The sequence below is a fragment of the Apium graveolens genome, chromosome 8 (assembly GCF_009905375.1).
Source record: "Apium graveolens cultivar Ventura chromosome 8, ASM990537v1, whole genome shotgun sequence".
Classification (NCBI taxonomy): Eukaryota; Viridiplantae; Streptophyta; class Magnoliopsida; order Apiales; family Apiaceae; genus Apium; species Apium graveolens.
Genome location: NC_133654.1, coordinates 14,081,389 through 14,153,477, shown reverse-complemented (window position 1 = coordinate 14,153,477; position 72,089 = coordinate 14,081,389). Strand labels below are relative to the sequence as shown.

Below are 72,089 nucleotides of genomic sequence, written 5' to 3'. Positions count from 1 at the left end.
ATCCTCCCCCATGATCCATGTTGTCTCCATTAGTATTTTCTGATGTCCCCTGTAGTTATGCTCTCTGAGACTTCAGAATTTGAGTTTGATTTTTCAGGAGTTGAAGAATCAGAGCTTCCAGAATTATCAGAATTTAGCTCATCAGAACTAGATGATTCAGCACTTGAAGAGCCGGTGACAGGTTCTGATGCTTCTTTAGAGTCTTGAGATGTAGTAAGATCTTCAGTTTGCTCCCCCTGGACAGGTGCATTTTCCTTTGGAGTTGTTACCACAGATTCAATGACATCAGTACTTACAGGTTCAGAGTTTAAGTCATCACAATTTACAGAATCAGAATTTAAGTCTTCATTCTCAAATCTCAGCTGATCATGATCATTGAAATCTTCAAGTCCAGTAATCTTCTTATCATCAAAAGAGACATTGATAGATTCCATGACAACCCTTGTTCTTAAATTGTAGACTCTGAAGGCTTTTGTGGAAAGTGGATATCCAACAAAAATTCCTTCATCAGCTTTTAGATCGAATTTTGACAGCTGCTCAGGATGAGTCTTAAGAACAAAACACTTGCAACCAAATACATGAAAGTATTTTAGATTTGGCTTCTTTTTCTTTACATCTCATATGGTGTTTTTCCATGCTTGTTTATGAGTGTAGAATTCTATGTAAAACAAGCAGTCTGCACCGCTTCAACCCAAAAATAGGTTGGCAGCTTGCTTCATCAAGCATAGTTCGTGCAGCTTCAATGAGAGTCATGTTCTTTCTTTGTATAACTCCATTTTGATGAGGAGTTCCAGGTGCAGAAAATTCTTGTTTGATTCCATGCTCTTTGCAAAACTCTTCCATATTTGAATTCTTGAACTCAGTGCCATTATCACTCCTTATTATTTTAACAGAATCTTTGACCAACTTATCCAGCTGTCTGACTTGATCAGTTAGAGTAAATGCAGGTTCATTCTTCTTGTGCAAGAAGTACACCAAGTGTACCTTGTGAACTCATCCACTATAACCATATCATATTTCTTCTTTGCAATAGACTATAACCAAATAGATCAACATGCAGTAAGTGATAAGGCTCAAGAATTGATGACTCAGTTTTGCTCTTGAAAGAAGATTTTCTTTGTTTTGCCTTTTGACATGAATCACAAAGGCCATCAGGAGCAAATACTGATTTTGGCAGTCCTCTCACAAGATCTTTCTTTACAAGCTCATTTATGTTGTTGAAGTTTAAATGAGAGAGTCTTTTGTGCCAATTCCAGCTTTCTTCAATTGATGCTCTACTCAACAGGCAGATTGCAGAACCATTAGTACTTGTTGAAAGTCTGGCTTCATAAATGTTACCATGCCTGTAACCTTTCAGAACCACTTTTCCTGTAGAATTGCTTACAACTTCACAGTGTTCTTCAAAGAAATCCACATGATAACCTCTGTCACAGATTTGACTTATACTCAACAGATTGTGTTTAAGTCCTGAGACCAGAGCTACTATTACAATGATGACATTCCCAAGATTAATATTGCCATATCCTAGAGTTTTTCCCAAGTTACCATCTCCATAAGAAACTTCTGGGCCAGCTTTCTTCACAAAAACTGAGAGCAGGGCTTTATTTCCAGTCATATGTCCTGAACATCCACTATCCAGTACTAAGATGTTTCTCCTGTTGCCCTGCAATCACAAAGACCACTAATGGTTAGTTTTAAGGACCCAGACTTGCTTGGATCCTTTGGCCTTATTAAGTTTGTTAGCATTTGCAGCGGATTTAATATCAGAGTTTATGCTAACATGTTGTTTATTAGAACTTATATCAGGCTTTGCTTCAGGTTTTACACTAGAAGGAATTAAAGCAACTTTCTTCAAAGAAGGTTTTATTTGATAATAATCATAGTATAAACTATGATATTCCTTACAAGTTTAAATGGAATGCCATAAACTACCACAATAAAAACAAGGATTTTGTGGCTTAAACCTAACAGACTGATTCTGAACTCCTGACTTAGGAGATACAGAGTTTATATTCTTATTCTTCCTGTAAAAAGAAGCAAGATGGTTAGAGTTTCCACAGTTATAACATTTCTTTCTAGGAGCATTAGGAACAGGCATATAATTATTGCTTTTATTCACACCTTCCTTTCCATTCCTATTTTTCCTAGCTTCCTTAACCTTGTTGACATTCCTTATTTCTTTCAGCTTATGTTTAAGCTGTTTCTTTGTCATTAAGCCTATGTTGACTTCAGCTGGTTTATCTTGTTCTAATTTGTCAAAAGTTAACTTCTCCTTAACTTCTGTCTCAGACTCTTTCATCTTTTCAGAATCAGACTTTACAGTTTTAGCTACAAACTTAACAGGATTTACCTTTGGCTTAACAGTTTGTTTAATAATAATTGGCTCAATTTGTTCAGTTCCCTTTTCACTTTTATCATATCCTTAACCTAAGCCCTCTTTCCAGTTTCCACTACTTAATAAATTCTGAGTTGTTCTGCCAGAGTTAGTCCAAGTCCTGATAATCTCTTTTTCTTTTTCTAACTCAGTTTTTAGAGATTTATTCAATTTCAGCAATTCATCTCTAACATAAAAAGCATCATCTCTCTCTTTCTGAGTTTAATGGAACATATCTAACTCCTTTTCTAAATAATCATTCCTTTTCTTAAAAGCAAGATTTTCAGAAGTTAATCTTTCACATGTTAAAGTTTGATCTCTGTAGCTAATAAACATGGTTTTAAGATATAATCTCAACTCAGTAATATCATCAGTATGAAAAGCATAAGTTGTTTGAGGTACCTTTACCTCAGCAGTTTCAGGGCTGCCATCAGCATTTGCCATCAAGGCATAGTTCACCTCATCTTCAGAATCTGAAGTGTATGTCCAGCTTTTCTTCTTTGTGACAAGTGCCTTGCCTTTGTCACTCTTTTCTTTCTTAAAGTCAGGAGATATATGGCCTCTTTCACCATAATTATAGCATTTGACATTTGAGTAATCTCCTCTGTCAGACTTTCCTCCTCTGCCTTCAGATTTTCTGAATCCCTTCTTATCAGAACTTCCACCTTTCTTGAAAAACTTCTTTCCCCTTCTGATTTTCCTGTAGGCTATCTTTGTGATACCCTTCACCATAAGAGCACACAATTTCATCATCTCTTCATCAACATCTACTTCAGGTAAACTTTCAGTTTCTGAATCATCATCATCAGAACTTGATGATTCTGAATCAGACTTTGTGATGAGAGCTTTTCCTTTGCCTTTCTTTGAGACAACTACTTTGGGGAATTCCTCCTCAGCCTTAAGAGCAACTGTTCTTGACTTTCTCCTTTGTCTCTTGCTTCTTTGATCCATCTCAAATTCATAAGTCTTGAACATACCATAAATTTCATTAAGAGTGGTTTCATCAAGAGCATAGTTGTCTCTTATAATAGTAGCCTTCAAATCCCAACTTTCAGGAAGAGCTAAAAGGAATTTTAGATTTGAATCTTCAAGATCATATTCCTTGTCCACAAGTGACAGATCATTCAAGAGTTTGACAAACCTGTCATATAAGTCAGTTAATGACTCATCCCTTTTTGAGTCAAAGTGCTCATACTCTTCAGTGAATATAGTCCTCCTGTTCTTCTTGATTGCATCAGTTCCCTGGCATCTTGTCTCCAAAGCATCCCATATCTCCTTTGCGGTCTTGTAATGAATTACCCTGTTTGACATGAAATTATCAATGGCACTATGCGGAAAATGTCTTACCTTTGCATCCTTGGCAACAGATGAGATATCTTCGGCTGTATACTCACTTTTCTCCTTTGGTACGGTCTTTGCTGGCTGATCTGTAACTACAACAGAGAGCTTGGTTGGCTTATATGGTCCTTCATTAATTCTGTCAAGGTATTCTGGATCTGTAGCTTCCAGAAACATAGCCATCTTCACTTTCCATATGGGATACTCAAAAGGTCTCAACATGGGAACCCTAATAGTCTCATATCGACTATGAGTTTGAGTTTTCAGAGTTTCTTCAGTTTTGGCAGGCTTGGTTGGATTTTCTGCTTCTTCAGACATGATTGTTTTGGATCTTTACTGTATGTGTGTTAACAGATAAGCTCTGATACCACTTGTTAGGTCACACAACATTGTAGAAGGGGGTTGAATACAGTGTAGAATACAATCAAATCGATTTAGAACACAAGTAACAGAAAATAGATGTATTCGATATAATAAACTATGTTATAATGGAACTGTCCTCTCTCAGTGATGAACAAATATCACGAGAGCTGTTAGGTTATAATGTATGATCTTCTCGATAATGATAACACATATAGTGTAAACCTATGTCTGTGTTTATATAGTAATGTTAGGTCCCGAATTATCGTAGAAGGGGGGGGGGGTTGAATAAGATAATCACCAAATTAAAAGTTCTTTCAAATCTTTAGTGGATAAAATATTTAGTGCTCAGTTAGTGGTTTCGTGTTCTTGAGAGGAATGGTGTTTGGAACGATAAAAACAAGGAACACAAGATATTCGGGGAAATATATATTCGTATATAAATCCTCGAGGGTGTTGCTACACTCCGGTAAATAAATTAACCGGCTATAATCTAAGAATAACAAAGTTCCTAGCTTCTACACAGATTTACAAATCAAATCCTATACAATAATCTAGCTTTTGTTTGTACTAGGATTTAATTACCGGGTAACGATTATAATGCCCCTAAGAATATACAAGAGTTAAATCGGACATTATAACGTTACTCCAGTGAGAAGTTAAACGGATATTCAAGGTGCCAGAGCTTCTCTGTAAATCTCCACTTTTTGTTTTATCAGCTCTCTTTTTATTGGAGAAGATGATAAATAGAACTCTTCAGATCTGCTGCAAAGTGTAGTCTTTATACAATAAATATTTGGCTGAGATTTCTGTGGTGACAACATGTACTTTAAGCTCTGTGGTGACCAAGAGTGTATAGAGTGTAAATTTTGCCTTAGAAAAATTCACTCTACTTTTCTATGGTGACAAGAGGGGAGCAAAGGGAGTTTTTGCCTTCGAAAAAATTTACTCTACTTCTCTATGGCGACAAGACGGGAGCATAGGGAGTTTTGCCTTAAAAAAATTCACTCTACTTCTCTATGGCGACAAGAGGGTGTTGAATTTTAATCGCAGCGAAGGCATGGTAAAAACACTTTTACAAATATAAAATCCAAATAAAAGCATATAAATCGTGATTAAAATATATGAATCGATTACTAACCTTTAATAGCGATCCAAAAGCAACGATCGGAGATCCTTAGCAGCTGCTCCTCAAACGTGAAGCACTCCACCGGTATCCACCAAGAAAACGAAGTTAAGGAGGAGGAGGAGGTGGAGAGAATTAGGTTTTCTAAAAACTTTTTTTTGGGTTAGAATAAAAATAGGGTTTATAATAGTATATTTATAGGCAAAATTTTCAGCTGAAATTTTCCCATAAAATATTATTATTATTAACCCATTTATTATTCTCATTAATAATTAAAACACCTTTTAATTATTAATCCTTTTTCTAAACACTTTAGAAATAATTTTCTCTCTTGATTTAATTTCCAAAAATTAAATTCTTAATTAATAATATTAAGAACTTTTCTTATTTAATTTATAATCAATTAAATCTTATTTAATCAATTATTAAATTTGCCAATTAATTATTTATTTCATAAATAAATAATTATCAGCCATTATTAATTAATTCCTCCACCATTAAATCATTCTCTTTTTATGGTGTGACCCTGTAGGTTCAATATTAAGCCGGTAGTAGAAATAAATAATAATAAAACTATTTTATCATTATTTATATAAATTCTCTAATTTATTAAATATGATTAATTAATCATATTTATTCTACATCGTGAGGGATACTTCTCAGCATATCGCGACTATCCGGATAATACGAATTCACTGCTTAGAATACCAAGAACCTATTCAGTGAATAGTTACCGTACAATAAACTCCTTCTACCCTACAATGTCCTGATTAAATACAAGGCATGGATCTCGTGTCAAGCCTATCTAATTTAATCACTTGCTTACCATTTACTATGCTTAGTTCTATGCAAATTAGAAACTCCTTTCTAATTTCATTCACTCTGGCCAGAGATTCCTGAACTAGCATAAGTGGATCAGCCTTGAACATTCGCTTCCTTCACTGGAAGGGGTAGATCCTTTATTGATCATACACTATCTTCGTGTACAAATTCCTATACCCAGTAGAGCCCTAATAATTGTCCCTGGAGACTAAGAACTAAACCAAAGCATAGTTCAGTGTACACAAGATGACTATGATGACCTCAAGTCTAATGATACTTGTACAACTATCACTATATGAACAACTGCTGACACGTGAGTGAACTCCATCAGTTGTTCAGCTGTGCGAGTCATGTTCAGTGAACTTATTCTATAATAAACACCTACATACTAGCTATAGTGTCACCACACAAATATCTATGAGAACAAACATCCTTCAAAATGAAGCAAGCATAGTATGTACTGATCTTTGCGGATTATTAATTACCAGTTAGTAATCCTATGACCAGGAACTATTTAAGTTTAGAGTTATCATCTTTTAGGTCTCACTATTATGATCTCATCATAATCCATAAAAAGCTTTACTCTAAACTATGGTATATCTTATTTAAACACTTAAATAGATAGAGCCCGTAATAAAAACAAAACAAGTCTTTTATTAATATCAATGAAATCAAAACAGATTACATAAAAGTTATTCCTAAATCCTAATACATGATTAGACTTAGGACATATTCCTTTCAATCTCCCACTTGTACTAAAGCCAATCACTCTGGTATCTAATACCCATCTTGTCTTTATGACGATCAAAGTGACTTTCATAAAGTAGCTTTGTGAGTGGGTCTGCTATGTTGTTATGTGTGTCAACTCTAATTCAATACAACACAAGAAATGTTATCGTGCTCCCACTAACCCTTTTGTAGACACATGGTTCATCTACGTTTTTCATAAAACCAAACTCTTTGATTGTCTCATCAAAACGGATGTTCCATCTACGAGAAGCTTGCTTTAAACCACATATGGTTCGCAGCAGCTTACACACTAGGTTTTCATTTCTCTTGGAAAGAAAACCATCTGGCTATTTGCCAGATCTCATAGTCGTAGTAAGCAGCATTCGCAAGCAAAATCCGAACTAATTTTAACAGGGCTACAGGTAAAAGGTTTCATCAAAGTCAATCCATTTCCTTTGTTTGAATCCTTTTCCCAAAATCCTGGCCTTAAAGGTCTTCACCTAGCCATCTTCTCTAATCATTCTTTTGTATCCCGTATACATAGATTTCATTCCGGATTTCATGGCACTATGCCATTTCTCCGAGTCAACACTACTCATAGCCTCATTATAGGTCACAGGGTCGTCATCATCAATGATCGACAACTCATTGTCATTCTTAATGACAAGGCTATAATACCTCTCAGGTTGGCGAGACACTCTCCCTGTCCTATGAATGGGCTGTTCCACAGAAGGTTGTTCAGTCTGAACAGGTGTTTCCACTTGATCCGTAGTAGTTTGTGCTTCTTGAACTTCATCAAGTTCAATTTTTCTCCCACTGTTTCCTTCAAGGATAAACTCCTTTTCCAAGAAGGTAGCATGTCTGGAGACAAACACCCGATTATCGGTGTAAAAGTAATACCCCAAAGTCTCTTTAGGATATCCCACAAAATTACATTTTACGGATCGAGATTTCAGCTTATCTAGGTCAACTTTCTTGACATAAGCTGGACATCCCCAAATCTTAACGTGTTTAAGACTCGGTTTCCTTTCTTTCCATATCTCATATGGTGTTTGAGGAACAGATTTGGAAGGCACCTTATTCAGTAAATATGCTGAGGTTTCCAATGCATAACCCTATAGGAATACTGGAAGATTTGCATAGCTCATCATGGACCGAACTATATCTAACAAAGTTCGATTTCTCCTTTCAGATACCAATCTGGAGGCATCCACTGGGAGACTATACCATTTACTTTGAGATAATCCAGAAACTCTCCATTCAAGTATTCACCACCTCGATCTAATCGAAGAATTATAATACTATATTTGGTTTATTTCTCCACTTCATACTTATACTCTTTGAACTTTTCAAAGGCTTCAGACTTGTGTTTCATCAAACACATATCTGAATCTAGATCTATTATCCATGAAAGTAATGAAGTATGAAAATCCACCCATGGCTTGCGTAGACATTGGTCCACATACATCTGTGTGTACCATTCCTAACAAATTTGCAGCCCTCTCTCCATGTCTACTAAATGGAGACTGCAGTGCCATAATGAAGTGAGATTTTCATCATCCCTTTTCTTTTATTAGTTTGTTCAATCTGAAGTAAATTATGTCACATTTATACAGACCATTATTTAAAGTACCACGTCTATAAAGAATATTATCTCTAAGAATAGAACATTCATTATTATCAATAATAAATGAAAATCCAGCCAAGTCTAACATGGGAATAATATTCCTCACAATCGAGGGAACAAAATAACAATTATTTAAAAAACAATAGTCTTGCCCGTAGGCATATGTAAATGAAATGATTCTACATCTTCAGCAGCAACTCTTGCTCCATTTCCCATCAGTAGAATCACCTCCTCTTCCTCAAGAGTCCTACTTCTCCTTAGTCCCTGCAACAAATTACAGATATGAGAACCACAGGCGGTATCTAATACCCAAGAAGAAATTTGATTTAATGACATATTCACTTCTATCATGAACATACCTGAATCAGAAGCGGTAGTCTCACTACCCTTCTTCTTCTTCTTCAATTCTGCAAGGTATACCTTGCAGTTTCTCTTCCAGTGCCCCACCTTGTTACAGTGAAAGCAAACAACTTTGCTCTTGGGGTCTTCAGCTTTTGGTGGAACCGGCGTTTTCTCACCTACTTTCTTCTTCTTGGAAGGGTTCCTCTTCCTTTTCTTAGGATTGGAACCTTCATCAATTAGAAGAACAGAACTCTTCTTAGGGGGGAAATTCGATTCCGCAGTCTTCAACATGTTGTGGAGTTCAGGCAGGCTGACATCCAACTTATTCATGTGAAAGTTCACAACAAACTGCGCGAACGAACTCGGAAGCGATTGCAAGACCAAGTCTTGGCTCAGCTTCCCATCCATGGCAAAACCAAGTTGTCCAAGACATTCAATCAAATTGATCATCTTAAGTACATGGTCATTCACAGATGATCCCTCAGACATCCTACAACCGAACAGCTCCTTCGATATCTCATATCGAGCTGTCCTCCCTGCCACATCATACAACTCTTGTAGATGCATAAGGATAGTGTGAGCATCCATATGCTCATGTTGCTTCTGTAGCTCAATGTTCATGGAAGATAGCATGATGCATTGAGCAACATTTGCATCATCTACCCACTTACGATACACAACATGTTCATCATTATGTGCATCACTAGCAGGTTTAGTAGGCTTAGGTGAGTCAATCACGTATTCCAGCTTCTCAAACCTTGAGAACAATTCTCAAGTTTCGAAGCCAGTCAGCATAATTAGGACCAGTCAACTTGTGAGCATCCAGTATGCTCCTGAGTGATAGTGCGGAAGACATAATGTATATTGTAAATCTGTAAATGATAAACACATAACAACACTTAGCAAATATTCAATTTCATTTTAAAAACACTATATGAATCGGGTCTTTATTCATAAGTGGCTCCCACTAGTTTATCTAATTTCTTCAACCCCCTACGTGAAAAATTAAGCATTCATAATGCTAGTGGGAATAGGGATCCTACATTCCATTACACAACCCCGGCTGTAGCACGAACCGCCATGTAATGTTCAATAGGCAGACAACTCTTGTCAATTACATCTTATGTTATTCCCTAATCAAACTTTAGCCTCTTGAATACTTGAGTCACGGCTGTGGCACGACAAACTCAATATTCTAAGTCAAGTCTAACCCAACATTCCGTATAATTGAATCAGTCCCCAACGGCCCACGGCTGTGGCACGTACCGACCTTTAGATTCTAATTCAATGTACACATCTCTATGTAATAGACAAGTATTTCTTTTTTCGAAATCAAAACCCTCGGCTGTAGCACGAACCGACAATGATTCAAAAATAAGAACTACTTTTCTATCATGTTGGAAGGCTATGACCGACACAAGCCCGTTGTGTCATTGGCCAATTACTACTTGATATTATTTAATTTTAGAGGGATTATATTACATTACAATCATAATCATATTATAAAGAGATTCTTCCTTTTAAATTAAATATTTCAAATCAATAATCAATAATCAGATGATTCCCAGATCGGGTGGAGTATTGTTAAGAGGCGTCACTTAATAACCCTTTCTTACAGATAGAAATCTGTTTTTGACAGAATCATCCTTTCTCTCATATCGAAAATTCATATTCAATTACGTGTTTCATAAACACAAGAATCTCATGATTGTATTCATAATATTATTATTTAGGTTATGAAACAATTTCACTATACTAGGTTGTCTAACAAACGCCTTATGTTCATTTAAGTTCAGCTAAAACTATCATCGGATGATAAACTAAGCATATATCACATATATCAACATGAATAAACATCAAGGTAGGCATGTTACATCATCTAGCATATTGGTCTAAGCATTATACATCTCTATGTATCACATGAAGCATTTAAAAGCAGTTAAAACAGTTAAAAACAACTTTAAAACACTTTCGGAAATATAAACAGTTCAAAACTTTTATATAAACTAAAATTTGATCACTCCATTGGATCCGTCTCGGAAAAACAAATCCAACGATATATTGCACGCCCAAAACGGAGTTAGGAAACTCCCAAAAAATCAAATTTAATGTGGACAGTCGGGATGTAACGCATTACAAGAACGCGTTACAAGCCATGTAACGCATTCCGGTGATGCGTTACAACCCTTTTAAGCCATTAAAAGGTGTAACGCATTCCGTGAATGCGCCACATGGTGTAATGCATTCCCGGAATGCGCGACACCCCCCCGCGCGCGCGTGCGCCACACGCGCCTGCAGCTGCCGCCGCCTGACAGCTTCTCGAACTCCGTGCAGCCGTACCTGACTTCTGTGTCTTCTCTTCACACAACATCACATATCATGTGCTTTTCTTTTTCAACATCAGCAAACAAACAGCAGCAGATGCATAATATATATATACTTACAATTTATATATATATGATTATTTAATTACGAATTTAATTGCAAGATCTTCAAAAATTCATAATAAAAAATCTATACATCATAAAATTATAAGAAAAATATCCAGATGATCTACAACACTTGTAGAACCCAGATCAACATTCAAAATAATTCTGAGAAACGATTTCTCATTAGACAAAATTAATCCATGATATAACTTGTAAAAGTCATAATTAATTCATACAAGCACATAAAATTCTGAAATTTTTACCACAGATCTATATGCATACAACCTGGCTCTGATACCAATGTTGGATTTTAATCGCAGCGGAGGCATGGTAAAAACACTTTTACACATATAAAATCCAAATAAAAGCATATAAATTGTGATTAAAACATATGAATCGATTACTAACCTTTAATAGTGATCCAAAAGCAACGATCGGAGATCCTTAGCAGCTGCTGCTCAAACGTGAAGCACTCCACCGGTATCCATCAAGAAAACGACGTTAAGGAGGAGGAGGAGGTGGAGAGAATTAGGTTTTCTAAAAACTGTTTTTTGGGTTAGAATAAAAATAGGGTTTATAATAGTATATTTATAGGCAAAATTTTCAGCTGAAAATTTCCCATAAAATATTATTATTATTAACCCATTTATTATTCTCATTAATAATTAAAACACCTTTTAATTATTAATACTTTTTCTAAACACTTTAGAAATAATTCTCTCTCTTGATTTAATTTCCAAAAATTAAATTCTTAATTAATAATATTAAGAACTTTTCTTAATTAATTTATAATCAATTAAATCTCATTTAATCAATTATTAATTTTGCCAATTAATTATTTATTTCATAAATAAATAATTATCAGCCATTATTAATTAATTCCTCCATCATTAAATCATTCTCTTTTTATGGTGTGACCCTGTAGGTTCAATATTAAGCCGGTAGTAGAAATAAATAATAATAAAACTATTTTATCATTATTTATATAAATTCTCTAATTTATTAAATATGATTAATTAATTAATCATATTTATTCTACATCGTGAGGGATACTTCTCAGCATATCGCGACTATCCGAATAATACGAATTCACTGCTTAGAATACCAAGAACCTATTCAGTGAATAGTTACCGTACAATAAACTCCTTCTACCCTACAATGTCCTGATTAAATACAAGGCATGGATCTCGTGTCAAGCCTATCTAATTTAATCACTTGCTTACCATTTACTATGCTTAGTTCTATGCAAATTAGAAACTCCTTTCTAATTTCATTCACTCTGGCCAGAGATTCCTGAACTAGCATAAGTGGATCAGCCTTGAACATTCGCTTCCTTCACTGGAAGGGGTAGATCCTTTATTGATCATACACTATCTTCGTGTACAAATTCCTATACCCAGTAGAGCCCTAATAATTGTCCCTGGAGACTAAGAACTAAACCAAAGCATAGTTCAGTGTACACAAGATGACTATGATGACCTCAAGTCTAAGGATACTTGTACAACTATCACTATGTGAACAACTGCTGACACGTGAGTGAACTCCATCAGTTGTTCAGCTGTGCGAGTCATGTTCAGTGAACTTATTCTATAATAAGCACCTACATACTAGCTATAGTGTCACCACACAAATATCTATGAGAACAGACATCCTTCAAAATGAAGCAAGCATAGTATGTACCGATCTTTGCGGATTATTAATTACCAGTTAGTAATCCTATGACCATGAACTATTTAAGTTTAGAGTTATCATCTTTTAGGTCTCACTATTATGATCTCATCATAATCCATAAAAAACTTTACTCTAAACTATGGTATATCTTATTTAAACACTTAAATAGATAGAGCCCGTAATAAAAACAAAACAAGTCTTTTATTAATATCAATGAAATCAAAACAGATTACATAAAAGTTATTCCTAAATCCTAATACATGATTGTACTTAGGACATATTCCTTTCAGAGGGGAGCAGAGGGAGTTTTTTCCTTAGAAAAAATTCACTCTACTTCTCTATGGCGACAAGAGGGGAGCAGAGGGAGTTTTTGCCTTAGAAAAAATTACTCCACTTCTCTATGGCGACAAGAGGGATGAAAACTGCACTTGTGAAATTATTCTTGCTCTCATTTATTCCATTAGTATCACACTAAGTCAAGGTCAGTTCCTGTACTGAAATATTGAACTGTACATCCAGGATATTGCTTCTGAAGATCAATATACTGATCAAGATGACTCCTACTACAAGGTAGTGATTACCTTGACTTAGAATCTGTAGAGCATTGCATTCCCTGAGCTGTCCCATCTTTAAGTCTTCTCTCTTGAGTCTTCGTCTGAATCATAAAACCTGTGTTCCCTGATACGAATCCTCACTTAACAATTCTTCTAATGATAATACTCAGATTCCTTTCATGAAACGCTGATGCCTAGTGCAACTGGTCTGGTTCACAGACGACTAGCTCCGATTCAGGTCTTCGTATTATAGCCTTGATTACATTATTAAGCTTGCCTCAACTTTATCGCTTCAGACACTGACTGTCAATAAACAACTGTACTTTCACTGGAATCCTTTATGGTACTCTAGACAACGTCTTCATCAACCTCTGTCTATATCCTGTCTTCAATTCTTCAGATTCTTATGCTTCGAACACTGTCTATCTTCAATCAATGCCAATACACTAAAATCTTCTGGTAGCACTTTATACATTGAATCTTCATCATTTCTGAAACCCTGAAAGTCTTTAACCTTTATTCTTTACTGAAACATGAACATATTAATGAACTTTTTTCAGTGACCTGTAAACAGACTTCCAGCCTTCTTCTAATATTCTGATTCTTTGTATTTGCCTTGTCTTCATTCTTCCTGATTTCTTGTGTAGATGTAGTATTATTAACCTGTCATGTTCTAGTGTTGTTAACGTGTTAAGTTATCACGTAACTGTTCATACAGCTACGCAGTCTCACCAACAAGTACACAATTACAAGATAACTTCTAATTGATATGGAATATAATTCTGTCTCCTAAAATATATAAATCAGATATCTTATATAATTCTTCTAGTCCTCTAACTCTTTCCTTGCATATCTTCTTCTGTATTAGTCTCGATCTTCTATTGTTAATCAGCTTCCTTCCTTAACTGTAAGTCCTCTCATACTTAAGTTCTGATATGACTTTAAGTCCTGATATGACACTAAGTCCTGACTTCCAGTAAGTACTGATTCCAGTAAGTACTGATATTTCCTGTTTGTTAAGATCTGAAAACTAAACATGAAACATATTAGACATGACATCTCAAATATATCCAACATACACGATTACCCGTAACTAGGTAAACAAAAAGTAATCTCTCTCTTCAGATTCCTATTCTCAGTGTAAATACTCAAGTATTACAAGATACTTGCATCAGTAGCTAACCTATTTAAGCAATTAAAAGATATTCCACTATCTCATTGTATAATTAAATTTAATAATTTATTTCGAACAAGTTCAAAATAGTCAATGAAGTATAACAATCAATCAAGTTTTGGTCATTATCAGTGTTTTAATTACGAATAGCAGGACTTATCAGTCAAAACTGGTTTGACCAATATCAGAATTTATCAACTACTGACATAACCTATTAGTCAAAACAAGTTTAACTAATGACAGAGCATTTAAGCATAATCAGTAGTTCAACATGCAGTTTTCACATAAAATCATTTAACACAATTTGCATGTTATCATGGCATCAACATTTAACACAAGAATCAGTATCTAACAAGTACCGACAAATAATAAGATACCATGCTTCAATAATATCAGCATACTTAATTATCAGAGTTTGAGAATTCTCCTGAAATCATTCCCAATTTATTCACCAATCTTGTGAATGTAGTTTCACAGAGAGGCTTGGTGAATATATTTGCTGCTTTCTCATCTGTTGGAACAAAGACCAATTCCACTGTACCAGCTTACAAAGATTCAACAGAATCAACAGTTTTTATATTAACTGATAAAAACTTAATATAAACGTACTCTCTCGAAAGGATGAACAAATATCCTTGAAAGCTGCTAGGTTATGCGAAAGATATAACAATATCGCAATGCATATAGCATGAACCTAATTTGTGCTTTATATAGAGCACAACTACAAAATGTATAAGGAATCCTATTCTATCAACAACAAAGAAACCTATACAATTGCTTCTGAGATAAAGTCCTTCATCACCTTGAGTTCCTGTTTCCTTTTCCTTGTTGAAGATCAACTGATGTGATAAATACTGATTTCGTCATCCGTTAGTATCATCATCCATTGATATCTTTATCCGTCGATATCATCATCCGTCGATGTCCTTATCCGTCGATATCAACATCCGTCGATGTCATCACCATCCGTCGATGTAAGTTCTGATATGAACTTCTCATAGTTTCTGCTTGATATCATCAATTGCTCCTAACAATCTCCCCCAACTTGTTCATTATGGAAATATGGACAAGTTCCAATTGATGATGTCAAAACTATCTAAATGCAGGAATCAAGTATGCATATTCAATCTTGCTTCAGTGAATATCAGACTTTACTCTTCATCCTGAACTGCTTCTTTAACTTGAGCAATGTCAGAGGTTAATTATAGTTCTTCAGCTCGAAATGCTTCAATAATCTTCCTTCTTCTTCTTCTTTACATTTTTCTTCAGTATCATGAGCTTGAACTACTGTATAGATTGGATCTATCAGTATTTGAGATTTAGTTTCCTTAGATATAATTTTCTTCTTCACAACAGCTTTGGCTTTAGACTTTGAAATCTTTGACTTCTATCATATCTTCTCTTTTCCTTTAAGCTTCATGTAAGCAGTTACAGTAACTTGTGATCTGAGATATTCTGCCTGATTGATTTCCCTTATAAATACACCACTGGTTGGTCTGTTAGAATGATTATCTTCATAAAGTACTTGAAAAATAATAGCAATATCAGCATTTGCTGTCTTCATGGAATTCTTGAAGTCTTCCTCCATTTGCCTTAGATGTTCAAGTTCAACTCCTGGATTTTCTTTTGCAAATATTCTTCTACTCACCTTAGAGTCAAATAATTGAATCTTTGGATCCTTGTAGAACAGATTTGTCCTTCTTCCTTTAACTTTCAGAGTTTGAAGAAATTGACTTGCTTCAGCACCAACTTCTCTCTCCAGAATACATTGGTCTTCATCAACTACAGTTGTGACTTGTAAAGAATTTTGCATTTTAGTAGTCACGGTCCAATCTTCTAACTCCAACTAGCTCTTCACCTTTTCTCCTTTCACTGTCCTTCTATCCCCCCTTATTACCTCCATCAGGATTTGCATTATCAGTACTTGTCAATGTTAGCTTCCTGCATTTATATTTAACAATTTTCTCCCCCTTTTTGACATCATTACCAAGCAGTAGAGAAAGAATTTAAATTATGTACTTCTATAAGTTGAGTAGACATTTGAGCTTATTTAGCTTCCAATCTAGCTTGACCGGCTTCAATTTCAGTTTGCCTGACAACTATTCATGAAATTTGTTTATAAATCTCCTGATGAGTAGTCAGATTTGAAGCAATCAAAGATTCTTTAATCTGATTGATTGAGTAGTAGTTGCTTCATGAGTTGTGAGTAAGTATCTGACAACTAAAGTTGATGCTTTCAGATGATTCAGCATATCAGGATTTGTAATCTTCTGTTCTGCTGTTTCCAGATGTACAATAGCTTGAGTTCTGGAAATAGGATATGTATTATCTTTCCAATGAGCATTCCAGGGATTATCAGAATAATCTTTTTCTTTTGTAGCATCTAACTCTTTCAGTTTCTGTTGTCTCACATGCATAGGCATATGTTCAGGGAAGAAAAGATCATCCTCAGGATCTATAATAACATTAGAAACATTAGCTTCTTCACCATCATTACATTCTTCAACAATAACCAGATTTCGCACTAATTACTGAACTTCATCACCAGCTTCAACATGTAGAATAGATTTAGAAATTTGTGCAGTATGTGATCCGGTAGCTTCAGAAGCTTCCACACTTTCAGCAGTTAACTCCACATCTTCAAGTATTGTAGATAAATGAATTGGAGCTTCGAGATTAACTTCCAGAACCTAAGTTCCTGTAATATGCTGTGGTGATTCTGAAATGGATGAAACTTAATGAATGGACTGTTGTGCCACTACATCTTCAGCAACAACAGGGATTTCCTCAGGTGATGGAAAAGTAGAGTAAATTGACTATTTTTTAACAAAAACAGGGATTAAAACATGTGGTGGAATAATAGAATATATGGACTGCAAGAAAGTATCAGTACTTAGATTTGCAGGGAGATTAATAGCCCTTGGTACATCAGAGTTTTCTTGATGTTCAAAAGACCGTTGTTTAGCATATGTTTCTTTAGTACGTTGAGCACCTGCAAACATATAGCTAATAAAACTTAACCTCTCTATTCTTTTAAAGTAGTCTCACTGTTCCTCACACCACACATCTCATGACTTTCAATAGTTAGAGCTTCCTCACAAGGATTACGAAATCCTATCTCTCGTCTACCTCTCCTTTTGCCAGGAAGGATCCTGCCTCTCTTAAATATTGTTTTTCTCTCAATATTTTCACACATCTCACAAAAAAGGCTCAGAAAGATTGTCCTACAGAAATAAGAGGTGGCTAAAGAAGGGTGATATGTGGTCATACAACTAGAGGTAGTCCTTAAATAAGGTCTAGAAGTAATCATGCCAATATGATTTATATCATGAAAAATATAATAAATGCTGAAAGAACTAGATCAGTATTTAGAATAAATGCTGATAAAGTAATAAAAGTATTTATACCTTGTGAATACACAATTTAGCTCACAGTTGATACCGTGGTTATGACAGTTGTTGTTCATCAATAATGAGAACCTCCATTTGAATTGGAGAGGATTTGATCAGGTTACTGTCATGTACCATGATCTCAAACCTTTTTCTTCTTGAAAAGAACTAACACTTGAATGTGTTTATTGAAAGCTATCATAGAGTCTTTAGTAAAAACTGATGAAACCTCCGTGTCTCTGTTAGTATCATTAAGATCTACCTCAACAAGTAGTCTCTAACCAACTAAATGTTGTTTCTGAGTGGTGAGCACAATTCAAGAATTATGTCACTTGATTTTTGGCAACATTTGAAAAAAGAATTCAAGTGTTTCAATTGTGAGAAGAAATTTAAGGTTTAAGATATTTAATGTTAAGAAATGAGTGTGAACAACTTTCTTTATGAGAAAAAAGAAAGTTTCAAAGAATTTGAATATAATGTAACACTCAAAGATAATAATCCTTATTGACTAAGAATTAAATCTTTCATAAATTTTTTCTTTAACAAAAGTTACCTCCTGCAGTATGCTCAATCTGTACTGAAGTGATCACATGAACTTAAACAAAGATTAGTTTATTCACATACCATATTAAAACATCTGAAGTTAAGCATGCAGTACTGATTTAGATATCAACACTTAAAAGCATTCAAACACACACGCAAGAAAGTGAAAAAGTAGTCAAATAGATAGCACATAAGCTTAAATATTTTCATTCATTAAGAAGAAACATAGTACAATATTTTATAGAATTTTAAACATAAAATCCTAATAAAATCTAACTACTCGGACTTTTTCTGCCTCTTTGCTGCTTGCTGTTGAGTGGCATTTATGTCACTTTATAACGCTCCATAAAGCTTTGAATTGGTGTTTTGTACTCAAGTTGTTAGTGTTTTTAAAATATTTTTGTAGTGTTTTCACTACACCATAGAATGGCTATGGCAACCATATTTCTAAAAATTTGAGAAATGATGTTGCAATTGGTAGACCATTGTATATATATTACAAGGACTTTTAAAATTATTGCAATTGAAGTGCAAAAAAAGAAAAAGTTTAACAATTAGCTATCTATTGTAACAAGAGTTGTTAGGCGTTGCAGTACATTAAAAAAACTAGCCAAATAAATGGCGGGCTTCTGAAACATTGTTGGGCGGGATTTTACTAAAAGACTTGCCGGGCTTCCCAAAATAAAATAAAAAAAAAAAGAAAAACAAAAGAGGCTCGTAGAAGAACAAAGTAAACACAGCTGGACATTATATTTTCAGACAAAGTAAACACAGCTGGAAGAAGAACAAAGCTCATAAACACAGCTCAAAGAGAGGAGAATCTGAGGAGAATCTGAGGAGAAACACAGCTCGTAGAAGTTTGAAGCTCCAAAAAGGTAAAACACAGATCTTTGCTTCAAATCTTTTTCCCTAAATCGATTATAAGTTTGATTACAAAATACCATGTGATTGTTCTTCTTTCAAATCTTAATTAATTATGTTTTCTATGTTCAATCTTGTTTCTTATCCTCAAAATACATTTTAATCGATTGTGCATGTTCTATTTTTTTGTTTTAGTTATTTTGTTTAATCGGTTGTGTATAACTTTAATTAGGGATTTTGTTTTGTGATTATTGTATGAGTACTGACTATGTTGTCATCGATTATAACTTTGTTTGTTTATTTTTTGATTTAGTTTATAACTATGAGATCTTTCAATATGAATTTTAATTAGGAATGGTTAGGCTTGTATTGATAAAATCTCATTTTATAAATGAGATTTTATAATTATGATTATATAATTTATGATGTATGTCTTTTGTTTCTTTCTTTGTGTAGAAAATAGGTTTGTTAACAATCAATATGACTTGGGTTTCACTTCCAAAGTACAGTGAGGCCTATAGTAATGGGGTGACAGATTTTATCAAAATGCTTTCGATAATTTTGCCACATGATCTGAACTAAGATGCCCTTGCAAAGATTGTAGTAATCTTTTCTGGTTTTCTGAAGAAGACGTGTATGACCATCTCGTTAGTAACGGTCTGTGTCCATCGTTTGTTAATTGGGTATACGAAGTGTCAACCCTTAAGTTTAAAAAAGTTGATCAGGAGATGGATTGTGATAGTGGTATGGGCCTAGGTGAAGATTTTGATAAAATGATTCGTGATGAAAGTAGAGTTAGGAATGGAATGAATAACACAGCAAAAAGGTTTTATAAGCTTGTTGAGGAAGGGAAACAACCTTTGTATCCGGGGTGTGAAAAATTTACTCTTTTAGGATTTGTAGTGAAACTTTACTTATTAAAGTGCACTCATGGTTTTACTGAGGGTGCCTTTAGCGGTATTCTGAAGTTGATAAAGGAGGCATTTCCTGATGTTAATCTGCCTTCTTCTTTTAAGGTGGCCAAAAATATGATTAGAGAATTAGGTCTTGATTATCAGAAAATACACGCTTGTCCCAATGATTGCATGTTGTATTGGGGGGAAAATTTAAACTTAACAAAGTGCAAATTTTGTGGGGTTTCAAGATGAAAACTCCCAAAAAACAGGACTGATGCACCTGTTTCTCCTGACTTAGAAGAAAAAAAGTCGAAAGTTCCTGCAAAAGTCTTACGATATTTCCCGTTGAAACCAAGGCTCCAACGCTTATTCATGTGTAAAGACTACTCTAAACTCATGACATGGCATGCACTAGAAAGAACAAAAGATGGAAAGCTACGACATCCGGCCGATGCAGAGGGTTGGAAGTCGATGGATGCTAACCGTCCAAATTTTGCAGCGGACCCTCGAAATATCAGGTTAGGTTTAGCGACAGATGGGATTAATCCTTATCGATCGATGAATATAAGTCACAGCACTTGGCCAATTATTCTAGTGAATTATAATCTTCCTCCTTGGTAGATTATGAAACCTGAAAACTTAATTCTTTCGACACTAGTCCCTGGACCCGTGTACCCTGGTAATGATATAGATGTATATATGCAGCCACTCATCGCTGAGTTGAAAGAATTATGGGAAGTAGGTTTACAAACCTACGATGCCTATGCTGATGAAACATTCATGTTACGTTCGAGTCTTCTCTGGACCATTAGTGATTTTCCAGGGTATGCCATTTTATCGGGTTGGAGAATGAAGGGTAAGTTAGGTTGTCCGAATTGCCATTACTGTACTTCTTCATTGTATTTGAAGCATAGCCGTAAAGTCTGCTATATGAACCACAAGCATAGGTTTGATACTAGAAGATTTAATGGTAAGGTTGAAACTGATGTTTGCCCCCCTCCATTATCTGGAAAGGATATTGAAGAATTATTGCACGGATATGAAAATTATTTTGGGAAATGAGATGCAAAGAAGAGGAAAAGGGGTGCAGATTGTCCATTTAAAAAGAAGTCTATATTCTTTCAATTACCATATTGGAGAGATAATTTAATTAGACATAATCTAGATGTCATGCATATAGAAAAAAATATATATGATAAAATAATAGGGACTTTGTTGAATATGGGTGGCAAGACGAAAAACCATATCAGTGCCCGAAAAGATTTGCAGGAAATGGGTATTCGAAAGGTTCTTCATCCCATTAAAATTGGAGATAAAAATCGCTATGAAATCAGGGCAGCAACTTTTGACATGACGAAAAAAGAAAAAGAAAGCTTTTGTACATTATTCATGGACGCTAAGTTTCCCCACGGAACTGCATCTAATATCAGTCAATGTGTAAATGTAGCTGAACGAAAGATATTCGGGTATAAAAGTCATGATGCGCACTTTATACTCCAGTATCTACTACAATTTGCTGCTGTAAAGAACTTAAAACCAGAGGTCGCAATACCTTTAGTCAGATTAGGTGCATTTTTCCGGGGGATATGCGGAAAAGTGTTGGAGCTGGAAGAAGTTCATAAGTTGCAGGAGGAAGTTATTGAAATACTCTGCCAATTAGAAATTAACTTCCCGCCTGCATTTTTTGACATCATGGTTCACCTTCCAGTCCACTTATGTAAGGAAGTGGAATTTGGGGGACCGGTGCATCTAAGATGGATGTTTGGTATTGAGAGATATCTAGGTAAATTGAAGTCATATGTCCGAAATAGAAGTAAACCGGAAGGGTCTATAGCAGAAGGGTACCTGGCAGAAGAATGCGTGACATTTTGTTCCAGATTTCTAACTAATAGTAGAAAAATAGAGATTGAGAAGAACATAAATGTTGGATACCCCATTGGTTCGAGGAGAAACAAAGATGGAAAGTCTGTCTACTTGGCGGAACATGTTTGGATAAATGCTCATCGATACATACTATTCAACAGTGGAAATGTCGAGATTGAGAAGCTTATCGAGTACGTTCTTATTTTCCTGTATATGTTCAAGTTAATATAGTAGTTTAAACTAGGAATATAGATGGTAATTTTAATTTCATTTTGGTGTACAAATTGTAGGGAACATCGTATTTTATATGATAATGAAGCAAAGACAAAGAAATACAAAAAAGAAAGAACACATACTTTAGAATTTCATAACTGGTTAAAGGCTAAGGTTGAGAAAATAACTGAAAATACATTGGAATTATCAAATTTGGCAAGGGGGCCTCAACGGGCAGCGAAAAAATTTAGTGGATATGTCATAAATGGATTCAGATTTCACACTAGGAAAAGGGATACCAACTGTACTACACAAAATAGCGGTGTCATCTTGACAACTCTAACCACCAGTTTTGCGAGTTTGAAGGATCAAAATCCAACAGCTGGGGATGTTATTTACTACGGAGCAATTGAAGAGATTATTGAAGTAGATTATTGGGGTGCATTTACTTTAATAGATAATAGAATCAATGACAGAAGAGATTGTATTTTAGGTGCTGCTAGAGGTAATTTAGCATACCAAAAATTCATGTTTACTGTCTATCCTAAATTTGGTTTTAGTTTAGAAACTAAAAATCTTGATCAGATATTATCTTTCGTGCATGACTTTGAGAGACATAATCTGATGAATGCAGGTGATAAAGTATTTATCTTAACTTATGTTGTTGCTTATGCTTTAACCAATAGTCATCATAGCATTGACTATAAGAAAAATGAATATATCGAATTGGAAGATGTATTCTCAGAAATAGGATCTGTAGAAGAAAAGCAATTTTCAGATATCAGTCCTTTAGATAATTCTTAGGCAATTGATATTGCAAAGAATAAACCAATTCTAAGGACTGCTTTGGGCTCACACGTGTCAATTTCAGTAAATTATGTCAAAAGGATGATCCATTTGTACTAGCTACACAAGTACAACAGGTATTCTACATTCAAGATTGTACCGAAAAGAACTTGTGGTTTGTTGTTAAGAAACTACCGAAAGAGCACAATGGAATAGACGAGGAAACTGATGATATGCTTGAAGATCTTTGCGGATCTACCATGCATGATACTGAACTTGAATACCCATTTCAGAAACAAACTGATGATGTGACTTGGCATAGGGATGACATCCCGAATGAAAATATGTCATCCGGTGAAGAGGAAGAAGATCATGATGATGACCATGACGAATAAATGGACATGCTGACTTCTTTATTTCTGTTTTTTATGCTCATCTGTTGCTTTTAATTATGAAAAACTTTGTACCAGTACTTGTAACTTATTCCTGATTGCTTGTAAAATTTGATGATCAGTTCACTTGTTATTTGCTACTTGTTGTTTGTTGTAACTTATTCCTGATTGTTTGTTATTTAATTTTTATATTTCACTCGTTACTTGATAGTAATTGATTATATCTGTATAATGTGGGGACTAATTAATATTCATGTTCATGTTATTTTCAGGTTATGGAAGAAAACTATTTTTTCCTCAGGTTCCACCATAAGGGCCAGTTTCAAAAAACCAAATACACAAATGGAACAACTACAACAATTAATGCAGCTGCGGATCCTGATAGATTTTCATTCTCGGTACTGATGGAGTATGTTAAAGATGACCTTGGATATACAGAAATTGGAGGAGTTTATGCGAAGAAAGAAGATGGATGGAAACTACTGATGACTGATAAAGATGTAGATGATCTTGTAGCAGGGGTAAAACTTGGTTCTTTCTTGGATATTTACCTTGACAATATGGTGGACACATCTATTGTTCCTGCTACCCAGATACAACCACATGTTGTCATAAGACCAAGGACACAATTTGAAGGTAAAATAATTTTGGCTCCAAATAATTTTTTATATGAATTTGAGTACTGAACTGACAGTTTATATCTTTTTTGTCTTTATATCGTAGGTGCTGATTTACCCTTGAAAAGGAAGTTTGTGATGATTAAAGATCTTAAACAACAGACAACTGATAAGATAAAGTCACGAGCTTTGGTGGAGAATTAAATAGAACATGATAAACAGATCAGTACCAGAAAGCTTAGAAAGGCAGGTGATAAGGTAATTTTTTTATCCCGGTGTAATGACATTGTATGCTTTATTGTCATCTTATATTTAAGTTTATTAATTGGGTGCTTGGTTTAGAAGAAACTTGTTGATTATGAGCTAAACAGAAGAAGGAGAATGGAAGCGAATGCGAAAGAAGCTGATAAGTATAAACTGAAGGAGAAGGCATATGAGTTCTTTACTGCTGGGAAATCCACCAAGAAAGCAAAGAAAACAGTTACAGATCCTTGGTCAGAAGCTGAATTTGATCGAGCATATGTTTCTGGACATGTTAGTTTAAGCGAAGAAGAAGCAGAACATGTTATTCCTCAGGTTTATTTTTTTACAAATACAACTCCTTTGTTTTTGTGGAACATACAATTTTGTTGACTATTTTTTGTGTATTTAGCCAAAAAAGAAAGTAAAAACTGTTAAAAAGGTTAACGAAGTCGTCGTCAGACCAAGGACCCGTTCATGTTCAGTAAATCAAACTGAAGGGAGAACAGAGGTATATGAAATTATTTTAATATAATTTATCTTTGTGTATTTCATATGCATCTACATAGTTGATTTTAGTTGTAATTTAATTTTTGTTTTAATTTAATTTATTTTTTTGTATTATTCGCAAGGTTAATAATAGAGATATATTACCACCTCCCCCGCCACTACCAGCTCCCCCGCCACTTCCTCTTGATCTTACACAGTTGCAAAGGCCTCCTGCCAATGAAGGAATTGGTACAACGGAGGCATTTGTTGATTTACAAAAATGTAAAAAAGATGCGGAACAACAAATGCGTGTCAATGATGATGAAAATTGTGATGGGAATAACTTCCAAACTGTTGTGGATAGTGTCTTCGAAATAGGTTTATTTCAAATAGTAGGTAATGGTCTTATTTTTTATATCAGGAATATGCATATTTATTTGGGGCTATTTTTTTAGGTGAATCTAGTACCAAAAGTACAAGGCGTAGAGGACCTACGAAAATGAATCATGTTTTCACAAGGAGACTCGATGAAAGGCCAGTTATTAATTTAAATCGTGACCTCCAGCCCGTGTCAAAGGAAAAAAAGGTCATTACTGAATTCAGTAGTTTCATCGGGACGATAACAAGGCTGTACATCCCACTTGATTATGTAAATTGGTCTAAAGTTCCTGAAGCAATAAAAGATGGATGGTGGGAATATATCAAGGTAAAAAGCACTTTAATTGTTTTTTACTAAACATATTCAGTATTTTTTTCTAAATTAACTTGTTCTGTGTTTTAACACAGTATTTTATGTAAATTGTGTTGTCCTTATTATTTATTCTAGTGACGTAAATTGTGCAATAACCTGTTTTTTTATCATAATGTTTCTTTAATTCTTGATTCATATCATTTCCTTGTTAGACAAAAATACTGGTTTATTTATCGTAAATAGTTGCTTCTTTCTTGATTCTTATCCATATTTTTATATACCTTATTAGACAAAGTACATAATTCCTGAGGAAGGCAAGGATTGGGTAATTAAAAGCCTTGCTGATGACTGGAGGGTATATAAATCTTGTGTTAAGAGTGCATGCTATACCAAATTTGATACCGACGCTGAAAGGATGAAAAGCAGGCCTGCAAATATTCCAGTGGAACAGTTCAAGGTGCTTCTCAAGTACCGGGGTGATGAATCAGTCAAGAAAAAAGCTGAAACAAATAAAAAAATCGAAAGAATGTGACTGATACTCATACTGCTGGGCGCACTAGTTTTGCTCAGATTCGTAATGAAATGGTATGACGTACCCTTATTTGTTGTTTACCAGTCCCTTCATTTATTTCTTGTAAGAAAACTGATACATTTTATTTTATTCTAGAAAATTGGTAAAGATGCCCGTGCACAAGAAACAAAGAAGGCAATTTATCCAAAAACCCGCAAAGGCCATAAAATGATGGTAAAAATAGCACTTTTATATTTCTTGACCAATTTTACAAGTATTTTTGCTCATAAATTGCATCTTCAGATTTTATGACAAATTTTATAAGTATTTTTGTTAATAATTAGCCCTGCTTTATTTTTTTATAAATTTTACAAGGAGAAATTGTATTTTATTGAAATTAATGTTTGTTGCTCAATTTTATACGTAGGAAAAGAAAAATGGAAAAACTCCTCAAGAATCAACTGATGAGGATGAGGAGATGGCAGATCTTGATCTTGCAGCTCATGGGCCTAACTGGCTTGTTGGAAGGAGTGGCATAACAAGGAAGACGAAGAAAAAATTGACAAAAGAGGGAAAAGCAGATTCTTCAGAACTGGAAAAAGCAAATGAAAAGCTAGCTGCTGCAATGGAGGAGAAAATGCAGAAGAAGCTAAGGAAGATTTTTGAAAAACTTGGTGAACTGAATCTTGGTCTAAATATCGATGTTGAAGAACTATGTGCTCAAAGTTCTGCCGAGATTGATGAAAATGAAGATGATTATGAGGATGCAGAAAAAGTTAGCGACGATAATGGTGATGCAGATGGAGATGAAGATGAAGTTGCAGGGGCCATCTGATGTTTACTTTAATTTATCTTTAAGTTATCTGCAGTTTGCTATAGCTAGCTTCTTTTGTTAAATTCGAACTCGAATTTGGTTTAGTTGTGTGCGACTAAATTCTCTCGCGAATTTGGTTTAGCTAGCTATTGGTATTTTCAAATAGACTTAAATTATGAATGTTTGTAAGGATGATGTTGGGACAGCCTGAGAGCTGCTTTTAATTTGGTCATGGTACTTTTGAATGACAATTGCTTGGTTTTGTGGCATAAAAAATGCCTGGCTAGTATATTTTACAAACAGTTCCTTTCAATTTTTTTTAAAATACTGTTGCAATTATGTCCAAATTCGTTACCGTTTAAAATTACATCAGCCATAAAATATTGCAGTTGGTTCAAATTTTGTTGCAATATTTGTTAAATTTGACCTAAAATTTATTACAATAGGACCAGTTAATGTTGCCTTAAGCTGGTTATTTAGCAGACAAAAACATCTATTACAATGATTTTACTGTGTTGCTGTAAAAAATATTTTGTTGCTAAATATTGTCTACTGCAATGAGGTTGTGTTGTTGCTATACATGGCTCAAAATGTTGTTATAGGACCCCTATTGCATCACCACCGGATGCAACGCCAAAATTTTCCATATTTGTTGCCATACTTTCTACTACAACATAAAAAGCCCTTTAGGCAATAAATTTTTGCTGTTGCTATATGAATTCTATGGTGTAGTGTTTGCATTTCAAGCATTTATTAGGAATTCAGGAGAATTTGCATTGTTTTGATGCTAATTTGATGTTAGGATGGTGTCTCGAATAAAAGCTCGTGAAAAGACCAGCTCAAATCAGTAAGAAAAGAAGAAGTCAGAAAAATCTCCAAAGAGATAGTGCGCCCGCGCTGGTCAAGCGCGCCGCCGCGCCAGAATGGCAGAAGTACAGCGCGCCCGCCCTGGTCAAGCGCGCGGCCGCGCCAGGTCGAGATTAAAGAATCTTGTTTCTACTCTGATTTTGATCCAGAAGACTTTAAATCTGAATGGGCTGCTATATATATATAACTTAAGGTCATTTTTCATAAAGAGACGTTTCAGAGCTTAAGGAGAAGGCGTAAGAAGATCGTAGAGCACAATTCCACCAAGATGAAGAGGATTTAGTTTATTCTAGTGATTCTTTTTTTTTTAAGTTATAACTTTGGATGCTAGTTTTCTTGCGTGTGAACCTATACTCTTATTTCATACTTGGTTTTATATTTATTTCGTATAAAGACTATATTTTATATACCATGCTTTCATCGGAACCCACGTTGATAATGAGTCCAATTATGGGCTAATCTTTATCGTGGGATTCTAACGGATTTGTTTATGGATTTCTTTAACTAATTTATTTCGATGCCTTAGTGTGTGGTGATTGTACGATATCCTAGTATTGGTTGTGCTTCGTCTTATAAGATAGCACGTTAATCTCTAATGAAGCGAAAGTGAATTTAGGGGTTTAGAACTTGCCATGCTAGCATAGGTTCATGTGTTAATATGCATGATTCGTAGGTAATTTTAACCATCTTACCTGCCCTATATAATCATGATAGATAACTTGTGCGTTAAACCGTTATGTTGTCAAATTCTATAGACATATAGGGTCTCAATATAATTGGTGTCTATTCAGCTTCTATCACTTTTGTGGATGTCTGGTAGTATGGTATTCGTACAACGAAAGTTGGCGTTTATCAGTTTCGTATTATCTGATTAGTGTCATCACCACTACATGCTAAGGTTAAGAATGAAAAAGGCTATTGAATGAAGTCTTTAATGAAGTTAGAATCCCATGTTTGTGTCATATAATATTCAACTCTCTTTAATTCTCTTAGTTAATATTCTTTAGTATAATCACGTAGTTAATCGTAGTATAAACAACCTCAATTTGTTATTCGCCTTAGCATTGAATAATAACCATAACATTGTTGCATAGATACATTGATTAAAATTAACTTAACCAGTCTCTGTGGGAACGAACGAGAATTAATTCTATATTATTTGCGATCGCGTATACTTGCGTGATTATTAGTGCGTGTTCTAGTCCTAACACTTGCTCCGCCTTCATCGCCCTGCGATGGTAAATCCTACTCATTGTGCCTGCAAGAGAGATGATATTCTCTTGTACCTCAAGAGCTGCTTGACGAGCACATTCCGCCAGTTCAGCACGGAGTTCTTCTTTTAGAAGAACTTCTGCGATAAAGAAATGTAGTTCCAACTGATCATCCCAAGAAAGATGATCATAGACTAAAATTGGAACTTCAGTTGGGTGGTAGACTTCACCACCAATACGAACCTTAAGTCAGTAGGGATCAAAGTACATCTTTTCATCACTGGGAATAAAGATCAGTAGATATCATCCACCGTTGCGTGTATAAAACTGGGGTCGAACCATTTTTGATGAGTGAGGATGAAGTTTTGGACAAAAGATTTGAAAAGATGATGAGTTGTGTCGGTAAAAAAAATAGTGAGAAGTTTTGAGAGTGGAGGGTTGTATTTATAGAATAAAAGTTAGAAACTGAAGGGACTCTTTGATTAACCATGTAATAATTGACCATAATGCAAATACACGATTACCCATATCTAGATAAATAAAAAGTAATCTCTCTCTCTTCAGATTCCTATTCTCAATATAAATACTCAAGTATTACAAGATACTTGCATCAGTAGCTAACTCATTTAAGCAATTAAAAGATATTCCACTATCTCATTGTATAATTAAAAATACTGCTTAACAATTTGTTTCGAAAAAGTTCAAAATAGTCAATGAAGTATAACAATCAATCATGTTTTGATCATTATCAGTAATTTAATTACGAATATCAGGACTTATCAGCCAATATCAGAATTTATCAACTACTGACAGAAACTATTAGTCAAAACAAGTTTAACTAATAACAGAGCATTTAAGCATAATCAGTAGTTCAACATGCAGTTTTCACATAAAATTATTTAACACAATTTGCATGTTATCATGGCATCAACATTTAACACAAGAATCAGTATCTAACAAGTACCGATAAATAATAAGATACCATGCTTCAATAATATCAGCATACTTAATTATCAAAGTTTGAGAATTATCCTGAAATCATTCCCAATTCATTCACCAATCTTGTGAATGTAGTTTCACAGAGAGGCTTGGTGAATATATCTGCTACTTGCTGATCTGTTGGAACAAAGACCAATTCCACTGTACCAGCTTCCACATGTTCCCTTATGAAATGGTACCGGATACTGATGTGCTTAGTCATTGAATGATGCACTGGATTTCCTGTCATTGCAATAGCACTTTGATTATCACAATATATAGAAATAAAAAAATAGTTTAATCCATTATCCAGTAATTGATTATTCATTCATAGAATCTGAGCACAACATCTTCCTGCAGCAATGTATTCTACTTCTGCAGTTGATGTGGAAATTGACTTTTGTTTCTTGTTGTACCAAGAAACCAATCTGCCACCAAGAAATTGGTAGCTTCCAGAAGTGCTTTTCCTGTCTATTTTGCATCCTACAAAATCAGTATCAGAATATCCAATTAGCTTAAAATCTGAATCTCTAGGATACCATAATCCCAGATTCATGGTGCCTTTGAGATACTTAAAAATTTTCTTCACAGCTAATAGATGAGGTTCTCTAGGATCAGCTTGGGACCTTGCACAGAGACAGCTAACATACATGATATCAGGTCCACTAGCAGTCAGATATAGGAGTGAGCCAATCATACCTCTGTAGTTAGTTATATCTACTGAAGAACCAATATTTAAATCTAACTTGGTTGTAGTGGCCATGGGAGTTGATGCAGTTGAGCAGTCTTGCATTCCAAATCTTTTGAGTAGATTCCTGGTGTATTTGGATTGATTTATGAAGATTCCTTCATTAGTCTGTTTAACTTGTAACCCCAGAAAATAACTCAGTTATCCCATCATACTCATTTGATACCCGGACTGCATTAGCTTTGCAAACCTCTCATAATGTTTATCATTAGTAGATCCAAAAATGATATCATCAACATATATCTTTACTAATAACAAGTCCTTACCATGGTATTTATAAAAGAGATTTTTATCAATTGTACCTCTTGTGAAACCACTCTCTAGCATAAATAGAGCAAGTGTTTCGTACCAGGCCCTTGGAGCTTGCTTCAGTCCATAGAGTGCTTTATCCAGTAAGTAGACATGATCTGGATACCTTGGATCAATGAACCCCGGAGGATGTTCAACATAAACTTCCTCTTCGAGTTCTCCATTTAAGAATGCACTCTTCACATCCATTTGGAACACCTTAAACTTCTTGTGAGCAACATAGGCAAGAAAGATTCTAATTGCCTAAATCCTTGCAACTGGAGCAAATGTCTCATCATAATCAATGCCTTCTTGTTGTGACTAACCCTTTGCAATCAATCTTGATTTATTTCTTGTGACAATGCCCTCACTGTCAGTTTTGTTTGTGAACACCCATTTTGTGCCAACTACAGATCTGTTCTTTGGTCTTAGCACAAGAGTCCAGACTTTGTTCCTTTCAAATTCATTGAGCTCTTCTTGCATTATTATGACCCAGTCAGCATCTTGCAGAGCTTCTTCAACCTTCTTAGGTTTAGTTTGAGATAGAAAAGAATGGTAGAGATATTCATTCTGAGTGGCTTTCCTTGTTCTTACACCACTGTTAGGGTTTCCAATGATTAAGTCAGGTGTGTGTGTGACTTAGACCATTTTCTTGCAGATGGAAGTTGACTCCTTGAAGACGAACTTCCCCACTGATCCATGAACTCTCTGTTATTTCTTTGATTAGCACCACTATTGTTTCCTGATGCTCCCCCTGAATCAGTGTTCCCATTGTTATCAGTATTTGATGTAGCGACTGGAAATTTCATGACGTGATTAAGTGAATAAAGTATAATTTTGTGTTGTAATTTTGAAATTATGTTGTTAAATAAAAGGTTAAATGATTTTATGGTTATTTGTCGATATTGTATAATAGTAACTGGGAACGTAAAGAAACTCGTTCCAGTTTGAAGAGTCAGCGTAGGGATTCAGCTGTGACGTCGGGCCATCAAGTTGAACGGAACCCGTATTAAAAAAAGGATGAAAATATTTAAAAGTGAGAATGTGAAATATATGTGATAATCCTATGTGTTTACATGTTGTTTGATGTGTGCATGATCGAATTCGAGATCAGTGTTATTTTTAAATATTTTTAAAAGGGATTTTAAGGAATTTATTGATCTTAAAATATTTTTATAAAATTATAGAAATATGATCAAGGTATAAAATTTGCTTTGTTGCTTTCAAAATAGTCCAAGGAACTTTTTAAAAATAGTAGTTGAATTTATTTTGAGGACTTGAGATTGTAAAATGATTTTATAGAGTTTAATTCTGTTATTTGGATTTATTTGTAAAATCCATAACAAATTATTTATTTGTTCAAAAATTCATTTAAAAATATAGTGAAGAGCTAATTTTGTGTTCGTTATTTTAAAAATGGGATTGAGTATATTTTCCAAATTTATGAGGATGTTTTATATTTTTCTAAAAAGATTTATAGAATTTCAAATATAAAGAAAAAGAAAGAGAGGACTTTGCTAATTACCATTTTGCCCCTGAAATGTTTTATATATATAAACCCTTCCTCCCCCTTTTTCTTTCTTCCTCCACCCGGCTCTCTCTCTTTTCTCTTTCTCTCTCGAACTTTCTCTTCCCCTCTCTCTCTCGGTACAACTCTCTCTCTCCTGTTTCTTTTCGATTTCACCATTGAAACTCAATTCCAAGTCAATATTTGAGGTCTATAAGCTATATATATCTATGTATATGCTTGCATGCGGGTTTGGTGTGTGAATTTATGTTCGTTAACCTACAAGTTATCTTTATTCAAGTCTGATCCAAATTTTAGGCTCATTAGTTTAATTCAATTTTAAATCCTAGTCCTTATCTAATTTTAATCCATTTTTTTATTATTCTATTATTATAATTATTATTTTAAATATTACGGGATATTACATAACGAAAGTTGTGGATAACGAAAAGATCTTTCCGAACAGTCCAGAATCAACGAATTCTGACTTACGATGAATTTTTTATGAATTTTACAAGACTGCTAATTTTTATGGCTAAAAGCCCTACGAATTTTGATATAAAAAGCGAGGAAGACGTATAGGGTGTATTTATAACAAAATAAAACCCTATATCATTACCTACAAGTTATCTTTATTCAAGTCTGATCCAAATTTTAGGCCTATTAGTCTAATTCAATTTTAAATCCTAGTTATTATCTAATTTTAATCCCTTTTTCTATTATTCTATTATTATTATTATTCTAAATATTACGGGATATTACATAATCGGTGAGGATTCGAGTTGGGGGCCAAAAATCCGGCAACCCCGAACCCTTGCCCCCACCGGTGATGAACTTCGGTGAACCGGTGGTGAGCCATAATGTTTTAGCTGAGCTCAAAAAATCTTTAAACTTGATTTTGATATTTGCATGTGTAGTATATAAAGTTCAAATGTTTTTCTTGATATTTAGTTCGAAAATTATAAGATATAATTAAAAGAGTTGTTGTATGTTGATATTTGGATTTAAATTAGATGTTATTTGTAAATTAGGTTATGCATGTCGATTTGAGTGGTTGCATGATAATGTTATAAGTGTTTAAAAGGTTTATTTGATTATTGATTGATTTAGGAATAAAAAAAAGGATGCATTTCATGTTATTTAGAAAACTTCGAATGAAATTCTTGGTTTTGTATGATTTTATGTTCGATTTTTATGATGAACATGATTGATTTGGATTAAGATAGGTTTAGTTTGTAAATGGAACCTTGCATGTTGATATTTGATAAATTGTATGTGGTTTTGTTGAAAAGGCCGAATGGTGCATGATTGGATTCAAGTTATTTGATCGAATTGATTCTCGAGTCTAAGTATATGGTTTATGTAAGATTGATTTGGTGTTAATAGATGTTTGGTTAGATATATGTCAAGTTAAGAGATTGCATGTTAAGTTTAAAGAACTACTTGTTTTATTTGAGGGTTTAGTTCAAATTAGGGTTAAAAGGATGGTGTAAGTGGTTTATTGACGAGTCATTCAAGTTGTGATTATTTGCTTAAGTATAAAGTTGGGTTTAGAAAGGTATAACATAGTATGTACTATGTCAGTATTATGTGATTATACTCGTGTATATAAGTTAAGTGTTAAACGTCGAATGTGAATGAATATCTAATTAGGGGTTCTGTTTTGGATTGTAGATTCGGATAGCGGAGGCATTCAGGCTAGAAAAGGGAAAGGAATCCTAGGTGGCAGTAGCTCTATACCCGTTAAGCAGGAAATCGATTTAAGGCAAGTAAATCTGCCTTCTCTTATGAATTGATTATAGAAAGGAAATTATTGATGCATGATAAAGGAATGACTTTCTATTGCACTTGTGATACACCTGTTATTGATTCTGAGAAACCCTAAAATTGTTTCTTGTGACAACTTGATGTTGATCCCTATTCTAATCTTTGTAGTAACCCTGTTAATTCGTACCCTGATTACCTTATTATATCCTTGTTATCTTATGATCTCGTAAACTCTAAAAGAACCTTTATGAATTTTCTTACTTAATGTCTTGACCAATCTGGATTCTTTGATAACCTATGAACCCTGTCATGTGTTGATCTTTGAAACAATTCTAACTTGGAACTAGTATACCCTGTTTATCATTTGATCCAGTTCCTTAGTAGTGATCCCTATTTACGTTTGATTCGTTCACTTCCCTTGGAATCTTAATTTGAACTTAAGAATGATTTTCGACTTAAATGAGTCCATATGATTTCACATTCTTGGTAATGTTAAAATGAATTTAGTCAACTCCTTTCCTTCTTCCAACATAAAGGTTTTCCAAATAAATTCCTGATGAATTGGATAGAGACGTAAGAGGCTAGTGGGACTAGTCTAGTCATGTAAGAGGCTAGCGGGGCTAGTCCAATATAAGGCTATAATGCCATAGGTACCATAACGACCAGATGGAGGTCGTTACGGGTTGATCACCCTTATTATGATTAAAAAATAGATATTCCAATCAAGGGTTCCCTTATATTCTATAAAGATGAAAATGTTTACATTCTTTGAGCAGTTTACTCCTTATTATTTAAAAAAAATGAAATAAAATGAAATGGAACAACTCGAGTTTTCATTTTGGTTGTAATATTGTGAACCCTGTCACTTTACATTGATGATAAGTTTCAAAGTTTGGTTCCACTGTTTTGTGGAACCTCAGAGCTTTGAGTGATATCAGGACTTACTGTATCGGAGTCAGGGTTTAAAAGTTCAGCATAAGGTACTTCATTTTCAAATCTCAATTTGTCATGGTCATCTGCATCTTCTAGATCTGTTATCTTCTTGTCATCGAAAGATACATGTATAGATTCCATGAATGTTCTTGTTCTCAGATTGTAAAATCTGAAGGCTTTTATGGTCAACGGATAACCCACAAATATTCCTTCATCGGCTTTTAGATCAAACTTGGTCAACTGCTCCAGATGAGTTTTGAGAACAAAACACTTACAACCAAAAATATGAAAGAACTTCAAATTTGGATTCTTTCCCTTCACCATCTCAAATGGTGTTTTTCCATGCTTGTTGATCAATGTTGCATTTTATGTAAAGCAAGCAGTTTGCACAGCCTCAACTCAGAAGTAGGTAGGCAATCTTGCTTCCTCTAGCATGGTTCTTGCAGCTTATATCAGAGTTCTATTTTTCTTTCAACAACTCTATTTTGTTGTGGAGTTCCAAGAGCAGAAAACTCTTGTTTTATCCCCTTGAGTTTGCAGAACTCTTTTATAGAGCTATTATTGAATTCAGTTCTATTATCACTTCTGATGATCTTCACTTTGTATATTGATCCTTTTTCCAGCTCCCTCACATGATCAAGAAGAATGGATGGAGATTCATTCTTGGTGTGCAGAAAATACACCCATGTATATCTTGTATATTCATCAACAATTACGAGTGCATACCTCTTCTTGGAAATTGACTTAACATTCACTGGACTAAAGAGATCAACATGAAGTAGATGATATGGTTCAAGAATGGAGGATTCAGTTTTACTCTTGAAAGAAGTTTTCTTTTACTAGGATTTTTGGCATGAGTCACATAAGCCATCAGGAGTAAAAACTACATTGGGAAATCCACTAACAAGATCTTTCCTCACTAGTTCATTGATATTATTGAAGTTGAGGTGAGAAAGTCTTTTATGCCAGTTCAAGATGTCTTCCACAGATGCTCTACTCAGTATACAAACTTTTGAATTATCAATTCTTGTGGAGACCCTGGCTTCATATAAACTACCATGTCTTACACCAGTCAATGTAATCCTGCCATCAGACTTAATGACAATTTCACAATGCTCCTCATAGAAGTTGACATGGTAACCTCTGTCACAGATTTGACTCACACTAATCAGATTATGCTTGAGTCCTGCAACTAGAGCTACATTTTCAATGATGACATTTCCAACTTTGATTTTGCCATATCCCAAGATTTTTCCTAAGTTTCCATCTTCATAAGAAACGCTTGGGCCAACCTTCTCCTCAAATTCTGATAGCAGGGATTTATAACCAGTCATATGTCCCGGGCATCCACTGTCCAAGACTAGAGCATTCCTTCTGTCACCCTGCAATCAGTAATTTGAGTCAGTTAGTGTTTTTAAGGTCCCAGACTTGCTTGGATCCTTTGGCATTTTTAAAAATGTTAACATATGCAGCAGAAAACTTTGTTATCAGAGTTTATGTTAACATCCTTACAATCAGTATTTATACATGCAGAAATAGATTTTGGTTTAATTAAAGAGGGTTTCAGTTTATAATAATCATAATACACAAACTGTGATACTCTTTACATGTATAAATAGAATGCCAAACACTGCCACAATGAAAACAAGGACTCTGTGGTTTATATCTAATTGTTTTATTCCTAAACTCTAATTTGGAAGAAACAACATTTATCTTTTTATTCTTCTTGCAAGAATAGGCATGTCAGACCTACTCTTGAGAAAATTGAAGCCATTGAGAAGGTTCAAGAGGAGCAAAAGGCCCAAATTGCTGAGGTTCTGGTTAATCAAGCTTCTCAGAAAGCTCAATTGGATAAAATCCAATCTTCAGTTGAACTTCTTCTCTCTCTCTTACTTCCTGATGATGCCAAAAAGGGGGAGAAGGTAGTTAAGTCCAAATGCTCACCTACTCAAGTACTGAAGAAGAAGGATGATAAAGGTGATGACCAGGGAAACTCTGAAAAGAGCAGAGGTTAAAGAAAAGTTCAAGGAAAATCTTCTATACAGAATAAGTCAAGTTCTGATGCTGTGAATGTTCAAAGTCTGAAGTCAAGTCCTGATAAATAAAGTCTGATGTCAAGTTCTGATATTCTGATTCAGTCAGGATCAAAAGACTCTCAGAAGTTTATGCAAACTCTGAAGCTAAAAGGGAAGCAGACTACTGTTTATTACAAAGATCCTAAAATCCAGACACTTGATGAAGAGATAGAAAGAAGATTATTTCTGAAACACAATCCAGGAATGGATTTAGAATCTCTCAAGGAGGAAGAAGCTAGATTTGCAACTGAGAAGACAAATCTTAAGTCTAAAGCTTCTGATGCAAAGAAACCTCCAAGGCCTAAGGAAAAAGGCATTGTGATCAAGGAAAAGTCAAATTCTGAAAGTTCAAAATTCAAGACTAGATCACAGACTGAGAGTAATCCCAAAGACAAAGGGAAAGGAAAAGTTGTTGAACCAATTAAGTCACTGGAGATAAAAATTTCTCAAGTTCTGATGAAACGAGTATGCAAAATGGTTCAAGTAACTGATGATAATCTTGCTGAAGATGAAACTGTTCAAATTCTGAAAAGAAGAAAGATAATTGAAGAATCTAAAACAACCTCTGATACTACTCAAGTTGTTCAGAATGAAGGACATCAAGCTATAGAAGAAACAACAAATTCTGATCAAGCTATCAAGACATTAACTACTGATAATGTTCAAGTTGATTTGAATAAAATGACAATTGCTGATAAGAAGAAGCTGTTATCGAAGAAAGCTACTCCAGTTGAACCAAAATCCAATCTCATAATTAATCAACTCGCTACATTTGGGTTAAGAGCCAAGCAACCTAGAGATAGAGCTGGATTAGGTTCTGACGAAGAGAAGATTCAAACAGGAGTAGAAGTTACTCTAAGAGATCCTTTCATGTTGACAGACAAACCATATGAATAAATCAAACAAAAGCACCTTGACAAGGTGTTGTCTGCTCAAGTTGTGATAGATGTTCATGATAAGGAGAATCTAAAAGAGAAATTGATCTTATTTCTCAATTATGGAAGGACTTATAGACTAGCTGATACTGATGTACTAAAGAAGTCTGTCAGAGAGCTTCGACATATTCACTATCTTCTGGAAGTAAGATCTGATGTTATAAGAAGATGGTCAGGATACATTTTGAAGGCTATAAAAGATCTACTCAGAATCTCTGGTACAAAGACTTCTCATTACAGTCCAATGATTACTGAAGATGATGGAAGAGAAATTCCTATGCTTAAGAATTCTGCTAAGGTGGAAGTAATTCTGAAAGGAAAATGCTTATGTTATAATGAAAACTCTTCACATTCTAAAGTTATCAGACTTGGTGATGGACTTGAAAGAACATCCATTCAAGCTCTCAGAACAGCCATTTATCAAATTGATGATAGTAAAGAAGAAGAACTGATGCAGGTCAAAGCACAGTTAGTTGAAGTTCTGAGGAAAGCTGAAGATAAGCTGGTGAAAGATTTAATTAAGAATCATTATGGATTCAGATTGATCCAGTAATGTTGGTAAAGCTGGATGTTTTGTAAGTTGTAATTGATAGTCTTATTAAACTCTTATTGCATTTGAACTTAAATGTTTTTGAGATCATCAAATCTATTAACTTGTATATTCTTGCTTAATTTATAAGTTTGGGGAGATTGTTGGATATATTTGAGATGTCATGTCTAATATGTTTCATGTTTAGTTTTCAGATCTTAACAAACAGGAAATATCAGTACTTACTGGAATCAGTACTTACTGGAAGTCAGGACTGTAACGCCCTCCAGACCCGGGTACAATCTGATTAACAAATAATAAAGAAATGAATTAAACCCCTTTAATACTAACCAGGATCTTTTTAGATTGAAGTATGAAAACAAGAACCACTAACTACTTTTATTACAACCCAAATTCAAAATCTCACATACTCTCTTTATTACAAACCATTTTCTAATCAGTTTTAAACTAAGTTCATCTTTTATTCAAAAACACACACACACATTAACTTTCTACACTCCACCTGTTCGGGCAAATCAAAGGTTTCTTCCTGAATTGGGATCAACACCTTGGGTATGAGAGGATCCGAGGCTTGACCCACTTCTTTACCACTCGAGTCCTGATGGGTTTCATATTCCTTCTTAACTGAAAATAATAAGGTGAATAACAACAAAAAGGATGAGCCAAAAATTGCTCAACAAGTCCGCAAAATGTAAACAGTGTTAAAGCACTTTAAATGAATCCGTAACCCGGGTATATCTGCAAAGATATAACCCCGCGAGAAAAGAAAGAAGGCCATTATTGGTGAATACAAACGAACTAAACTGGACTAAAGTTCGCATCTATACCCTGCTGATCAGCCAGGATACAATGCAGATCTATATATCACTATATAGATCCCGTCGGGCACCCAGGCACTATGGCCCATCTCAAGGATCCGGTTATGTCCCGGTCCTTAGGATTAAGTAAACTTAATCCCCAGAGTATCATTATCCAGTCCCTGGAATAGCAACCGGAATAATCGGTATGCTTTGACATATTATAATCACCAGAATATATCAATAATTGTGAGTAACAATTGGAATATGAATAATAAAATCAAATAAAAAGGATAGGAAAAAATCGAAATGAAATATGACCAAGGGAATTAAAAGAGTGCAAGCGTGATAAGAATCTGAAGAAATATCACTATTCTGAAAATAGAATAGGGGAGAAACTTGCCTTCTGCGTGACTCACTGTAATTAAATCACCTTCGTCTATCACCTACTCAACCTGCCTTGTTGGCTTAGCTTCTGTTAGCACAAATAGACTGGTTAAGTTAGTTCGTACTTCAATTGCATGTTGAATCGACTTCACATCGTTCGTATTATCTACCCATGCGTTTATGACTGACTCGTATATTACCTATTAGCAAGTAAGACTCGATTAACCACATAATACACATAAGCACATAAGCACTTAATCATTTTTATAGTTAAAATAATTTTTAGAATCAAAATCGACTCGCTGATCGCTCCACTGATCACCATATAACTCGTTACCCATTTTTCCGGAATTTTTCGGACTCTTCTCGGCACGCACTTCGACTGATAATCAAACAAATAACAAAGCCAACTAATTTCTAGAAGAAATTAGGTCTTAATATTATTTTTAATGAAAAGAATTCATTTTTCTGAGTCAAAGGGTTGTCGTTTCACCCAAATCGGACTAATGGTCAAATTAATATCAATTAAACACTGATAATTCAATTTATTATTCAATATAAATAATTATTACTAATTTTTAAACCCTAAAATAATTTTTAAATAATTATTTAAAAAAATCAGAGTCAAAAATGATTTTTCTATAATTTTTGGAATTAAAATGAATATGTTATGATTTATTGAAAATTATTTGATTGATTATTGAAGTAATTAATCATTTTTTTAATTAATAAATAATAAATAACTAATAAATAATTAATAAATAATTATTTAATAATTTAAAATAATTAATCCCTAATTATTAGGATCAATTACAATTTTTTACAAACATTTATAATTTACTATTACTAACTCGACTAGATCGATTATTTACAAATAAATAATGGGTACAATTAACTGTTACGTTATTTACCAAATAATCAGTTATTAATCTGATCATAATCCAATTCACCGATCAACTACTCGTATTAATACGAGTTACTCACCCTTCTCGTATAATTATTGAAATATTACGGTTATTTTTATAATTTATACGATTTAAATCAATTATCTGGATTTAATTATTCGTTACGAATAATTATTACGATATTCTTCGAGTAATTAACTATTGCTCGAATAATAATCTATTTATTGTTCAATTACTCGTATAAATACGAGTTACTCGTTTTATTTAACTAATTATCGAATCTTTAAATAATACTATTCGATTAATTTTAATCCTTAATTATTAATTAATTACTTAATTACTAAATAATATGTTAGGTCACACACACACTGTAGAGGGGGTGAATACAGTGTATAGTACACTCAAATCGAACTTTTAAGAACTTAAGTAACAGAAAACAAACTTTATTGAAACAATAAACTCTGTTACAGTATGAAACTGTTACCTCTCAGTGATGAACAAATATCACGAGAGCTGCAAGGGTTATAATGAATAATCTTTTCTAATAATGATAACACTTTTAGTGTAAACCCTATGTCTGTGTTTATATACTACACAGTTACAAGATAATCGCTAATTGATATGGAATATAATTCTGCTTCCTAAAATATATCAATCAGATATCTTTTCTTCCAAGTATTCCATTCTTCACGAAATTCCTTCTTCATGCATATCTCTTCTTATGTTTATCTCGATCTTCTTTCCTTTAATCAGCTACTGTCCTTATCTGATTGTCCTTCAGCACTTAAGTTCTGATATCTATCTTCTGATGATTATCTCCTGATAATATAAGTACTGATATCCTTAAGTCCTGACTTCCAGTATAAGTACTGATCAACAGTTAAATACTGATTTATCCTGTTCATGTAAGATTCTGAAAGCTAAACATAAAACATATTAGCCATGACATTATCAAATATATCTAACAATCTCCCCCAACTTGTAAATTAACAAAATATACAAGTTTAACAGATATTTGATGATGTCAAAAACATTAAGTACAAATGCATGAGAAATAGACTAGATAACTACAACTTACAGTCCTTAAAGTTTTTACCAATTTCAACTTCTGATAACAACTTCAATCTGTATAAATATCAGAATTTAAGCAGTTGTAGATCTTCGACTTGGCTTCTTCATTTTCTGATCTCTCTGATGTCAGGAGTTGTTCTGAGATAGTTCTTCAACAAACATTTCTCAGCATATCTTAGTTCATCAATCATTCTCCTTTTAACATCTTTAAGCTCTGCAGTATCTTCACCAGTTTGAAAGATTGCAGCTCTGAGATCATTAATCTTTGCTTTTCTCAACTCCTGATCTAGTCTTATGACATAAGCTTTGTCAGACTCAAGATTAAATTCAAGTCCCTTAATACCAAGATACGTTCTGATCTGTGCAGTATTAGGCTTCATATCAACAATATCACCATTGTGATCTCTGTACTTTGGAACATATATGCTGTCAGACTTAACAGAATAAAGCCTTTTCTGTCTCTGAATCTGTTCTTTTAAGTAGTTTGCAGCAGTCTCTGTTATTCTGTCATCCACTTGAAGTAAGAAAAGTACATGCTCCAATTCTTCAAAATACTTCAAAGGAATGGCATTTTGTCTTATATGATAAACCCTACCATCTGTCATGAAATACAACATGATGTATTCTTTCAAGTAGGTATGGTAAACCATCTGTACAGATTCCAGTTGATTCAATCTCTCAGGAGTTGCTCCAATACCTGGTTCACTCAAGGAAGTTGGATCATTGGTAGTGTTGTGTACTCTTCTTTCATCAGCACTTCCCAATCCAGTTTTATCTCTAGCTTCCTTTCCAGTAACTACTCTTGCTTCAAAACCACTTGCAGTAGTCTTCAAATATTGAGTCTGTTTTGCTTTAGTGAATCCTGGTAGGAGTGTCTTTGATCTATTTTCTGATATCAAGTTAACTTGAGCTCTGTCAGAGGTTACTTGCTTCTTCTGAATATCAGAACTTACAATTTCTTGACTCTGAACAACTTGAGCCATGTCAGAGGTTGTTTTAAGAACTTTTCTTGAAGTCAGAGCAAGATCATCTTTTTCATCAGCAATTTCTTCTTCCTCAGGAGGTACATAACCCTTGATAGGTTCACCAACCTTTTCTTTACCCTTGGATCTTGGATCTATCTGTGGTTGTGATCTAGCCAATGTTGCTTCAGTATGTGTCCTTTCTTTGATCACAATGCCTTTAAGTTTTGGAAGTGACTTTTTACCAGAAGCTTCAGATTTAGATGTGACTTTCTCTGATTTAAGTCTGGCTTCTTCTTCCTTTAAACTTTCCAAGTCCATTCCCGGATTTTCTTGAAGAAATAACTGTCTTGACATTTCCTCATCAAGATCTAGAAGTTCATCAGAACTTATCCTTTTACCAGCAGCAGAACTTATTCTTTTCCCAGTATCAGAACTTGTTCTGTGACTAGCTTGTCTTGATGTAAACCTTCTACCTTGACTATGACCGCTACTCATTCCAGAGTTTCCTTGGTCATCTTTTCCATCATCCTTTCCTTGCAGTGTCTTGTTGGTTTTGCATTTGGACTTAATTACCTTCTCCCCCTTTTTGGCATCAGCAGGTAGTAAAAGAGAGATAAGTAGTTCCACTGAGGTCTGGATTTCAGTAAGTTGCGATTGCTGAGAAGCTTGATTTGTCAGAATTTGATCAATCTGAGCTTGTTGTTTCTCTTGAGTTTTCTCAATCTAAGCAATCCTGTCAATTGTAGGTTGAAAGAACTTTTTCTTATCAATTTTCCAAACTTGTTCCTGTTTGATAAAGTTCTCCTGAATCTTGTGTAGCTCTGCATGAGTAGTTGAATGAAGACCTTGTAGATGTTTAGTACTCAATGCAGTGACTCTAAGCTGGGTTTTAAAATCATCAGAATTTAACATTTCATCAGCTTTAGTCAAGTGCTCAGCAAGATGTAAAGCATTTGGAACACATGAAACTGAGTTCCATTCCTTAGTCCACTCCTGACCTGCAGGAGTTTTACTCCAAGGCACTGGTGCATCCCTGATAACAAACTCCTTTACCAGTTCAGACTTAGGAAGAGTCGGTGGAGGAGTATGTCCTGAAGGACCTGCTTCATCAGCATCTACAGTTGGAGCAGCTTCACCAGTATCTCCAACATTTGCAGCATCAGAACTTAAAGAATCAGTATCTTCTGATAAGACAATAGTGTGAGTAGCAATGGAGGCTTCAGCATCCTCTAATTGCTGATCTGATACTAAGTTCTGATCAATAGCCATATCCTGATGCTCACCTAAAATCTGATCATCAGCATCTTGATGCAGAGAAGGTGTTGTTGATAACTCTGGAGTTTGAACAACATCAGTAATAGGTGTTGTGGAAGGATTATTTGCTGTTGGAGCTTCTAAGAAAAGTAATTCAGGCACAACCAGGTTCTGAATATCAATTTCAGCACTTGTGCCTGGATCAACAAGAGACACAGATGGTGAGTTAGCCTTGTCAGATACAGCTTCCTGAGATGGAGTTGATGGAGAAGAAGTGACTGGAGCAAATTCCTTGTCTTGTGAGATCAGAGATTCCTGATCCCCTTCCTTAGCTGCTTCCTCCTCATCATCTGAAACTGGCCTTTGTGCCCTCTGTTTCTTGTACTTCCTTGTTGATTTGGATTCCTTGGGAGTTTCAGGAACTATCATTCGTCTAAGCCTCTTGAGAAGCCTAGAACCCCCAATTTCAGAATCCTTCTGAGAAGTTGCTTTCTCAGCTTCATTTACCACAGGTTCTGAAGAAGGAATCTGGTCCTCAGAATCTGATTCATCTCTCAAAGTAATCCTCCTCCTCTTTTGAGGTATTTGAAGAACAATCTTTGTTCTCTTTGGCTTAGAGGATGTAGGCTTCACAGTAGGTGCTGAAGAAGAAGGTTGAGCAGTCTGTGAAGTGGAGAGATAGGATTTGAGATAAGTTCTGAGGGTAGGCTGAGATATACCCTGAGTGGTAGGGACTGAAAATGATGAATTTTGGTTATGGTGAGTTGGTTGAACATTGGAGTAAACAGATTGGTAAGTAGCAGGATCAGCATTTACCAGAATCTGTTTCACAGACTGAGGAATCTGTAATGGTCTCACCATTGATTTCTTTGTGTCAGCATTTATCAGGTCATTAAAGTACCTTTTTGCAACCTTAAAAGGTGGGGTTTGAGTGCTGACTAATTGGGGTTCATCAGTACAATACGTATAAATAAGTTGACAGAATCGAGCAAAGTAAACAACAGTTCTATTCTCTGTCATCCTATCCCCAATAAAACCAATTAAAGCAGGTGCAAAATCAAAGTGAGTTTGATTGATAAGTGAATACCCGATGTGTTGACTCATGATTGGGATAACATCAAAGTTTGAACACTTGTTGCCAAAAGCCTTGGTGATGCAATCGAAGAAGAAACTCCATTCTCTTCTGATATGAGCCCGTTTCAATTGTCCTAGTTTTATCAGACTCTTTTCATATCCCAAATCAGTCATTAACTCCCGAAGTTCTGATTCCTCTGGTATAGAGAAAGTACAATCTTCTGGAAGATGTAATGCTCTTCGTACTGTACCAGGAGTGACTACATAGGATGAATCACCCACTTGGAAGATAATACTGGGAGTTCCTCGTTTACCACCATCATCAAAAACTCCAGTCCTCCAGAACCTCAGAACTTGTTGACTTGAAAATAATTCAGGCTGAGTTAAGGCGTACCCAACCTCACTATGTGCAAGAAGATCTTACACAAAGTGCAATTCAGATGGAGCTTCAGCATGATCAAGAATTGCAGCATAGTTGTTTGGAACAAACTTTGCTCCATCAATGATTAAATCCTTTGGTGCCATGTGAAAAAATATTGAGATTCAAGTATGCCTGTTGGGTGTTTGAGATAATGTCTGTATGAAAAACCAACGTGAGAAAGAAGGAGAAAGAGAGTAAAAGTAAGGAGAGAGATAAAGTATAAAGAAAATAAAAGATTAAAGAAATCTTCTCTCTATTGTACTTATACTCTGAACAAAAAATGTTACCGTTGGACACCTGTCAGATATGCAGTAATAACGGTCAGTTACTGGGCTCGAGAAAACAGGAATCATTACTTACCCAGTTGCCTAGTTTCAAGGAAAAACCGTTCCATTAATCAAGAGAAACAGTTTTAATTCAAAATTTAAACCATTAGTACTGATTGAATTATTTTTCACTGCATCATTGATATTCTGAAAATACATCACATGAAAATGACCAAGATAAATTAGATGAGTAAGTGCTAAAAATGAATCAGAACTTAATATAAAACAAAATATATATGGTCATCAGAACATCAATCAGGATTTATCAACACAAGATGAAATAACTCAGAGACAAAATCTTGAAGTAAAAACAACTTTCATTAATATATCAAGACAATACATTTATGAAATGGAAATTACATCAATACTTATACAAGATTTTCCCTAAGCTCCTAATCCTAACATCAACAGCTTTAGTCCTAGCTAAGAAGCCTGACAAAGCTGAGGAAGAAGAAGAACAGGAAGAAGACAAGATTAAGTCATCTTCCTCTTCCTATCTTCGACAAACAAGATGGCGAGTCATATGATTCGCTCTTACTGACGGATAGCTTCCCGCCTTTCCTCCTCCAATCGCTCCAGATGGCGATGGTAATCCATATAGAAGAATAGAAGGTGAGTCAGCACCTCCTATGGGACAGAATCCCAGATCTCCTCAGGAATGGCTGTTACATGCCACTCATGCTGCCATTCGGCACAACTTAGCTCCATAGTGAAGGTTTGGTAGTTCAAAAACATGTTGTATCGGACCATTGTGTTTTTGACAGAAAAAGGAGGATAAGTGTGTGAGAAGAATGTGATGGAAAGACTGATGTGAAGTGGTTGCTTATATAGGCAAGAGAATGCCAGGAGACGCAAAGATATTTAATGCTGACAGGTAGAATTAATTCTACCTCGTCTTCCTAGACTTTGAAAAAGAATAACAGTCATTGGAAAGAGGAATCATGGTCTAGACCGCACAAGACACAAGAAACAGTGGAATGTTCAAGTACAAATACCATTAATCCTAATCATAGTGACTATTAATCTTCCACTTCAACATATTCTAGTTCGAACTGAGACTGTTATCAAATTTTATTCACAGATAAGCCAAGTAAAGGATTAGACTGAGAAATCAGAACTTAGACCTATACCAGAACTTAACAGTCATCAGAACATAATTTCTTAACTCGAAAAAGGAATGCCCATCTTAGTAAATCCTCATACAAGTTCTGAGTTATGGACGTCAGAACTTAATCATCAGAATGTGTAACTTAGAACTTGTCCTCAGAATTTGTGCAATAATGACACAATGACTGTTTATCTAAAATAACATAGACCACCACAGAAATTTTCATCATTCAGATGGAGTGATTAGTGTGTGCATTAAGCTAAAAACAGACAAAGAGTAAAGTCTGATTCACTTCAGTACATCTTAGAAATAAGGCATAACTAAAATTTTGCTAAAGATCTGTCATTGTCCTGAAACCTACTGATGAATGAGTTCATGCTTGAGTCCATCTCAACTGTTTTGTGCTAATTTTATGCATCTTTTGCAATTCTATTTTACAGTGGCTTCTCAGTGTAAGTGAGTCACGACTGTTTATCAGAATTTATGCTATTTTCAGAGTATTTCTCCAGTAATCATAGAGTGTGAAAAGTCACCAAGAAAATATTTTGCTTTTCTAATGCATATTTACTTAATACCAGCAATGCACTTGGGTCGTCCCTTCCACATTTTTACTCTAGATCTCAAAGGAGTACCTGATTTTATTCTTTGATCTTTTTGCTTTTTCTTTTGATAAGTGAGGTTTATCAGCACTTAGTACATTCAGCAGTTTTACTAGTATCAGAACTTAACAGATGAGTAGCATTATTTGTGACTTAGTAAGAAGATATACAAAGTAAACTTAACTAAGCTCAATTATCAGAATTTGCTAGTGTCATAAGATTTCCACCGAAATAATTACTTCTTATATGGAATCATTTGTTTATTGAAGAATACTAGGTCAGTTATCTAGCACAGTTATCCTCATAGGATTGAATAGGTACTAGAACAAATATATCACTTATCAGAGTTTAGGAACATATATCAGACAACAGTCAGTACTTAAAGACATTTATCAATTAAGCACAATGAGATTAATTCTGTAAATACTGAGCATAAAGTCTGATAACACAGAACAAGTCTAAGCAGATTTAGAGAAAGAACCTGAAACCATTCCAAGTTCATTTACCAATCTTGTAAAAGTAGCTTCACATAATGGTTTTGTGAAGATATCTGCCAATTGTTGATCTGTGGGAACAAAATGCAATTCCACTGTACCTTCATCCACATGTTCCCTGATGAAGTGGTACCTGATGCTGATGTGCTTTGTCATTGAGTGTTGAACTGGATTACCTGTCATAGCAATAGCACTTTGATTATCACAGTAAATAGGGATTTTGAAATATGTTAACCCATAATCCAGTAACTGATTCTTCATCCAAAGAATCTGTGCACAACAGCTTCCTGCAGCAATATACTCTGCTTCTGCAGTTGATGTGGAAATTGACTTTTGTTTCTTCCTGTCCCAAGAAACCAATCTGCCTCCAAGAAATTGGCAGCTTCCACTTGTGCTTTTCCTGTCAATTTTGCAACCTGCAAAATCTCTGTAGTCAGTAATATCTACTGATTTACCGGTATCCTTATCCAGTTTTGTCGCAGTGGCCATTGGAGTGGATGCACTTGAACAATCTTGCATTCCAAATTTCTTTAGCAAGTTTCTGGTGTACTTGGTTTGACAAATAAAAGTGCCTTCCTCATTCTGCTTGACTTGAAGGCCCAGAAAATAGCTAAGTTCCCCCATCATACTCATCTGATATCTTGACTGCATTAGTTTGGCAAACTTCTTGCAAAGTTTGTCATTTGTAGATCCAAAAATGATATCATCAACATAAATCTGGACCAGAAGTAAGTCCTTTCCATGGTTGAGGTAGAACAGTGTTTTGTCTATTGTCCCTCTGTTGAATCCACTTTCCAGAAGAAACTGAGCTAAAGTCTCATACCATGCTCTAGGAGCTTGCTTAAGTCCATAAAGTGCTTTATCAAGCCTGTAGACATAATCTGGATGTTTGGTATCTACAAAACCTGGAGATTGTTCAACATATACCTCTTCCTCCAATTCTCCATTGAGAAAAGCACTTTTCACATCCATTTGAAAGACAGTAAACTTTTTGTGAGCAGCATAAGCCAAAAATATCCTTATGGCTTCTAACCTAGCAACTGGTGCAAATGTTTCATCATAATCAATTCCCTCCTGTTGAGAATATCCTTTTGCAACCAACCTTGCCTTATTCCTTGTAATTATGCCATCACTGTCAGTTTTGTTTCTGAATACCCACTTTGTACCAACAACAGATCTATTCTTTGGTCTTGGCACTAGGGTCCAGACTTTGTTTCTTTCGAATTCATTCAACTCTTCCTGCATTACTTGCACCCAATCAGCATCTTGAAGAGCTTCTTCCACTTTCTTTGGCTCAGTCTGAGAGAGAAAAGAATTGTAAAGACACTCATTTGAAGTACCTGTTCTAGTTCTGACACCTGCATCAGGATTTCCAATTATCAAATCAGGTGTATGTGATTTTGTCCACTTCCTTGCAGATGGAAGGTTTTCTCTAGAACTGGATGCTCCCCCATGATCCATGCTATCTTCATTTTCATTTTTTGATGATCCCCCTGAAACTATGCTCTCTGAGTTGGATTCTTCATTATTTAGATTTTCAGCACTATCAGAACTTGGCTTATCAGAACTTGACGAATCAGAACTTGAAGAGCCAGATGCATGTTCTGATGTTTCTTGAGATGTGGTAGGATCTTGAGTATGCTCCCCCTGCATAGGTGCATCTTCCTTTAACGTAGTCACCACAGTTTCAATAACATCAGAGTTTAATCCATCAGAGTTTGCAGTATCAGGACTTAGACTGTCAGGAGTATCAGAATATGAGTCTTCATTTTCAAATCTCAGCTGATCATGGTCAATGAAATTTTTAAGACCAGTGATCTTCTTGTCATCAAAAGAGACATTGATAGATTCCATGACCACTTTTGTTCTCAAATTATAGACTCTGAAGGCTTTTGTGGAAAGTGGATATCCAACAAAGATTCCTTCATCAGCTTTTAGATCAAACTTTGATAGCTGTTCAGGATGAGTCTTGAGAACAAAACACTTGCATCCAAATACATGAAAATATTTCAGATTTGGCTTCTTTTTCTTCACCATCTCATATGGCGTTTTTCCATGCTTGTTAATGAGTGTTGCATTTTGAGTAAAACAAGCAGTCTGCACAGCTTCAGCCCAGAAATAGGTTGGAAGCTTTGCTTCTTCAAGCATTGTATGTGCAGCTTCAATGAGAGTTCTATTCTTCCTTTCAACAACTCCATTTTGCTGTGGAGTTCCAGGAGCAGAAAATTCCTGCTTTATTCCATGGCTTTTACAGAACTCTTCCATTATCAAATTCTTGAACTCAGTGCCATTATCACTTCTTAAAATTTTCACAGAATCTTTGACCATTTTATCCAGCTGTTTGACATGATCAATCAAGATAGATGCAGTTTCACTTTTTGTGTGCAAGAAATACACCCATGTGTATCTGGTGAACTCATCCACTATGACCAACGCATACTTCTTCTTTGCAATAGACATGACATTTACTGGACCAAATAGATTAATATGTATAAGATGATAAGGCTCAAGAATTGATGATTCAGTCTTGCTCTTGAATGAAGATTTTCTTTGTTTGGCTTTCTGACATGAATCACAAAGACCATCAGGAGCAAATACTGTGTTTGGAAATCCTCTCACAAGATCTTTCTTGACCAGTTCATTTATATTGTTGAAATTTAAATGAGAGAGTTTCTTATGCCAATTCCAGCTTTCTTCAATTGATGCTCTACTTAACAGATAGATTGCAGAACCATCAGTACTTGTTGAAAGCTTAGCTTCATTAATGTTACCACGTCTGTATCCTTTCAGAACAACTTTGCCTTTAGATTTACTCACAATTTCACAGTGTTCTTCAAAGAAATCAACATGATAACCTCTGTCACAGATTTGACTTATACTCAGTAGGTTGTGTTTAAGTCCTGAGACCAGAGCTACTTGTTTAATTATGACATTTCCAAGATTGATATTGCCATATCCCAATGTTTTTCCAATGTTGCCATGTCCATAAGAAACACTTGGGCCAGCTTTCTCCACAAAGTCTGATAGCAGGGCCTTATTTCCAGTCATATGTCCTGAACATCCACTGTCCAGAACTAGAATATTTTTCCTGTTGCCCTGCAATCACAAAGACCACTAATTATTAGTTTTAAGGACCCAGACTTGCTTGGATCCTTTGGCCTTATTAAGTTTGTTAACATTTGCAGCGGATTTAGCATCAGAGTTTATGTTAACATTTTTCTTATCAGAACTTACACTATCAGACTTTGAATCAGAATTTACACTAGAAGGAACAATGGAAACTTTCTTCAAAGAAGGTTTTATTTGATAATAATCATAGTACAAACTATGATATTCCTTACAAGTATAAATGGAATGCCATAAACTACCACAATGAAAACAAGGATTTTGTGGTTTGTATCTAACAGACTAACTCTTAACTCCTGATTTTGAAGGTAAGGAGTTAATATTCTTATTCTTCCTGCAAAAAGAAGCCAGATGGTTAGAACTTCCACAGTTATGACATGTTTTCCTAGGAGCATCAGGAACAGGTTTATAATCATTGCTTTTATTCACACCTTCCTTTCCATTCCTATTTTTCCTAGGTGATTTTACCTTGTTTGCATTCTTGACATCTTTCAGCTTATGCTTAAGCTGCTTCTTTGTCATTAAGCCTATGTTCACTTCAGCTGTCTTTTCCTGTTTTAGTTTGTCAGAAGTTAATTCCTCTTTAACTTCTGATTTCTCATTTTCAGACTTTATAGTTACAAACTTAACAGGTTTAAACTTTGGCTTTTGCTTAACAACAGGCTTAATTTCTTCAGTTCCTTTATCATTCTTATCTTCTCCATAACCTAAGCCCTCTTTCCAGTTTCCACTACTTAGCAAATTTTGAGTTGTTTTGCCAGAGTTAGTCCAAGTCCTGATAATCTCTCTTTCCTTTTCTAACTCAGTTTTTAGAGATTCATTTAATTTTAGCACTTCATTCCTAACATAAAAAGCATCATCTCTATCCTTCTGAGTTTGATGGAACATGACTAACTCTTTTTCTAAGAAATCATTCCTTTTCTTAAATACAAGATTTTCAGAAGTTAATCTTTCACATGTTAAAGGTTGATCTCTATAGCTAACAAACATGGTTTTAAGATATCTTCTCAACTCATTAATATCATCAGTATGAAAATCATAAGTAGTCTGAGGTACGTTTGTTTCAGCAGCTTCAGAACTGCTCTCAGCACTTTCTTTATCAGCATTTGCCATCAATGCATAGTTCTCCTCACTTTCAGAGTCTGAGGTGTCTGTCCAGTTTTTCTGCTTTGTGACAAGAGCCTTGCCTTTGTCACCCTTTACCTTCTTGCAGTCAGGAGATATGTGGCCTTTCTCACCACAGTTATAGCATTTAACATTGATGTAATCTCCTCTGTCAGACTTTCCTCCTATGCCTTCAGATCTTCTGAAATTCTTCTTATCAGAACTTATGCTTTTCCTGGAAAACTTCTTTCCCTTCCTGAACTTCCTGTATGCAATCTTTGTGATTCCTTTTACCATAAGAGCACACAGCTTCATCATCTCCTCATCAGCATCAGTCTCAGGCAAGCTTTCAGAATCTGAGTCATCATCACTCTCAGAACTTGATGACTCAGTATCAGACTTTATGAAAAGAGCTTTACCCTTGTCTTTCTTTGAGGAAGCTGCTTCGGGGAATTCTTCTTCAGCCTTAAGAGCAACTGTCCTTGACTTTCCTCCTTTCCTCTTGCTTCTTTGTTCCATCTCCAGCTCATGAGTCTTGAGCATTCCATAGATTTCGTCAAGAGTTGTTTCATCAAGATTGTAGTTGTCTCTTATTGTCGTTGCCTTCAAATCCCAGCATTCAGGAAGAGCTAACAGGAACTTAAGGTTTGAATCTTCAAGATCATACTCTTTATCAACCAATGACAAATCATTCAAAAGTTTGACAAATCTATCATATAAATCATTCAATGACTCATTAGTCTTTGAGTCAAAGTGTTCATACTCTTGAGTGAGTATTGTCTTCCTGTTCTTCTTAATTGTGTCAGTTCCCTGACACCTTGTTTCCAGAGCATCCCATATCTCCTTAGCAGTCTTGCAGTTGATTATCCTGTTTGACATTACATTATCAATGGCACTATGTAGTAAGTGTCGTACCTTAGCATCCTTAGCAATTGATGCTATGTCCTCAGAAGTATAATCACTCTTCTCCTTTGGTACGGTCTTTGCTGCTTCACTTGCAACTGCAACTGCGAGTTTGGTTGGTTTGTGAGGACCTTCCTTGATTCTATCAAGGTATTCTGGATCTGTTGCTTCCAGGAACATGGTCATCCTTACTTTCCATATGGGATATTCAGATGGTCTCAGTATGGGGACTCTGATGGTCTCATACCGACTCTGAATTTGTGTCTTTGGTGGTTCCTCAGTTGTGGTAGGCTTAGTTGGAGTTTCTGTGTCCGACATGATTGTGTTTGGATCTTTAACTGTATGTATGTTAACAGATAGGCTCTGATACCAATTGTTAGGTCACACACACACTGTAGAGGGGGTGAATACAGTATATAGTACACTCAAATCGAACTTTTAAGAACTTAAGTAACAGAAAACAAACTTTATTGAAACAATAAACTCTGTTACAGTATGGAACTGTTACCTCTCAGTGATGAACAAATATCACGAGAGCTGCAAGGGTTACAATGAATAATCTTTTCTAATAATGATAACACTTTTAGTGTAAACCCTATGTCTATGTTTATATACTACACAGTTACAAGATAATCGCTAATTGATATGGAATATAATTCTGCTTCCTAAAATATATCAATCAGATATCTTTTCATCCAAGTATTCCATTCTTCACGGAATTCCTTCTTCATGCATATCTCTTCTTATGTTTATCTCGATCTTCTTTCCTTTAATCAACTACTGTCCTTATCTGATTGTCCTTCAGCACTTAAGTTCTGATATCTATCTTCTGATGATTATCTCCTGATAATATAAGTACTGATATCCTTAAGTCCTGACTTCCAGTATAAGTACTGATCAACAGTTAAGTACTGATTTATCCTGTTCACGTAAGATTCTGAAAGCTAAACATAAAACATATTAGCCATGACATTATCAAATATATCTAACATAATAAACAAATAAATAGATAAATAATTAGATAAACAATTAAATAAATAATTAATTAAATAACTAAATTCAAATTCCTAAATTAAGAAAATAATTTAAAAATTATTATTAATAATTTTCAGAATTTTAATTATATTTTTAGAATTTACAAAACTAATTTCTGATTTTATAAAATAGAAATAATTAATAAAAATATCAGAAACAGTTTTTAGGAAATGAAATTAGGTTTTAATGGATTGAAACCGGGTCAACCAACCGGGTTGACACCGGGTTTTCAAGAACACGAACCGGGTCGGTTCGCCGGTGACGGAATCTGGGGAAACGACCGAAACCGGCCGTCACCCGTCGTAAAACTCCGGTAGCCTCGCCGGCGTGCTATTTCGAAGCTGTGACCCTCGATTTCGGCTGGAATCGATCTGTGATGCTCCCAGGAACTCACCTACACCGTCAACCACCCCTCTCCATCTCTCCTTCGATTTCTCCGATCACAACCCGAAGCTTCTCCGGTGGCTTCACCGGAAAACAGCATCTCCCCCAAAATACAACGAAACTTATCGATTAATACATGAAATCGAAGCTACAGAGCTCCCTAATCGATCCCAATAGGCCACAACAATCAAAAACATCCAGAAATTAACAAAAACGAATTCAAAATTTACTAAAACACAAGAACTCGGGAACTACTTCCAGGGGTTATATGAACCAAATAAATACATAAAATCATTCCTAAACTCAAGACAAAGCTATACAGACCCTCAAAATAATCAAACGATTCCTGAATCAAAAACGCCTAAATCAAGCATAAACCCTAAAAATACGAATTGAAAATCGAAGATATAAAACATGAAATTGATAGTATAATCAGATACTAGAGCTCAAGAGCTTTCGATTGACTACTTACATGTCTGATTTGGAGGTCGGAATCACAATCAAATCGCTGGTTGAACTCAAGAACACCAAACCCTAATTTCTGGAAATTGGGGAAAATTGCAGAATTTCTGATTTTTAATTAATTAATAATAATTAGGGTATTTATAGCTGAAAAATTAATACTCCTAAATAAAATTAAGGGGCTAATTATACATCTAATAAAAATATTTGGCCCTAATTTTTATAATTTTTGAGTATTAAAATTTAATTTATAATTATTTTATATATACAATATATATGCCAAAATTTCCCAAAAATTGTGAATAATGCAAAAATATAAAGAAATGGTATAAATAAAAGTCCTATAATTTTATAAAAATAAAAATGTGATTTTGTGGGGTTTTTAACACACAATGGGTCCCGGAAAAGTCATTTTTCGCAAAACGAGAAAATTTATAAAATATCTAAGTGTTCAGAATAATGCGATGGTAAAAGTCGTTTGATGAAAAATAAGGCCCATTATTTTATTTGAAATACTAGCTTTAAAAATCATGGTTTGGGTCATAAAACGTTTGAAATGAAACTTATGAATGCAAAATAAAATATCTGAAAAATATCTTAAAAATACCGAAATGACACGGAATACACGTAACACGTAGCAATTAGGGTTTGACAGATAATTACACATAATAACACATTAATACACATAATTTATTATAAATATGATATAATACAGACGTAAATTTCCCAGACGTTACAAGGACTTAGTGTTATCGGGACTTAAGGTCATATCAGAACTTAAGTACGAGAGGACTTACAGTTGAGGAAGGAAGCTGATTAACAGTAGAAGATCGAGACTAATACAGAATAAGATATGCAAGGAAAGAGTTAGAGGAATAGAAGAATTATATAAGATATCTGATTGATATATTTTAGGAGATAGAATTATATTCCATATCAATTAGAAGTTATCTTGTAACTGTGTACTATATAAACACAAACATAAGTTTACACTATATGTGTTATCATTATCGAGAAGATCATACATTGTAACCTAGCAACTCTCGTGATATTTGTTCATCACTGAGAGAGGACAGTTCCATTGTAACAGAGTTTATTATATCGAATACATCTATTTTCTGTTACTTGTGTTCTAAATCAATTTGATTGTATTCTACACTGTATTCAACCCCCTTCTACGGTGTTGTGTGACCTAACAGTGTATTTGCATTATGGTCAATTATTACATGGTTAATCAAAGAGTGCCTTCAGTTTCTAACTTTTATTCTATAAATACAACCCTCCACTCTCAAAACTTCTCACTATTTTTTTCCATACACAACTCATCATCTTCTCAAATCTTTTGTCAAAAACTTCATCCTCACTCATCAAAAATGGTTCGACCCTAGTTTTACACACGCAGCGGTGGATGCTATCTACCGATCTTTAATCCTAGTGATGAAAATATGTACTTTGATCCCTACGGACTTAAGGTCCGTATTGGTGATGAAGTCTAACACCCAACTGAAGTTCCAATTTTAGTCTATGATCATATTTCTTGGGATGATCAGTTGGAACTACATTTCTTTACCGCAGAAGTTCTTCTAAAAGAAGAACTCTGTGCTGAACTGGCGGAACGTGCTCGTCAAGCAGCTCTTGAGCTACAAGAGAATATCATCTCTCTTGCAGGCACAATGAGTAGGATTTACCATCGCAAGGCGATGAAGGCGGAGCAAGTGTTAGGAATAGAACACGCACTAATAATCACGCAAGTATACGCGATCGCAAGTAATATAGAATTGATTCTAGTCTGTTCCCACAAAGACTGGTTAAGTTAATTTTAATCAATGTATCTATGCAACAATGTTATGGTTATTATTCAATGCTAAGATGAATAACAAATTGAGGTTATTTATACTACGATTAACTACGTGATTATATTAAAGAATATTAACTAAGAATATTAACTACATAGGGCTAGTAAGACAGTTAAAATTACCTACGAATCTTGCATATTAACACATGCACCTATGCTAGCATGGCAAGTTCTAAGCCCCTAAATTCACTTTCGCTTCATTAGAGATTAACACGCTATCTTATAAGTCCGCGACGCTCATAAGACGAATAAGCACAACCAATACTAGGATATCGTACAATCACCACACACTAAGGCATCAAAACAAATTAGCTAAAAAAATCCATAAACAAATCCGTTGGAACCCCACGATAACGATTAGCCCATAATCGAACTCATCATCACCGTGGGTTCCGATGAAAGCATGGTATATAAAGCGTAGTCTTTATATGGAATAAATATAAAACCAAGTACGAAACAAGAGTATAGGTCCACACGCAATAAAACTAACATCCAAAGTTACAACTTAAAACAAAGAATCACAAGAATAAACTAGATCATCTTCGTCTTGGTTGAATTGTGCTTTACGGTCTTCTTATTCCTTCTCCTTAAGCTCTGGAACGTCTCTTTATGAAAAACGACCTTAAGTTATATATATAGTAGTGTTAGGAATATGTTGTGTACTTGATGACAAGCTAAACAAAACACCTTAGTAGATTTAACTTAGTGAATTTTGTAGCACCCGATGGATAATCAATTATAGACCCGACGGATGATTCAATATAGTCCCGATGAATGACTAATTGATATCCATCGGGTGAGTAGCTTATGTAACAATAAGTACTGTAGCACATTTCTGCAAATAACTTTGTATAGATTCTGTAGTAGCTTATGAATCATGTAGACTACTAGTAGATGTGCAGAATAGGTTGATTAAATGTAAATATAAGATGTCTTGTAATTCTGCACAAATGAAATGGAGTCAAGTAATAAATGGCTACCCGACTGATGATCAACAAAGCTACCCGACGGATGATCAACAAGGCTACCCGATGGATAACAAGCATGTACCCAACGGATGATCAATTCAAATATTTGTTGACAATGACAACATAGTCACATGCGTCGAGTGTTTGCAAAAGGAATGTGGCAGCCTGTTTAGCAGGGTTTTGAGAACAAAGAAGCATTACCATTTCCATGCTATTATGAAGATATTCAAAGATGCTAGAATAGATTAGTGAAGCAACATGGAGTTAGATTTAATAGTTTTTGTTTTATTATCTTGTCTTATTATCATGTAAACTTGGTGATATATAAACCAAGTGTAGCAAGTAGAACAACAACTAACTAAGCAAACACATTTTTAGCAGAGAAACATTTGTAAGCTGTATTCTGTAGAATTTCTCTATAGTTTGTTTGTTCACTTGTAAAAGTAGCTGTGAGCTATTCAAGCTTCACAGGGTTCTCTTGATATATATATATATCTGGTGGATACATTCAAATTCACCAGAAAGTTTTAAAGACCTGAGTTTTTATTACTTTATGTTTGATTTACTTAACTCTGTATTCCGCACGGTATAAATCAAACAGTTAGATATAAATTGAGTTAGAACCATTTTTCATAAATCCCAAAAAGAAGCCAGAATTACATTCAACCCCCCCCCCTTCTGTAATTATTGGTGTATTGTTAGGGAATAACAATTGGTAATTGGTATCAGAGCAAGCTCTTGAAGTACAAAGATTTTAAAGATCATAACAAAAACATCAAGATGAACAAGAAGGATGTTGGAGTGAAGATCCCATTTCTGGACAAAGACAATTATCACTACTGGAAGGTGAAGATACACCTACATCTTCTTTCTCAGGATGAGGCCTATATGGATTGTATAGAAAGAGGTCATCATATGACAATAAGAGTTGCAACAGGCAATGAACCATCTGTTCCCATGCCTAGGCATGGATGGTCATATCCTGATATTGAGCAAGTCAGGATAGACAAGAAGGCCATGAATATATTGTTCAATGGAGTTGATGGTGATATGTTTGATAACATCATTAACTGCAAAACGACCAAGGAGATTTGGGACACAATTCAGATTATCTGTGATGGTACTGAGTAAGTAAGGGAGAACAAGATGCAGCTGCTAATTCAGCAATATGAGCATTTTCATTATAAAGATAGTGAGTCTCTCACTGACATTTTTAGTAGGTTTCAAAAACTACTAAATGCTCTGAAGTTGCATGGAAGAGTCTATCAGATAAAAGACTACAATCTCAAGTTCCTTAGATCTCTTCCAAAGGAATGGAAACCAATGACAGTCTCGTTGAGAAACTCTCAAGATTACAAGGAGTTTACTTTGGAGAGACTGTATACCATCCTAAAAACTTATGAGCTTGAATTAGAGCAAGATGAGAGGATGGATAAAGGAAGGAAGAAAGGAGGGTCCATAGCACTGGTTGCTGAGTTGAAGAAAGAGAAAGAGATTAAGGTGGAAGCTGTTGAGTCTACTTCAAAGGTATGTGAGAACAAGGTTAAAGGGCTGGTAGCTGAAAATGAAGATCATTTGAGCCAAGATGACATGGATGATATTGATGAGCATTTAGCATTCCTTTCCAGAAGATTTTCCAAGCTCAAGTTTAAAAAGAACTTTGGAGCAGCCAAGCCAAGTAGAAACATGGTGGATAAATCTAAATTCTAATGTTTTAAATGTGGCTTGGCAAGGCATTTTGCCAGTGAGTGTAGAAAGTCAGATTCCAGCAAAAAAAAGTTTGAGCCTTTTGACTACAAACAGAATTATTTTGAGTTGTTCAAGCAAAAGGAAATGGCTTTCATTACACAGGAAAATGACTGGGCAGCTGATGGATTGGATGAAGATGAAGATGTGAGCTATGTCAATCTAGCCCTGATGGCCAAGTCTGATGAAACAAAAACAAGTTCTTCAAGTAATTAGGTAATCACCACTAACCTAGCACATTTATCTAAAGCTGAGTGTAATGATGCAATCAATGACATGTCTACAGAATTATATCACTTGCGTGTTACACTTAAGTCCCTCACTAAGGAAAATGCTAAAATTAAAGAAAATAAATTGTTTTTAAGTGAGAGGAATAATGTGCTAGAGTCTCAATTTATTGAATTTGAGAAATTGAGAATAGAATGTAAGATTGCTAAGGAGGAATTAACTGAGTCCTTGAAGAAAGAAGAGATTTTGAAGAAGCAACTTGAACGAGAACATAAGGTGATTAAGGAATGGAAATCATCTAGAGATGTTCATGCTCAAATCACCAAAGTTCAAGGTATTGAGACCTTTTGCGATACTGCCTGGAAAAAGAGTAAGGAGAAGCTGGAATCCAATTTGGTTGAACGATTGCTAACATATGTGTACTCGATGGATGATGAGAGTCTTCCGGTGGATAATCAAAAGGATTATCCGTCGAGTGACATAAATCCTCATCCGTCGGCTGTGAGCAAACCTACGAGAAAAGCCAAACTTGCCAAGCTAAATGAGAAATATGGATCAGTTTCCAAAAACTTTGTTCCATGAGAATCAGGTCAAGTAAAGAAGGAGAAGAAAATGAATGTTGGTCACCTGTCCATCAAGCAATTGAATGACAGATTAGAAAAGATAGAGGTTAAAACAGAAATTAAAAAGAAAAATAATAGAAATGGGAAAGTAGGGATTAAAAAATATAACAACTAAACACCTGATAAGTATGATCCAAGAAAAATCTATGTTAAGTGTGGTAGTGTTAATCATTTGTCTGTTAATTGCAAACTTGCCATGCCTACTCCTATATCTGTACCCTCTCCTTTTCCCACCATGAATGTCATGCCTTCTATGCCTATGAATGCTATGTTTGCTCAGAATATGAATGCACAATTTGCTAATATGCCATTTGCACCTAATCCTTATTATGCTGCATTTAGTATGCCTCAAATGCCATTTAGCATGCCTTACTGGAATAACATGTTTGCAAATAGCATGTCTTTTCCTGTTAATCAAAATGTGCATGATAATTCTATTTTAATGACTGGTTTCAAAGGTCCAACTCAGATGACTAAGGATGAATCAGATATCCCCAAGTCAAATGAGATCAAACCTAAGAAACTAAAGAAGAAAGCTAACAAGGCAGGACCCAAGGAAACTTGGGTACCAAAATCAACTTGATTTGATCTTGATGTGTGCAGGGAAATAGAAAGAGTCTTTGGTACCTGGATAGTGGGTGTTCAAGGCACATGACTGGAGATTCTACCCTGCTCACAGAGTTCAAGGAGAGAGCTGGCCCAAGTATTACTTTTGGAGATGACAACAAAGGTTATACGGTGGGATATGGCTTGATTTCAAAAGACAATGTCATCATTGAGGAGGTTGCCCTAGTGGATGGTCTCAAGCATAATTTGTTGAGTATCAGCCAGCTTTGTGATAAGGGCAATTCAGTAACCTTCAACTCAGAAGCTTGTGTTGTGACAAACAAAAGGAGCAACAAAGTGTTTCTCACTGGAGTGAGAAAAGGAAATGTGTACCTAGCTGACTTCAACTCATCAAATGCAGAATCTGTCACTTGTCTTCTCAGTAAAGCAAGTCAAGATGAAAGTTGGTTGTGGCACAAGAAGCTATCCCATCTAAACTTCAAGACCATGAATGAGATTGTCAAGAAAGAACTGGTTAGAGGTATTCCTCATGTGGATTTTTCTAAGGATGGACTGTGTGATGCCTGCCAGAATGGAAAGTAGATTAAAGCATCATTCAGGAAGAAGCTTGATTCAATAATTGAAGAACCTTTGCAATTGCTACACATGGATTTGTTTGGACCAGTCAATGTGTTGTCCATCTCAAGGAAAAGATTTTTCCTAGTAATTGTAGATGATTTCTCAAAGTTCTCTTGGATATATTTCCTAAAGTCTAAAGATGAGGCTAGTGAAATCATCATCAATCACATAAGGCAAGTCAACAATCATCCTGATTTTAAAGTAAGAAGAATCAGGAGTGACAATGGAACTGAGTTCAAGAATTCTATAATGAGAACATTTTGTGAAGAGAATGGTATTATGCATGAGTTTTATGCAGCAAAAACTCGAAAACAAAATGGAGTAGTGGAAAGAAAGAACAGATCATTTATTGAAGCTGCAAGGACAATCCTTGAAGAATCAAAGCTACCAACATACTTCAGGGTTGAAGCTGTAAATACTGCCTGCTACACTCAGAATATTTCTTTGGTGAATCAAGCAAAATACATGACACCATACCAATTGTTCAAAAATAAGAAACCAACTCTAAATTTTCTTCATGTCTTTGGCTGCAAATATTATATCTTGAGAAATCAAACTGATCAAAATGGAAAGTTTTATGCTAAAGCAGATGAAGGAATTTTTGTTGGATATATTATGGGAAAAGCATATAGAGTCTACAATTTGAGAACCAATACTGTTATGGAATGAATACATGTTGTGTTTGATGATAAAAAGATTGAAGGACTGCAAGATGAAGATTCCCATGAGAGTCTCAAATTTGATAATGTGGAGATGGTTAGTGATGATGAAAGTGATCAGGAAATAATGGTAAAGGATAATGCAGAAAAGTCTACTACTAATGAAGCACAAAATTCAACATATGTCGAGTTACAAAATGCTTTATCCATCGGGAGACAATCAGCTTCATCCATCGGAACTCAAAATGCACCATCCGTCGGGTCATTAAGAGAAGCTGAAAGTCTGAATAGATCACTTACATAAAGTTCCCCTTTCTCAAATCAAAGATTCACAAACTCAGGGGGAGTTTCTAATAATCAAAACTCAGTCACACATCAAGATAACAATGAGGCCTCTTCATCTAGAGCTAATCTACCTCAACAAAGGAAATGGATAAAAGATCACCCCTTTGAGCTCATCATTGGTGATGCATCTTCTAGAGTTCAAACAAGGAGAACAACTCAAGAAGAATGTCTATATAGCAGCTTCCTATCTAAGGAAGAACCAAAGAAGGTAGAAGAAGCTTTGTTGGATCCTGATTGGATTTTAGCTATGCAGGAGAAGCTAAACCAATTTGAAAGGAACAAGGTATGGAAGTTGGTACCCAAACCTAAAGGAAAGAATCCAATTGACACCAAGTGGGTATTCAGAAACAAGATAGATGAAAATGGCATAGTGGTCAGGAACAAAGCTAGATTGGTTGCTAAGGGCTATTGTCAACAATAAGGAATAGATTTTGATAAAACTTCTGCTCCTGTTGCAAGACTTGAAGCCATCAGAATTATCTTAGCCTATGTAGCTCATGCCAATTTCAAGGTCTATCAAATGGATGTTAAAAGTGCTTTTCTAAATAGAGATTTGGAGGAGGAAGTCTATGTCAGTCAACCTCCTGGTTTTGAATATCCAAATTTTCCAGAATATGTCTACTATCTTTTGAAAGCACTTTATGGACTGAAGCAAGTACCGAGAGCCTGGTATGACACTTTATCAAAGTTTCTTTTGGAAAATCACTTCACAAGAGGTACTGTTGATAAAACTTTATTCTTTAGAAATGTTAATGGCTCTAGTATACTTGTTCAAATTTATATAGATGATATTATATTTGGCTCTACAGATGAGAAACTTTGCAAAACCTTTGCCAAATTGATGCAAAGTAAGTATGAAATGAGCATGATGGGAGAACTAACCTACTTTCTTGGTTTACAAGTTAAGCAAGTTAGTGATGGAATATTCATTAGTCAAACTAAATACATTCATGATCTTTTAAAGAAGTTTGATCTAATGGATTGCACATCTGCAAAAACTCTCATGGCCACTGCAACTAAGCTTGAATTAAACACTATTGAAAAGTCTGTGGATATTTCAAGTTATAGGGGCATGGTTGGTTCACTTCTGTACTTAACAGCTAGCAGGCCAGATATAATGTTTGCTACTTGTCTTTGTGCTAGATTTCAGGCTGATCCTAGAGAATCTCATTTAATAGCTATTAAGAGAATTTTCAGATATCTCAAGGGAACACCAAAACTTGGCATTTGGTACCCTAAAGATTTTGGTTTTGATCAAACTGGTTATTCAGATGCAGATTTTGCAGGTTGTAAAATAGATAGAAAAAGTACAACGGAAACCTGTCAATTTCTAAGGAACAAGCTTTTGTCTTGGTTCAGTAAAAAGCAAAATCCAGTCTATACTTCTACAGCTAAAGCTGAATATATTGCTGCTGGTAGTTGTTGTGCACAGATTTTGTGGATGAAAAACCAACTGTTGGACTATGGTCTACAAGTGGATAGAATTCCCATTTTTTGTGATAACACAAGTGCAATTTCCATAACTAAAAATCCAGTGCAGCATTCAAGAACAAAGCACATAGACATCAAGTACCACTTCATCAGGGAGCATGTAATGAATGGTACTATGGAACTTCATTTGTTCCAAGTGAAAAGCAGCTTGTAAATATATTTATCAAGCCACTTGATGAATCCACCTTTTCTAGGTTGGTAAGTGAGTTAGGTATGCTTAATTATTCTTGAATTATTTCAGATATTTTTGCAAGTCTCAATGCAGCTAGAAATTTAATTGATTTTTCTGTTTTGGATGAAATTTTGGCTAAGTCAAAATTTACATCCTGACGGATGCTTATTATCCATCGAGTTTGATCATCCGTTGGAATATTATTTATTATTAAAATCAATTACTTTTCTGGAATATTTTATAACTCGGTGGATAACTGATTTATCCTCATCCGTCGAATTGTCTAAATCCTAGCTGTTAAAACTTTGAACATTATCCGAGTATACTTACAGTTTATAAGCATGACACGACGGATAAGTGACAGAATTTTTACAGTTTATTTATTTTTAAACGGCTATTTTGGGCAATTTTTATTGGTTACTTTATTTTACTTTATGATTTTTGACAGTTAATTTCTCAGATACTATAAAAGCAAATTCACTTTTATTCATCTCTTTTATCATTCTCAAGATTCAATTGCTCTAATTTCTTTCTTCTTAAAAGCAAACTCTCTCTCTCTGCAAATTCCAAATCTCTAACAATGGCACCTGTAGTGAAAATCATGTCTCAAAACGGTTGGTGAACAAGGAGATTCAACAGTCTAGTGACTATCACAAAATGATGGATTTTGTTTTGTGAAGAACTGCAAACTCAACTATGCCATGCTGGAATCACCCACCATTTACTGTGAGGTTGTTGAAGAGATATGGACCACTGCAGTGTATAACTCGACAGACAAGACCATCACATTCACTTTGAAAGGTAAACAATTTTGCATAAATAGTGATATTGTTAAAGCATGTTTCAAGATTCCTGATAATACTGTAACTGCTCCACACACAGACACTGACATTGTTAATATGCTTAATTCCATGGGCTATGCACTCACTACTTCTAAATTAAGTGAAATTAGGAGGTTGGGTCTTAGGAAAGAACGGAGTTATATGTGTGATGTAGTAACTAAGTGTTTTCTGGTAAGATTAGCAACTTTGATTCTATCAATATATCCATGGTCAACATGCTTTACATGCTAGTTACTGATAAGTATTTCAATTTCAGTGACTTGGTTTTGTTTGAGTTAGGCTTTAAGTTAGGAGAGATCAATAAGAGAGGTAAAAATGTCTATTATGCTAGATTCTTTATGATGCTTGCTAACCATCTTATTGAGAATATTGTGATTGAGAACCCAACCAACAAGCTGAATTGTTGGATTCAAGAAAGAAGAATAATTGTAGATCTTAATAGAGCAGATCACCACAAAGAGGTACCCCTATTCTATTTTCCAGTAATGGAGGGACCTCAGGTAAGTGAGCTAATTTCTACTGTCTCCACTCTTCCAACCTCACACATTTCTTTGCCTTCAAATGTAGCAATGACATCTGTGTCAATGACCAAACAGATGCCTACCCAAGCTACTAAACCACAAATTTCAAAATCCAAGTCTAAGAAAGCCCCCTCTGGTTTCTTTCAAAAGAAATCAGTTGCAAAATCCACTAAAACCAAAGAGGGGAGTGTGAAGGTGGGTAAGAAAGGTGAGGGACAGGGTGAAAGTCAAAGAAGCCCTAAGGATAAGGCTGGTGAGAAGAGTGTACCCAAACCTAGCCACACCATAGTTTCCCAACAAACTGTGGTTATTAATAAGGAAATTAGCTCAATTCTAGTTTCATCCTCCCAAAAGGATGTTACTATTGAAACAAGCTCCCAACCAGGAGCACAGGCCAAGAGGGGCAGGGACACTAACTCACCACAAACTTATATTAGAAAGAAAAGATCAAAAATCCTTGGGGATGCACAGGGCACACACACAGTGCAAACTGGTGCTAAAGACCCAGTCACTGCACCATCTCAAAGTCAGGTTGATGTGGCGCCAATAAATGTGGATTCACAGCCAAAATCTCTCATAATTGAAGCACCTGATACACCAAATTCTCCCACATACTTACTTGATGTTGACATGATCAATACATCACGTCCAAATTCTCCATCTTCAAATTTCTTCAATTCTCACAAGTGCAGAAGACTTAGTGGTAGTGCAATCACTCTTAGGACTGAGGGAAGGGAGTGAAATGAGTGAGAGGCTGGGTTGCTCCCAGGCAAAAGGAGAGAATAAGAGTGAACAAATGCAGTCCATTTCTTCAGGACTGGAAAAAATGAGTGAGAGTCCCACCTTAGATGGTGAAGGTGAGGGTGTGAGGGTGGGGAGCCAAGGGGAGCCCTTGATGCAAAAAAAGAGAGAAAATGATAAAAATGCAGGTACAGGAGAAATAAGGGTGGAATCCATTGCAAGTGAGTTAATGAATGCCAATGATGCAGACTTAGAGAAACTATCTCAGCACAATCAAGCTGTTATAAGATCATTCTTTTTGGATGTTGAGGCATTTACTCATCCTGTCCCAGCATATCAAATTTTGGCTGGCCAGGGCAATGGGAATGCAGAAAAGATGCTGAACTTGGTGCATACCACTCAGTCAATGTAAAGAGCTAAGGATGTTATTACAGCTATGCCACCTAAAGGTGATGATGATGTTGACTATGGCACAGGTGAATCTGCTGATTTCTTTGGAGATGATAGTGCAAGTGAGGAACTCATGAACATAGGAGGAGAAGTAGGCACCGGCTCTAGATCTGGCCTTCCTTCATGGGCATTCTCCAAAAATTATGATCTTCAACATTTTAAGGTCACTCTCATTCATCAAATTCAAGGCTTCTAACACAATCAGGATATCACTTCTATCAAAATAGAGATTACTCAAGTGAAGAAGGATATAGCTGATAGATTAGATGCAAAACTTCCAGAAGCTACAATGCTTGATGTTAAAAGACAATTGAAGAAGAACACTGATCTTGCAACCAAGGTGGATTCCTTGGAGAAAAGAATGACAGCAATGGAAGCCTCTCTAACAGCCATACATCTACATCAGGCACAACAAACAGACTTGCTTTAAAGGCTAGTGGCAGCACAAATTCCTTCTTCTACTCAACTTGCTGATAACAAAAAGGGGGAGAAAGAAACCTCTTCTAAGGGGGAGAAAGCAAGCTTAATTATCTTATTCAGTCAAGGGGAATCAAGAAGTGGGGGGAGCAAAAAGTGCTAAACATACAAGTCAGCAAAGTGATTGTGCCAACAATTGCTTTCACAAAGCCACCAGTGTTGGATAGCATTGATCTAATCCAAAGAGCAGCTGAAAAGCTTGAATTGAAATCAAATCCTAAGATGATTGATGTTATAGCTCTAGAGAAGGAAATAAGAGAAAAATGGAGAAAAATAGATGTAGATATATTCAACAAAAGTTTGGGCCAATTCAGAAGCCAGACAAAGTCTTCAATCATCACTTTAAAGTCATGAAAATTTCTGTGAATGACATAAGTATGAACTATCTGGAAAGAGGTCAAATTTCCTGCATCAAATCTCCAAAGAAAGATCTCATTATGAAGGCCAAAAAGAACTACTTTAAGTTTTCAGAAAAGAATCCTATGGATACAGTGTTTGAAACACCTGGGCCAGATGAAAAGAAGTTGTTGGCTAGGTCTATTGCATTCTACAAGGATCCAACTGATTCAGCGCTTAAAAGGAGAATTAATAAAATTTACAGAAATGGTAAGGATATTTGTGTGGTGGTTGAACACTCACTGTTTGTGGAAGCTAAGAAGAAAGAGAAAGAAAGAATCAGGCTAGAAAAGAAGCAAGTTGCTTTGGATGCTAAGAAGCAAAAGCAAAAGAAAGAACAAGCCGCTATCTTGGCCAAGCTTCAAGCTGTAAAAACCATAACAGAACTCCCTGTACAACCAACTGTAATTACTGAGCCTAAGGATCTGAAAATGCAAGAAGAATCACAGCAGAAAAGAAGATTTAGATATAAACTCCATTCCAAGAGGAAAGTGAACTTTAATGATGAGGAATTGGAAGACCAATTTCCCAAAAATCCTACAACTACAACTCAGACATCAAAACCCTCAATGGTATTTGAAGAATTCAAAGTGGTTGATGCAACAAGGAATATTCATGGTGAACCAATTGTTCCTAAGGATGAGCCAGTAGACTGGGATAGTTAACCAATTCCTGAGCTAAATTTACCTATCTTCAAGAAAAAGAAGACAAAGACTAGAGCTAGCAAGAAAGTGAAGCCTGCATCTCTCGAATCCAAAGCTCTAACCAAATCCCAACCCACAGTCAACAAGAGAGATCTCATGTACATTTATGATATCAAGGAATTTTCAGACTTGAATCTCTACTTGGATGAACTGGAAGAAGTAAGAGGAATCGATGCTTACAGACACCTTCCTAAAAGACTGGTATTTAAATACAAGGGAGGGAAAGATATAACATGGCCTCTTCACAAGATTCACCAAGAAAGCTATTCTGTTCTGATTAAAGTCTACTCATCCTTCAAAAAGAAATTTGGATATAATGTGACTGCAAGAAGAATAGTTCTAAAGAGGATTGAGGAACTAAGGAGTACTAGAGCCAAAGATGCACTTCCAAAAACTCTATCTATTCCATTTACAAGAAAAAGAGTGCATCTAAGGCCCTATTGGCTGATGGAATTCATGGATGATAAAGGTGTTAGAAGATTCTTCTGATTGGAGGACCAATTGAGTATCTCTAGCAATGAGACTCTTTTGGAAATGCAGGAAATGCTAAATCTCTCATAAGCTAATGAACTTGAATTCCACAGACAACTTCAGAATCAAATTGATGAAAACAACAGAAGGCTTGGGAAGAAATCCAGACAATCAAGGAAACAGATCTATCTGCTCAGACTAGAGGAGCATCTTGATAATAATTGTGAGCAATTTCTTTGTGTACTTTGTATTATTCAACTTTCAGCAAATTGTACCACTTAACAGTTTTATCTACAATTTTTCAATCGGTATTTTTAGGATGTTTTGTTATCATTAAGTTTCTCTTAATTTATGGCTACAATTCCAGTAGACATAAATTGGGGGAGATTGTTAGGAATATGTTATGTACTTGATGACAAGCTAAATAAAACACCTTAGTAGATTTAACTTAGTGAATTTTGTAGCACCCGATGGATGATCAATTATAGTCCCGACGGACGATTCAATATAGTCCCGGCGGATGACTAATTGATATCCACCGGGTGAGTAGCTTATGTAACAATAAGTACTGTAGCACATTTCTGCAAACAACTTTGTATAGATTCTGTAGTAGCTTATGAATCATGTAGACTACTAGTAGATTTGCAGAATAGGTTGATTAAATGTAAATATAAAATGTCTTGTAATTCTGCATAAATAAAATGGAGTCTAGTGATAAATGGCTACCCGATGAATGATCAACAAAGCTACTCGACGGATGATCAACAAGGCTACCCAACGGATAACAAGCATGTACCCGACGAATGATCAATTCAAATATCTGTTGACAGTGACAACACAGTCACATGCGTCGAGTGTTTACAAAAGGAATGTGGTAGCCTGTTTAGCAGGGTTTTGTGAATAAAGAAGTATTACCATTTCCATGCTATTATGAAGATATTCAGAGATGCTGGAATAGAGTAGTGAAGCAACATGGAGTTAGACTTGATAGTTTTTGTTTTATTATCTTGTCTTATTATCATGTAAACTTGGTGATATATAAACCAATTATAGCAAGTAGATCAACAACCAACTAAGCAAACACATTTTTAGCTAGGAAACATTTGTAAGCTGTATTCTGTAGAATTTCTCTGTAGTTTGTTTGTTCACTTGTAAAAGCAGTTGTGAGCTATTCAAGCTTCACAGGGTTCTCTTGATATATATATATATATATATATGGTGGATACATTCAAATCCATCAGAAAGTTTTAAAGACCTGAGTTTTTATTACTTTATGTTTAATTTACTAAACTCTGTATTCCGCACTTTGCAAATCAAACAGTTAGATATAAATTGAGTTAGAACCATTTTTCGTAAATCCCAAAAAGAAGCCAGAATTACATTCAACCCCCCCTTCTATAATTCTTGTTGTATTGTTAGGGAATAACAAGCAGCCTATGCAGATTAGAAGTCTATTGTATCCAAATCAGAGTAGAAACAGGATTCTTTAATCTCGACATGGCGCGGGCGCGCGCTTGACCAGCACGGGCCTGCTGTACTTCTGCCATCCTGGCGTGGCCGCATGCTTGACCAGTGTGGGCGCACTGTCTCCCTGGAGATTTTTATGACTTCTTCTTTTCTTGCTGATTTGAGCTGGTCTTTTCACGAGCTTTTATTCGAGACACCATCCTAACATCAAATTAGCATCAAAACAATGCCAATTCTCCTGAATTCCCGATAAATGCCTGAAATGCAAAACACAACAAAAACACTTTAAAACACTAACAACTTGAGTACAAAACACCAATTCAAAGCTTTATGGAGCGTTATAAAGTGACATAAATGCCACTCAACATACCCCCAAACTTGAACGGATGCTTGTCCTCAAGCATAAACAGACTCAAAGAACAAGAAAATAAAAATGCATGAATACAAAATAAATGTGTTGATGGCATTTATGACACTTTATAATGCTCCATTAAGCTCTGAATTGGTGTATTTGTACTCGAGTTGTTGGTGTTTTAATGTATTTTCTAGTGTTTTTGCATTTCAGGCATTAATCCGGAATTCAAGTGAATTGGCATTGATTTGATGCTAATGTGGTGTTAGGATGGTGTTTAAGGAATAAAGGCTCGTGAAGACCAACTCATTGCAGCAAGAAAGAAGGCAATTTCATTTTCTCCAGAATGTCAGCGCGCCCGCGCTGTGCTAGCGCGCGCCCGCACTGTGCTAGCGCGCGCCCGCGCCAAAGAAGCAGAATATCAGCGCGCCCGCGTTGGTGAAGCGCGCGCCCGTGCCACGTCGGAATTTCATACTCCTGTTTCAATTAGAAGACTGTTTTTCTGGGATTTTGGATTAATTGGGTTACTATTTGAAGACAACAAAAAGACGTTTTTCATAACGGAGCTTAAGGAGAAGACGCCAAGAAGACCTATAGCACAACTCAACAAAGGCAAAGACAATCTAGTTTATTCTTGTGAATCTTTGTTCTAAGTTGTAATCTTGGATGCTCGTTTCTTGTTTTGTTGAACCTAATACTCTGGATTACGTACTTTTTTTATTATTTATTTTTTAAAGACTACGTTTATTATACCATGCTTTCATCAGAACCCACGTTGATGATGAGTCTGATTATGGGCTAATCGTTATCGTGGGTTTCTAACGGATTAATTTATGGATTTCTTTAGTTAATTCGTTTTGATACCTTAGTGTGTGGTGATTGTATGATAACCTAGTTTGGTTGTGTTTAATCGTTTTATGAGCGTCACGAACTTATAAGATAGTGCGTTAATCTTTAATGAAGCAAAAGTGAATTTAAGGGTTTAGAACTTGCCATGCTAGCATAGGTTCATGTATATGATATGCATGATTCGTAGGTAATTTTAACCATCTTACTTGCCCTATGTAATCGCAAAAGATAACTTGTACATTAAACCGTTATATTGTCAAATTCTATAGACATATCGGGTCTCAATATAATTGGTGTCTATTCGGCTTCTATCTCTTTTGTGGATGTCTAGTAGTATGGTATGCGTACAATGAAAGTTGGCCTTTATCAGTTTCGTGTTATCTGATTAGTGTCATTACCATTACATGCTAAGGTTAAGAACG

At 35.2% G+C, this 72,089-nt stretch overlaps 1 long non-coding RNA gene across 1 annotated transcript; it reads left to right on the top strand.

The window, feature by feature from the left end:
- The first annotated feature begins 25,949 nt into the window (after positions 1-25,949).
- On the top strand, positions 25,950-26,605 carry LOC141677381 (uncharacterized). Its single transcript, XR_012557409.1, has 3 exons — positions 25,950-26,111; positions 26,194-26,271; positions 26,465-26,605. It is a non-coding gene; the product is annotated as an uncharacterized LOC141677381 (long non-coding RNA).
- Positions 26,606-72,089: the final 45,484 nt, after the last annotated feature.